Source organism: Canis lupus, chromosome 23, assembly GCF_003254725.2.
Source record: "Canis lupus dingo isolate Sandy chromosome 23, ASM325472v2, whole genome shotgun sequence".
Lineage (NCBI taxonomy): Eukaryota > Metazoa > Chordata > Mammalia > Carnivora > Canidae > Canis > Canis lupus.
In genome coordinates, this window is record NC_064265.1 from 48,188,929 (window position 1) to 48,261,017 (window position 72,089).

General features: G+C 36.0%; 1 long non-coding RNA gene across 2 annotated transcripts; it reads right to left on the bottom strand.

Moving 5' to 3' along the window:
- Positions 1 to 15,285: 15,285 nt before the first annotated feature.
- Positions 15,286 to 28,812, bottom strand: LOC125753437 (uncharacterized). 2 transcript variants are annotated; one of them, XR_007405302.1, is made up of 4 exons: positions 28,728 to 28,812; positions 23,995 to 24,098; positions 21,833 to 21,935; positions 15,286 to 15,418 (listed from the first exon to the last, which is right to left on the bottom strand). It is a non-coding gene; the product is annotated as an uncharacterized LOC125753437 (long non-coding RNA). The 2 variants fall into 2 exon arrangements; XR_007405301.1 differs by lacking the exon at positions 23,995 to 24,098 and having other exon boundaries at positions 28,728 to 28,805.
- Between the last annotated feature and the right edge of the window lie 43,277 nt (positions 28,813 to 72,089).

The following is a 72,089-nucleotide window of genomic DNA, read 5'->3' on the forward strand; positions in this document are numbered from 1 at the left end:
GAGAGACTACATTCTCATTTATCCTTGAAAAGTTTGACAAAATTCTTACTCTGCCTTTGTTTCTTCTTTTCAGTCTATCATTCTACTTCCCAAGATTGCTTTCACTGCTGAAGTATCTCCTCACATCTTCCCTGCCAAATTCCCAAAGACCACACCATTTTCCTCCTCTGACAATAAGAAAATGAAAACCACCTAAAATAATGTAATAATTCAAACCCTTCTTTTAAGCAGAAAGGTTTCATGACTTGATACATGAGTCACCTAACTTGCACCTGATTTTGGAATTCATACAATTTCAGCTATTTCAATGGACTCATCTCATAATGTTGAGCTTTCCTCTCAAGATCTCCTTTCCTTAGAAGGCTGTCTCTGTTCTCTTTCTCGTAGTTCCTTTACTTAGCTTTTAATCCACTGCCTTCTTTTGTTTGTCTGTTGGTCTAATCAATCTCCAGCTTCTGTGTGCTTCTTGGTTCCTGACTGTTCAAAATCTTTTGTTCATTAAATTGAATTATTTATTTATTAAACAAATTTTGATTAATTTCCCTCTGAGTGCAGGGAGAATTTTTTTTTTAAATCACACAAAGATAATTCCAAAGATCTCTCTCACAGTACAGCAGCAAAACTTATACACATAAGACTGAAATATAAATAAAAAAGGTTATATGAACAAAAAATAAAAGAAGTGCAGACAATGTGAGTTCTGAGATAAAAGGGATTATTGGGATGAGAGGAAGTTTGGGACACAGAAGGAAAACATTTTCCATGGGAAAAGTAAAGAAGGATAGGATTTGAAAACCCAATATACATGCAAGTTGGGAATGGATGGATACACAGAAGAAAGGGGTTAAGAGAGAGGACATTCCAGGCCCAGGAAACATGAGTCTTATCAGGCATATCAAATCTGATATGAAATATTTATGCTTGATTAGAGCTCAGTCTGCAGGAAAAGAAGAATAGGAAAAACACGAGTAACCATTCCCATTTCATTGTAGTTCTCTTGGGTTTAAAAGAGTTCATAAGATATTTATCCACATTAGAATCACAGATTTTGTTGTGTGAAATAAAAACTAGTAAGAACTAGTATTTGGCCAGCACTTTAGAATGTGTTTGTAATCCACATGATAGTAATCAGAAAGTGATTTAAAGCAATGCCCTTTTCTAGTTTCCTGAAAATGTTCAGTGATGCCACCCAAGCAAGAGCCAGGCCTCTTCAAATAAGGGATCCGTTTTTAGATTTTCAATTGACTCCAAATAGAAAGAGATTCTTCATACTTAAAGGCCTTCCTCACCCCTTCTATAAATTCATTTCATTAGAGTATTTCCATAAAGTAGTGATGTTGGTACTTACACATGAAATATGACTAAGTGAAGGGGTCATGTGTTGGGACAAGTGTTCTGGGGGAAAAACACAGAATGCATAAGGGCTTGGTAGGAAAGTGGCAATTGCAAGGAACTCTTAAGTGTATAGCTGACACAGAAGAAGCAGGGGGTCACATGTGCCAAGATAAAACAGGAGATCTCAACAGGGCCTTGATCAGGTTAAGGTTTTTGATCAATACCTGAAGATCTATAAGAAACCAGAGAAGAATTTCAAGTAGAAGAATGACATAATCAGAGGTGGGGTTTTTGAAGACCACCCTAGTTGCACTGGAGTACAGAGGAGATCAGGTCAGTTAGGAGCCTGTAACAGTATTTAGCAGAGAAATGATACTTAGACTCAGAAGTTGATATAATAAGGGCAATAAAGGAGAGGATTTATCCAGAATAACTAACAAATAATCCATGCTTGTAGTTTTTAGAATTAGATAGGTGGTAGAGTCTTTCGTAGAGTTATGGAATAATTAAAGAACATCAGGTTTGGAGGGAAAGATAAGTTTATTCTTGGATATGATAAGGTTAAAGTATCCTCAGGACATCAGAACAGGTTGGATATATTTTAGAGAGAATAGGGAGAGTAACTAAAGCCATGGTATGAGTAGAACACTTAGGGAGAGAGTATGAAATGGTATGAGCAGGGAGCACAGGACCCAGCCTTAAGGACTCACATTTCATATCAGGTTAGGAGGATAACCAGGAAAGTATGACATCACAGAATCAATACAAAAAAAATTTTTGGTCACTGGGAGAAAATTTCCCCTGAAGGCATAATGGCTGACAGAGTGTACCATCCAGATCTCCTTGTCAAGAAGGCAGTACTCTTTGTGAACATCCCACATATCATGATTGGTTAATGCTAAGGAACAAAGGACTGACACACTTGGCTCAATTAAGAACTACTCAGAAGGGCCATCCTATTCCAGACTTTCCATTGAATTAGCTGAGACTTCCGGTACAATACCATCACCTTTCAAACTCTTCCTCTTTCCAAATCTTTGCCCTCATTCCCTTACAGGTTTTGCTGGTCATGAGAACATGACTTCTTTCAATAAACTTCTTTCACTCAAAATCTTATATTAGAGTCTGTTTCCTATCCAACCTAAAACACTTAGTGCTAAGAGTAGTGCTAGAAATTTGATTCTAAAATAAGAACCGTCGATGAAGATCTCCTTACTGGTGGTGGAATATTAGACAATTCATAGCATGCTACAGCTTTGCGACTATTAAAACAGTTAGCTATGGTGAACTGAGATTGGATAATATGGAAGAGCATGCATTGTTGAATACAATAGCTCAGGTTTCCGAAAAATTAGTCATTATAAAGACTATAGATTTGGATAGCTATTGCTGGAGGCTATCAACACACTGAACAGTATACTGAACAATGAAAGACTGAGGAAGAAAACCTTAATTCACTAACTTAAGGCAAAATGCAAGTGCCTTTGGTAGCATATAAAGAAACTTCCATTCTCTGCAGCTAGAGAGCAGAATAAGCTGATGATCCGACCCAGGACCTAATTATGTGCAGAAACTGCAGAGAAAGTTGAATTTTTTTAACCCCTCAAGTGTGTTATACCAAAGTGAGAGCCATTTTTGGAAAAGGGTAGGGATCCGAGACTTGGAATGAAGATATTTGGGTACATACACTAGAAAATCTAGAATCCCCAAAGTCCTTGAACCCTCTGGACCTGCAAAATTGGATCAGTTGTTTCTTTTTAAGATTATCAGTGCCTCCTTTCTTAAAGATGATGCAATATCTTGGAGGATTTATCCATCAGAGTTCCTAGACAAGTCCAAAATCCATAGGGCAGACCATCAGGAAGGAAAAGCTGGAACTATCAGGCAATGGTTAAAGCTGCAATAGACAGGTGATATTTCTTTTTCTGAGAAGCCTCAGTTGGCTCTTAAGGCTTTTCACCTTACAGAATTAAGTCCATACGAGTAGAATCTTCCTTACTTAAAGTATATCAATTATAACTTTAATCACAACTATAAAATATCTCCAACAGTAAGACCTTGACTAGGTCTTGCCTAACCAAGGTAACACATAAAACTGACCATTACACAAGAAAACACGCATGCCCATCGGGACTTAGCACCACCTTTGAAATTTCAGGCCAATAACTAGAGATAGTTCACTACATATATTGTAAGGAAAGTTCTGTAAAGGATGAAAGGAATTATATAACAACAAAGCTTTAGGACCTAACTAACATGAAGCAGCAAGAGTCAGAAGAGTGTATATAGGATCCTGGGGATGTTAGATTAAGGTGGAGGTGAGAGAATGGAACAGAAACTTGGATAAAGGAGAGTTTATCAAAATTGGATCAGCCCTCCCCTATGATATAGAATTTAACACACTGGCAAATATCCCTGCATTGAACCTACTTCTGTCTCTGCCTCTCTGTGTGTGTGTGTGTGTGTGTGTGTGTGTCTCATGAATAAATAAATGAAATCTTTAAAAAAATTATCATTTTACCAATTGGGAAACTGAGACACAGAAAAGTTATGATTTGTCCAAAACTATAGATATATTAATGGGTAGAACCAGGACACACACTCAGGTAAATCTGACTATAGTATCTGTGCACAGACCATCATTCTCTGCTTCTTCAGAAGACAGGAAGGATGGACCCAGTAGGGGCTTTTAAGAGCCTGTGTGTACATTTCTTTCCACCCATCATTCCACCGTGTCATACTGGTAGTTTGAAATCAGCCATGATAGAAATATTTACAACATAAAAATCAACAGATATTATGAATCAGGACCTTTTTTTCCAGAAAGCTGATTGTCAAACATTTATCAGAACACTGCTGGGTTTGTCTCAAAAGGAGGGACACCTTTTCAACTATAATGGGAAGGAATAAACATGTGTAGTTCAGTGGTAGGAAACCAAGGCGATTTCTATTTCTCTGTGAGAAAGGTGGCAAGGTCATCTACAAAGTGGACATGTATGGAGCCAGTGTTTGTGAGGAAGGTGGTTACCACTCAGTATAATTTCTGCAATAATAAGGATTAATGAGGTGATAGATATTATCATATATATATGATATATATATTGACCGTTCATAGACTCACCATAATTAGTAGACAACATATGATTCTTATTACAACGTATGAATTTAGTTATTCCCAGAAATCCTTTTCTTTTACAAGTCCAGAACTTAAAAAAAAACTTCATCAATTATTGTTATTAAATAGTAAGTATATATGAATGATTATTAGATTTAAGGTTTTGAGGTCTTAAATGGTACAACATAAACATAAAAATTTCCTTTGGGAGTTTATCAAGGCCTGTTTTTGTCCAGGTGCCCTGCAAGCTACTCTTTGTCACATCTAATTCAGTGATTCTGGGAAAGTGTGTGTGTGTGTGTGTGTGTGTGTGTGTGTGTGAGTGAGATTTATTTTTTTGGCCTTTGGTATCTCTTTCCTTTTAATAATTAACTGTAAGACATTAAAATGAAGGGGATCCTCTGCATTTTACAGTGTGGTAGAAAGGGAAATGGAAAAGAAGGTAAGAGATAAAAAGCTGTAACTCCTCCCTGACAAGCTTATTTGAAGGTAAGAGAAACCCCAGGGCAGATTTAAGAAGGAATTAAGATAAAACTTAATCCCTGAGATCTGTGGGACATTGAGAAGAACAAAAGGATGCCACAAACTGACTGAGAAGTGATTTGGGGACTCAGCAGGTAATAGCTAAGAATGGAGCTTCTGAGGGTTGAGATGGTAGGTCACCTACGTAAGCACCTGTTCCAGGTCACCAGCATTAGCATCCACTAGCATCTGTGACTTTCTCTTCGGATTGTATGGCCATATATATCAAATGACTTGAGGAAGAGAGTAAAAAGAAAATGAACATTTACAAATCTATTATGTCATCTATCATCACTTCAAAAAAGAATTCAGCGTTTGAAAGTTATATGTTAGACACATTTGGGTGAAAAGCAATTTCTACTTAAATAGGCCATCTCTACTGGTTTGAAAGAGCAGCAATTTTTGAGAAAGGAAAATCTCTATGTGGCTCTTAATCCTGTAACACTACTGATGCTTTCTATAACCTTGTAAACTAAGATCTCATTTTTTTGTGAAATAATGGCTTAGCATTAGCCTCCTAATTTTAATTCAGAGTGGAATTTAACACCAAGGAGAAAAAAATAAGCATTGTCATCATAAGACTAAATTATCCCTAAGGTCTCCTCCAGCTACAAGTGTAGGGCATCTCTGAGGCTTAAAATTCTTCTTTCAGACAGTTCTTTTAAGGAAGAAGAGAGATCAGCCTTTAATGATTATAGGATTTATTTTTATGGTTTGTTAAATAATTAATCTGATTCACAAATAGGACATATCCTGAAAAGTCAGCTTCTATCCCCATGGAATTACTGCTACTTTTTATAGCTGTTCACAATACCGAGTTTACAAACATTTGCTGGTGTAATGATGTGGTAAAAGCCAGGGCATAGATTTGATGGAAAGAAATGTCAAGTATATAAGTGAAATCAAGAGAGGAGAGAACTAAGAAAATAATCCTAACAGACCAATGGTACAAATTTATATAGGCAACTGATGGGTCATGTCAGGAGTATTGCTGAACATTTCATCCTGTACCTCGTACTCACTTTTTATGCAGCCACTTTTCAATATAATTGTCTTCACTCGTTCAATAAGGATTTACCCGGCCCCTTCTTTGTGTTGGTCACAAGTATGCTGAGCTCCGTGACTGCAGCACACAAACCGGAGAAATGGTCAGATAAAGAGAGAATTGCAATGCAACATAAAAGCACAGTGTTCCATTTCGGTACATTTCAGCTCCAGTCACAACGGCATGAGGTCAAAACACTAACTGTGGTGAGAGGTCAAAACACTAACTGTGGTGAGTCCCATAATCTCATCTGGAAATGGGAATAATGACACATACTTGCCCACACCATTTAGCTCAAATGCATAACTTTTACATCTTCAGTAATAATATTGAAAGGCAATGTGTAACTTGCTGTTTAATGTTTCCAAGAATACAACCAAAAAAGTATGGTGGAAAGTATTATTAACTTGATCTGATGCTCCAGTACAGTCCAGAAGAGTACAAGAGCTATGAGCAGAAAGATTGCTAGCCCAGGGTACACACAGGCAAAAGCTAGAGGCACTGAAATGTGCACGGCTTATTTGTGGGACCAGCTGATGTGTTGTGCTGGCTCCCTTTTCCCCTTCTTCCCCTCCTCTCTTTGTGTTTTCTTGCCCTTACCATATGAACTTAACTGATCTTGTTAAAGGGTCAGTAGCATAAATTTGCATTCATTGGCCTTTGCTTGAGATTGGTTCCAGCTAATTGTCCATGTGACCTTTCTAATGGAGTCCTCAGGAAAAGCTTAGTTTGCACAACCTAAGGACTGAATCATCTAGCCACTAAGATCTAGCCTCATGTTGCCTAAGCTGTAGTGTTTTTCAGCTAACTTAAGTCAGTCAATTCATCACAAAACATACTCATAGTATGTTAATAATCTACAAGTTCAAAACAATGTACTTTCCTTCAACCTCATTTCCACAGCACCTACAAACCTCCTGCTTGAAGTCCCAGCCATCTCTCCTACCTTACTCCTATTACCTCTTTACACACACCTCTGCAGCTCCATTTTTATGTCTTCCCTTCTCATCCGTACATACTATGGGTATTCCTATCTCGTTATGTTGTTTAGAATTGAAGCATGACTTAGCAAACTTTCTAGATTCTTCCATCCAAGCCAAAGCCCATCTCATCAGGGAAGTCCACCTTGATGATCTGTAGACCTATTACTGTCTTCCACAGCATACCATTTGGGAGAACAGGCTCCATTTAGTTTCAAACCCTCATTTGTACTCTATATGACCTTGGGAAGGTTGCCAACCAGCTTGTCTCCATTTCCTCATATGTAAAACAGAAACAAAATTTCAATTGCTTTATGGGTTCATTGTAAGTATTGAATGAGAGAAATCAAGTAGAGTGCTAGGAGCAGTGCCCACCACATACTAAGTATATGATAACTGTTTTATTTTATTTAGTAGAAACAACAATGACAACAGTCATAATTAATTAAGCACTTACTATTTCCCAAATGCTATGCTTGGTGTAACCTTGTAAGGCAGATATTATTATGATCAGTTAACTGGTAAGAAAAATAAAGCCCTGAATGGTTAGGAAGTTTACCAAAGGCTACACACCTGGTAACAGATAGACCTAAGACTCTAAGGTAGTTCAGCCCAATTCCAAAGCTAGTGCCATTCGTTTATTTTTAATTTCAGCATATTCCCCTCAGAGGTTAAGGTAAAAGAGGAAGGAAATGGCATTTATGGAATACCTCACTTTATGCAGGTCCTAACTTGGTCCCAATTTTTTCCAATTAATTGGGTGCTTATATGTATAATCCAGATGACAATTGAGGTCACCCTATCCTTTGAGAAATAATAAACATTGCCAGAACTCTCTATTCCTCATCTTGCAGAAAGAACAGTATGGCCCCAAGACAGTATTTTCTCTTGCACTGGTTTAGAGTTCCAACGCCATGTCTTGACTTTAATTTGTGGGTTTTGCTGAAACTTTCAACATATTCTTGTCTCTCCATCCTCGTGTGTAGTTTTTGCTCCATATCCACCCACACATGGAACTCCTTGGCTTTCCCCTAAAACATGGACTTAAAAAGATTGTACCTCAGACTGAAGACATGGAGTCTGTTTAAACCACAGAAACACAAACAATTCAACAGTAAATGTTCCATTTCCTTGGTTTCAAAATACCTTTAGCATTCCTGCCACTGGGAATCTCTCACTTTTCAATATTTTCTCACTGAGGCTCAACATCCTGCCATGTGACTTGACTCCTTTTCTTTCCCTCAAAATTCTATTAATATATTTTTCTCTGGAAAACTTTAAAATTCCTGTCCTTTCATCCCTAAGAGATTTAGAGACATAGATTTATTATCTCACCGATACAAATTTTGCCTTCACTTACTGCCACTCCAAAAGGGGAGAAGTTGCTACAGTCCATGTAGATTTCATATGCCAATGTTTTCCTATTGAATATCTCTCTATTACATACACATCTAAGCATACTGTCAATTCATACTTTCACCTGTCATATATCCCCACTTCAATCTTAAATTCTCTGAGGAAAAGAGCCTTGTCATACTTTTCAGAGGAGTCATACTCCTACAGTATTTAGAGTAAAGTTTTGAGATTATAGATGACAACAAGGTATAGCACTGGACAATAGATAATACCAAAATATGTTATAGAATCATAGAAAAGGAATTATTCCTCTTCCTAGAACTCTTCATGATTCAGAAATTTCATCAAACCTGGACATGATCACATGTGCACTATCAAGAACAGAATAAAGAAAAAAAAAATAATGGATATGATGGAGAAAAGGAGAGGAGTAAGGAGGAGCAGGGGAAGAAAAGGGATGGTGTGGAGATGGCAGTTCAGACCTGGTGGTTTCCTATCCAACACCCACCACACTCTTCTTCCTTTTTAACCAAACCTAAGTTTGTACAGTGAAGTATTTTATAGGAATCTGGGGATAAGACAGTTGTTGTAATTTCATGGCCCTTGTCAATTAACTACTTAGGCAGCCACATGTCATGTCATTCTAGCCAGCAAAATGTGAGAACTACATCAGGGGTGAATCATGGAAAGTTTCATGACACTTTAAAAGAAACAAATGCAAAAAAAGTGTTTAGCTCCTCTGCTAGATGTTGTTATATTTAAATAATATGACTGGACTGGGATAATCACCTAATCTGTGACCAGTAGGGGCCCCAATTTGAGGATATTAGAGTGAAAGATGAAAAGAAAATAGGTTCTCAAGCCCATCACTGAACAACCAAATTAATCAGCCTTTACACTACTCTATCTCTTAACCTGATTATTTGAGACAAACATCATTATTTAAGGCAGTTGTATCAAGGTTTCTATTGCTAAAGAAATAAAAATGTTAACTGAGACATAGGGATCTCAAGCAAGGCAAAGATACCTTCATATCTGTGTTTTAATGAAGTGAAGCTGATGGAGCTATCTAGAATTCATCTGTTGTAGGAGGTTAAGAAGACCAGTTAAGAAACATATGCATTAATTAAAGTAAAGTCAATGAAGGTGAACATGAGGTTTCAGTGGGGGTGGAAAGAAGGAAATGACTCCAAGTGTCATTGGAGGAGTAAAATCCATGGGGCCTTGACCACTGACTCAATATAGGAAAACCAGAAAGAGGACACAGGATAAGTTAGAATTTCTGAGAATGAGGTGCTCAAATAAAGAGGTCAAAAGAGAAATATTTTCAGGGTCAAAAGGAGATTTGTTTCAGACATAGATCCTGGCATGGCATTTGAGTGAGAAAATTCACCTGGCAGCTGGACATACCAAAATGGAGATGTTTGTATTCACACAGTGGTAATAGTTGAAAACCAAAGACTGGAGCAGGGTTAAACATATCAAGAGAGAATAGAGTGTGAGGACAGGAAGAAATGGATATAAGAGGTGGTAGAGGATTTAAGAAACGCATATTTAAGAGTAAAGAAGACAAAGATAAAAAAATCAAGTGAAGATTCAGAAGAAAGGGGAAACTAGGATATAAAAGTGTAATGATGATGAGAGAAGAGAGATTTTCATGCAGGAGAGGAAGGATAAAAGGACAAGTGCTCCTGGAAGGTAAAGGAAATCAACAGTATAAAGATGGCATGAATTCCAGGATTAAGGGGCCATCAGTTCATCAGTGAGGGTAGTTTAAGTGAAGTGCTGAGAGGTGAAAAGTAGATTCCAAGTAACTGAGAAGCAAGGGGTATGTTTGCTTTCAAACTTCTATTTTAAGAGATTTGAATTTTAAAAGGGGAATGATACAAGAATCAAAGTAGAGGAGAAGTTTTTATACATATAAAGAGAATGTAACCATTTTTTCAGGGCAAAGGGAATGTAGCCAGTGGAGTGAAAAAAGATGAAAGATAATTCCTGAATACCTTATTCCAAAGGGGTGCAGGTTATACTGCTATTTGTCTCTGAAACAATTAACTTAAAAATCAGAGTATATGCATGTAAACTTATATAACATGCACAAACAATTAATTACAGAACTCTAGTAAACTCAGATCTCCCTGGCTCTAAGAGCCATTCTGGATTGTTAGCCAATGAGTTTAAGTGCTTAAAAATCTACGTTGTTTCCCATCAACACTGCAAGAGGGCTCCTTTTTCTCCATATCCTCACCAACATTTGTTGTTTCTCGTGTTTTTGATTTTAGCCATTCTGACAGGTGTGAGGTGATACCTGATTTGCGTTTCCCTGATGATGAGCTATGTTGATCATCTTATCATGTGTGTCAACTGCCTGTATGTCTTCTTTGGAGAAATGTCTGTTCATTTCTTCTGCCCATTTTTAATTGGGTTATTTGTTTTTTGGATGTTGAGTTGCATCAGTTCTTTATGTATTTCGGGTAGTAACCCTTTATTGGATATGTCATTTGCAAATATCTTCTCCTCTTCATCAGGTTGCCTTTTATTTTTGTTGAGAGCAAAATGTTAAGCAAAATGAATCTGAGAAAGATAAATACCATATGATTTCACTCATAGGTGGAATTTAAGAAATAAAACAAATGAGCAAAGGAAAAGAGAGAGAGAGAAAACAAAAAAAATAGATTCTTAACTATAGAGAACAAACTGATGGTTACCAGAGGGGAGGTGAGCAGGGGGATGGGTGAAACAGGTAAAGGTGATTAAAGAGGGCATTTGTCCTAATGAGCACTGGATGATGTATGGAATTGTTGAATCACTGTATTGTACACCTGAAGCTAATATAGTACTGTATGTTAACTATATTGGAATCAAAATTTTTCAAAAACTAAGTTATCTCAGTGAGCACAGCATTCTGTGTTGTAGTTCTGTCGACTACAACCTCCCTCTCTGGCATTTATATTCTATGACAGAGAAAACCAAAATATCTAGCCCTCAGTTTTAACTAATAATGTCGAACAGTGTGCCGAGGCTAGATCCACCACAACAAAACAAAGAAAAGCATACTGGATGTAAACATAAAAGCTATGTAACAATTCCAGACACCGTGACGGAAACGGTCAAGGTAACAGAAGGTAATAAGCAGAAGACAAGACCTATGAGAAGGGTTTCATAAAGTTCATTGCAGCCTAAGAGGACTGAGCACCAATTATGTGAATTGTAGCTGATGAAAATGTGCCTGAAGGCCAGTATGACTTCAAGGAATTTGAAGGAAACAGAAGATATTCTGTCAAAGGACAATTCTAGAAACAACTTTCGAAGATATCATACCATACACACTACATATAGCACTGATGCAGTTGTACCCTCATTTCCAAAAATGTACAATACAAGCTAACAGATGTATGTGTGGGATGGAACAAGAATCCAGAGGAAGCTATGGGTACAAACAAAAGAATTAGCATTGAAAAAGAGAGATTATTCCTCTTAATTTCCCACATCTGTAACATTTATAAAAATCCAGAGAAGTTTGATGTGAAGATGAGGTAAATGAGACAGTAGAAGTTGAGAGCATCTGTTAGACTTGGGGTGGGGGAAGAAGAGGCAGAGACTGGAAAGAATAGACAAAGTTTGGAGCAGCATTTGAAGAAAGCAATAAAAAGATTTCCACTTAAAAATAGTGAACTATTCACTGGAAATTTTCATCCTAAATCCCCTCCAAGTGACAATAAAGAAATTTTTAAAAGGCAATAACCTACAAGAGTAAAGCTAAGTAGAGGATAAAGAGGTTTTAGAAAAAAAAATTGAAAGCTAGCAAGCAAATGGATGGTAACTGACTTAGAAATCTTGAGAAAACTGAAGCATAAGCTTTTAGTGGTCAAAATAAGAGGTACCCTATTGTTTCATTACAGAAAATCACAGGAATATGAAATACCAGGTATTTTGGAGGCATGAATAGTGAGATGAGGCTAGAAAGGGAATATTTGCTGAAAGTCATTTCTTTTTCTTAAGAAGTTAGCCACTCAGGTCCCCCAAACACACTGGGCAGCAAAGTAATCCTCCTTTTCAACCCAGCAGGGGTTTTCCAAGGTTGGTGACAATGAAGGTTGGTTTCCAATTGCCTCAGAGACAACGTGATTCTGGGTCAGCACTGTTCTTCCCAGGCCAACTCTACAGTGTGGCTCTGGAAGACGTTCCTAAAAATTCAGCCTTTGATACTGTCCATTGAATCCATGAACTCTCTGATACCCCTTAATAAATTCCTTTCTGGTTAAATTAGCTCAAATGTAAGCCTCTGCTAAAGTTTATACTATATCTACCCTATGATCCAGCAACTTCACTTTTAAGTATGTACACAATAGGTATGAATATATATACATATACACATTCATACATACACATATATACACACACATATACATATATATATCAAAAGACTTGTAAAAAATATTTAGAGCAGCTCTATTCATAATAACTAAAAACCAAAATGTCCATCAAAAATAGAATGGATAAATTGTAATATATTCATATAGTATAATAACACATCCCCTGCCCCCCAAAAAGAAAAAAAAACTACTACCACACATAACAATATAGAAGAATCTCACTAACATTGTTGACCAAGAGAAACCAGAAACAGAATATTTACCATATGATTCTATGTATGTAAAGTTTAAGAATAGGCAAAACTAAAACTAATAATCTCTAGTGATAGAAGCCAGAATAGTGGTCACCTCAGCAGAGAGCTACGTAAGGAAAAGGGGGCACAAGAAGAGGCTTCTGGGTTCCTGAAAATGTTCTATGTTTTCACAGAGGTGCTGAATACACAGTGTATACATATGTAAAATGTCATTGAGCTATATTTATACTTCGATTTAGAAAGAAAAAAGGGAGAGAGGGAGGGAGGATGAGGGGAAGGCAGGCAGGCAGGCAGGAATGAAGGAAGGAGGGATGGATGGATGGATGGAAAGAAGGAAGGAAGGAAGGAAGGAAGGAAGGAAGGAAGGAAGGAAGGAGAGAAGGAAGGCAGGCAAATTAGCTAGAGTGAATTCTGTTGCTGGCAACCAGAAACGCTGACTAAACCAAAAATAAATTAGAAATGAATAACAATCTAATGTATGATTAGATGGCAAGAATTTATAGTGGGCTTAAGTCTATACTTTCTCCAGCAACATCTATCAGATCTGGAGTAAAGTTAGAAGAAGACTAGCATTGGGTGCCTATAATATGTCTCATTAAGAGGGTGTTTTTAATGAACCTTTGCATTTAAACCACACAATCATTCTGAGGCAAGTGTTATAGGCTCAGAAAAGTTAAATCATCTTTCTGAGAGTAAAGAGCTCATTAATAGTAGAGTTGGAACGTGATTCAGGTCTCCGTGACTTCAGGAAACATTCAAGCTCTCCATGACACTCTGCTGGGAAAACAGGAGGCCTCGGCTTGGACACTGGAAAACAAGTATGGCGGGAGGTCAAAAGAACATGGCAGTCTGAGAGCGAATTTTCTATTGGGTCCAGTCTAGGTAGAAGTGAAAATATCATCAGATAAATTGGAAAATAAAATTATGACAAAGGACCAAAGGCTGTACTCAGTGTGAAGAGCAGATGCAGTATGAGCAGAGAGAAATTAGGGTGAAAGCTTAGAATCTTGAAGACAGAAAAAGCAAGAGTAATGAAATTGTTCATATGATGGAGACTGCTTGCATATATGCATACTCAAAATACAAGGAATTTTGCAAGATTCTAAAACCAGATGTTGGAAATATAGTACAAGCCTTCCCTTAGTCACAGTTCATTGGCAATAAATCAAGAGAACTATGCTGGGTATTACAGAGTACCTCACAATTTTATGACAATAAGGAATAGGCCTGGGTCAGTGAACTTGTGGTTCCTGTACAAGGAAACAGTGTGAAATGTAAGGGATGGCTTACTAATGGCTAGGCAGGAAGGTCCGTCTTTCAAATTCAATTCCTTTACATTTGAATTTGTAAAAGCAAGTACCCCTATTTTATTTCTCTGTTTTGTTTTTAGTTCTTGCATAATGGACACCTCCTACAAATGCTGTGTGGAATGCCTGGTAATTGTCCTGGTTTGGCAAATCCTGGCCATTTCATTCTGTTGAACTACAAGTGGAGATGAAGCCAAAATTCTAGAAGCTAAGAAAACCTTATTTGACATTTTCCTCTCTCAATTCCTTCCTCCATTTCTCTCTACTCCTGCTATTTCCTTTTTATATAAATATAAATAAATATAAATATAAATAAATATAAATATAAATATAAATATAAATATAAATATAAATATAAATATAAATATGATACAGAAAAATGAAATGGAAGATAGGACATTCCCTTGCAATAGTAATTATGGCAGGAAAGGGACATGTTGACTACTACCTCCTGTTGGTTAGTCTTACTTTTAGGTTTCCTTCTTTCTAACTTAGAATCAAAACACAACATGTGCATAATTGCTTTCATTTCAGGTTTAGTCAAAGTTCCAAAAGGAGACCTTTCATATTCTCCTTGGTGGAGAAGCAGGTTGACACCTCCCTCTTATAATTTGTCCCTAGATGTGATGCATGATCTTGCCTACAGATGGTGAAGAGACCAGGTCTTTGAGCCTGAAGACATGTCAAAAAACCAAGTTATCTGGTGAGAATCCACCATAATTCCTGCAATAAAATTGCTATATTTTCTTCTATTTAAATCATTTTTTATCTCTGTGTACTTTAATGTCTTCCATGAACAAAAAGGGTTGCTCCACACCACATCTCTACATTCACATTCTTATGTTATGTTTGTTTCCATGGCCATTACAGTGATAGTTTAATCTTTTTTAATCCTGATTGCTTCCAAGAAAGAAACTGAAAAGAGAAGGATTAAGAAATCAAGCAAATGTATTTTGTATTTGTTCTTGTGTCTTAAGCAAAGCACAGAAAAACACCCTTAGAAGTGGAGTCCACATACTTAATTAACTGCATCCTCCATGACTTCATAAGTAGAGATCTTTGAGAATGACTCACAGTTTCAGGCAGAGAATTCTTGCCAAAAATCCAATATTCTGAAGGCATTTCCATCTACCAGAAACATCCGGGGATATAGAAATTACTAGGGTGCCACGTTGTGGTGAATTCAAAAATAAATGCTATAAACCTTTGCTTCTTAGTATAAACAAACAAATAAAATGAGACCTTTTTTGTCAGATCATCTAGATTTCTGACACTTAACATATACTTGTGGATATAAATCAAAACAATGAACTATTTTAGTCTTTTTGCAAATGCTCAAATGCTACTTATAAAACTACCTAAGAATTACACCATCAAGTAGACACCTAAGGCTTTACTGATGAACACTGTAGGATATAAGAGAACATTTAGCTGTTCGACTTTTTTTTTTTTTTTTTTTTTTTTGCTGTTCGACTTTTTGATACAATTGACCATCAAATTTCTCCAATTAGTCATTTCAGTAATATAATATTCTATATCAAGTTTCCCCATCCTTGAAAACTGATGAAACAATTGGAAGACTCTGCTTTTCCTGATCCAAGTCATAGTTGGTGCAGGCAGGGAAAACTAAGAGGAGTAAATTGCCATCTTGGAGTTGGTAGTTATACCAAATGCATGAGGCAACCTGGGGTCATTCCCAGCGCCTTGGTTAGTACCACACCTGAATTCAGGGTTTATTTCCAGGGGCTATGGAAAGAGAACCAGGAGCAGTGCTGGGAGTCCCCAGGAGTGATAATGCAGAGAGAAATGCCTGGGCCAACCTAGTTAGATTTAGCTCATCTAGAAGCCCTGTGCTGGGAAGATGCCCCATTAGTGAACCAAATCCACTGCTTCTTGGGTTCCTCTGTACTCAATCCTGTGGAAGGTGTTTTCTGGGAGCCACTACAAAGGCTAAATGTGAAACATCAAATTGGTCTCATTCATATCAAAACTTCAGATCTTTCAGAGAGCGGCCACTAACTCGGCTAAAAGAAGTTTCTGATATATTTTAATATTAGCACTTACTCAGATTCCTTAAGGGCAGAAACTGTGTCTCATTCACTTTGTATTCTTAGTACCCAGCTCAGGGTCTAGCACAAAATCAGTGCTTCGGCATCATTTGCTGATACAGCATTTACTAGATAATATGATATTCCACCCAATGCTGCTTTCCCATTCTTTAACTAAAATAGTAAAGCATATGTAGTTTAGCAAAAATATAGTATCTGGTTCTGATAGACTCAAAAACCTTATTTATAAAATTGCCTCTATTTGACCTATGTTACCTGTAAAAGTGGCAACCCCACGTAATTCATCTTAACTTTTATAGCATTTATATTTTTCAAGACATGTTCTTTCTAGAGGAAGAAAAAATTCTCCTCTACCTTCTTCAGGTCTCCAGCTGAGCCTAAGAATTAGACTGACATAAGATAGACTAACAGGAGAAAAGCCTACAAATTTCATTGAATTTTTACATGTACATGGAGACTTTCACAAGAAAATGAGACCCCAAGAAGTAACCAGAGTAGGGGCTTTTATACCTTTTAGACAAATAAACAATAAATTTGTGAACACTTGACAAACAAAGGGGCTTGAGCTAGGGCAGTAAATGAAGAATTAACTGGGAAGATGAGAGTTAGCTTAACAAGATTTGTTTGTACAGATTTCTCAGCCCCAAGTTCCCTACCTCAGCTGATAAGAGTGTCTTCCTTCCTCACAGTGCAGAAAGGGGACCTTTTAATGGAGAGTTTCATCTCCTACTTTCAGGAAGAAAATGGAGTATCAAAGTGTCTTCTTTGCACCTGCTATTTCTTAAGTGCCTTTAATTCAAAATTATCCATATGCCAAAGTGGCATTTATTAGATTTCCTTCACCATGTATAATGCCTAGTTTTTACTATGAGGTAAGTTAAAAGGAGTGTGCCCATTTTATGATGAAGCCCAGAGAGGTGAGGTGCCTTCCCAAGTTGCCCAACATTGCCGACAAGGCCAAGGTTAAAATCATCAATCTTGCCTCAGTTAGCTCATTCCACCTTCCTTCCCAACAGCCCTAGGAGTAATAAATTATTTTCCCTCCTTTTCATATGTGACTCTCTTTTATTTTTTTTATTTTTTAACAGATTTTATTTATTTATTCATGAGAGATACATACAGAGAGAGAGAGAGAGAGAGGCAGAGACACAGGCAGAGGGAGAAGCAGGCTCCACGCAGGGAGCCTCACATGGGACTCGATCCCGGGACTTCAGGTTCATGTCCTGGGCTGAAGGCAGGCGCTAAACCACTGGGGCCACCCAGGGATCCCCTCACAGAGCCCCATGATTCTCTTTTAAAGATCATTAGATTCCATGTGTTCATCAAGTTGGACAGGAGACTTGTCATTTTAAGACCAATGGACCAAGATGCGGTTTGAACATTCAAAATGCATATTTTTTTTTACAGAGCAATAGGGCATGAAGTATTATAAACCAAATAATCATTCAAATCTTTTAACAGACTAAAAGCTCCAAATGCCAACAAACCCTCCAATCTCCTCCACGAAAAGTTGGAATCATTTTTAAAGTAGTTACCAAGACATGTGTTTTGTGATTAGCCATCTACATACCTGTTAGGTTTCAGAAATGACATTATAAAAAAATTTCCACACTGATCCTCTGGGAAAATTTCAACTGCCCAATTTTATTTCTTGCCCAGAGGTAACTTGAGTTAATTTACATAAAATATTCCTCTAAGCCATAAACCACTTAAACTTCTTTTTCCCAGAAGTAATCTTCCCATTACTTTTTCCTATTTTAAAAAGAATTATATTCATATGGAACAATTAATTTCAATGGCATCTGGTTTTTTTTTAACAAGAAATTTAGTTCTTAAATAAGTATAAAAATTATTCTCATCTAAAACTCTGATTAAAGCTCACAGTAAAAAACATGGTTTAGCATAGGGAAGAGTAAAGGCCTAAATAAAATCTTTTAGAATAAGAATTCCAGGTAAATCTAAAACTAATGAACATTTCTTTGCATTTTACTTAAAATCTAAGCTAGTTTTACCCCTCAAAGATTTAAGTTAGTAAATACTTGAACTAAATTCTCCCAGCTTGAATTCAGATTTTAATTTATGTCAAAATCTGTCAAATTCTAACTTGTCTGAAGTTTTTCAAATTAATTGCCCTATGGATATTCAAAATCAAATTTTTATATTGTATTCTTAGTAACAAACTTGAAATGGATGAGGAATGGACCCATCTCATCCTTATCATCTTCAGGGTCTTCCTACCCTCGGACCCTATTCACCGCCTCTTTTAAGCAGACATACACAGCCTCCTAAGAACAGAATTCCTTATAACAATTAATCATGTGTGTTTATGTCTGTGTGTGTGAGTTTCATCATCAAAATATATTTACTGAGTATCATAAATATGCTAGTCCTATTTTAGGCAATGTAGATACAAGAATGAAAAAGAAAGACAAGGTTCCTGCTCCCATAGAGCTTATATTCCTTTAGAAAGAGACAGGTAAGCAATAGGAAAAAAAAATCAGTGAGATGATCTTAGAGACTATAATTAAGCCATTTAATTTATAATGAGCTATGATTTCTAAGCCATCATTCTACATACCAAGGAAAAAAATCTAACCCATAAATTATTTGTATGCATGGTGAAATTATTTTAGTTTTTTAAATTTTTTAATTGAAGTAGAGTTGACATGTAATGTTATATTAATTTTGGATATACAACATAGTGATTCAGCAATGATATATATTATGTTTGCCAGGATAAGTGTAGTCAACATGTGTTACCATATGGAGTCATTACAGTATTATTGACTATATTTGCCATGATGAACTTTTCATCCCTGTGACACATCTATAACTGGAAGTTTGTACCTACCTTTTAATCCCCTTCACCTACTTCACCTCTCTCCTCCATCCCCCTCCCCTCTCGTGACCACAAGTTTGTTCTCTACATGCAATGAAATTTTTATGAACACTAAATTTAAAAAATAACAAGTTTGACCTGTGATAGTGTAGATATTTACTTAAACTTATTCTTTTCTATTTTGCAATTTCCCTTTTGTATTTTGGGTCCATTAACTGCTTTTTCTAGTCATAAACATTTTTGTAGACTCTGAAAGAGGGCCTACAGCCCAGACACTGTTCATAGATCCTGATGAATAAGCAGACTGTCCTTATAAGCTATGTAAAGGTCTGTGTTTCATGCTGATGGTGGGTAATAGCAAGATTTGCTACATATCAGAAGGCTCCACCTCCTTTTACCCCACACATGAGGATGCACACTCCCATTAGCTACAGGGGCTCAACCCAGGAGCTATTTCTAATGCAAAGGCTTATCAAAAAAGTCTGGGTGGTTGGTTGCTAGCAAATCAAAGAGAAGCACATGAATGGCAACTATGCAGTGGGGTCTATCCCCACTTTGTTTTTTTTTTTGTTTTTTTTTTTTTTCCCACTTTGAAAATTACTGTAGTGTACATTTGTTGTGACTTTCATTAAAGAGTTTTTTTTTTCTTGCATGTTAATCCGTGTTAAAAGGTTAGAGAGTAGCACCCTGAATTGTTGTTGCTTCAGGAAGGGAGGTACAGTTAATGATGCTGCACAGGATATGTCATGGCAGTCATAGCACTGTCAATGAGAGAATTTGTTTTCAGTTGTTCCCTTAATCAGGAAGTTATATTTCTTACAAAAAGTAGTTTTAACTCATTGCTTATCAAAACACTAACTCAGAAAGCAAAGAGGGCACACCCCCAGGTAAAACCAGAAAGTGTAAAGGTTTAGGGTTAGTTCAGAAAGACGGCTCAACTTTCTTATTTTACAGTCAGATGTGTGTCTCCCACCCTAGCTGTGCGACCCTGTGAGACTCTCTGAGCCTCATTTGCATATCTTTAAAATGGGATAACTATCATATCTAATTAATGGGGTTGTGATCAGTAAGTGAAGTGACACAGTGACACAAGACATGCTGACTGCTATCAGAGAGAGAGGGGCACCATGCAGAAAATGAAGTCTTTGGGGGACTAGAGAACAAGTAGGCAGCAGGCATTTTCCAGAGTATATTATTTAGAAATTCTGTTATCAAGGGGCGCCTGAGTGACTTAGTCAAGTGTCTGCCTTCGGCTCAGGCCGTAATCCAGCCCGTGTCCAGCTCCCTGTTCAGCGGGGAGCCTGTTTCTCTCTCTCTCCCTCTGCCTCTCTGGCCTTCCTCACTCCTCACCCCCGCTTGTGTGCATGCACTCTTTCTCTCAAATAAATAAATGTCTTTTTGAAAAAAAAGAAATGTTCATACTAAAGCTTGATATTTGGAGGAAATTTTGAGCAATATTATAGGATCTGACTATTTTATTCATAATTAGTAGTTAGAATTTTTTAAAAAAGAAAACAAACTTCCAAATGTGCTATCCCGTTTCAGAATAGTTTTGAATAATGCTATGTTAGCAACTCAAAAATGGCTTAAGTTTGAGAAAAACAAGAAAAAGTGCAGTACAGTTTTAGATCAATTCTTTATAGAGGAAAAACTTAAAATAGTTATTCCATCCATCAAGGTGTCAGAAACCCAATATTATACTAATATATTAGTAACATGCACAGAGTTCTCATTCATTCTCAGTGAATCCTTATGATGTATTCTTAAAGTTTGGATTGAAAGATTCCTTCAGATTATTGGCATTGATGGAAACTTGGCCCGAATAAAGCCTTCCTGGTGCCCAGACGGTTCTGGCATCAACCAGGTGGGTTTCTAGTGGACTATACTGCAATCTTGTTATTCTTCTATACTTGGCCCTATTACATCTGTTCCTTTCATGATAAAGAAATTTACATCTAGTAAAAGATCGACATTAAACATCAGCCTAGTAGCAGAGCCCTGATAGAACTCTGGATTCAGGGATCCCTGGGTGGTGCAGCGGTTTAGCGCCTGCCTTTGGCCCAGGGCAGGATCCTGGAGACCCAGGATCGAATCCCACGTCGGGCTCCCGGTGCATGGAGCCTGCTTCTCCCTCTGCCTGTGTCTCTGCCTCTCTCTCTCTCTCTCTCTCTCTCTCTCTCTCGCTGTGTGCCTATCATAAATAAATAAAAATTTAAAAAATTAAAAAAAAAAAAAAAGAACTCTGGATTCATGATGGTTTCTGAAGACTCTACCCACCATCCCTGGTCATCTCCAGGATAGGAAAGCAATCCTAACCAAAGTCAGCAGTGGATTTTCTTGTGGACTCAGGCTAGAACACAACCTCAAACTACATAGGAAAATCATTGACTCTTGGGAAACGGACGGCAAAAGCATCATAAATAAAAACCTGCCTGAAAACAGGTGTGTGCTTTCAGAAAGGTTCTGAAAAGCCATCCAGACATTCATGTACATTTTTTTTTTTTTATGGTCAGCTGCTGCATAAGTATTTTAAGAAGCACTTTGGGAAGTCACAGCAGGAACCTGGCTTTGTGTTTCAAAAGTACCAGCTTTATTGCTGCTCAAACAGAAATAAAGGGGAAACAGCATCATTACCTGGCAGGTTTTTCAGTGTGACTCCAGCAGGAGTTCTCACCTTTCTAGCTCCAACATGCTTGCCTTCCCAGCCTTGTGAAAAAGAATGCCGTCTTGGCAGAACCTGAACCAAAAATGAAACATGGTTTCAACATTTTCATGCCATTTTTTTTTACCAGGAAATGCTTTCATTGGGAACATATTGGTTTACTTAGAACATGTGTACCTCTTCTTTTGAGAACAGAACATTTCTTTATTTGGTGGCCTCGAGAGCCTTTTTACCTTCAGCTGGATGGAGGGAAGAAAGAAATGGAACTCCAGTGGAAAGGTAACTGTACATCTCTGTCACACATTTTCTTGCTGAGCTACATAATAGTTTATAAGCTCTCAGCTGAGACTTATAAAAGTGTTTCCAATTGTTGGTTCAAGGTTTGTAGCCAGCTTAGAAATTGTTGAAATGTACAAAGTAAATGAGAAGAAAAAAAAACCCAGTGGGGAATGAAATTCTAGGTCATGCTTTTAAGAGCTGCTTGACAAAAAAAAAAAAAAATAGAGGATAGGAATAATTTTAGTGTTCAGTTTTCTGAACCAAGGGTTTTGAGGGTCACACAATATGTACATCTCTGGCGCAAATGACTCAATGATTGAAGAGGGCTTAATTCTATGTTTTATAAAATGCAAAAATGCAAATATATTGAATGGTATGGAATCCTGCCAAATATCAATAATCCTGGATTGTGTAGCTCAGTGAAACCTCTGTTGCTTTCTCTTGTAATAGTGGTTAAAAAAAGAAAAAGAATTTTGAGTTGAGGCAAGAGACAGGAGACAAGGTGATGGTACAGTAAAAATAGCATATTAAATTTTCAAGACAGTCCTAAAATACCTGAAAGGAACCTGAGAAGAAAACACCGCAGTGCCCATAGGAAGTGATATGCATGGGTAAGCTGATGGTGCCAGGTCAGGACATTTTGCTGAGCTAGGGTATGGGGTCATCATTAGCATTGTGTAGTGTGCACCATGGTTTTTCTGTTAAGCGATGCAGAGCCTAAGGTTCGCCCAAACGGAAACATTCCTTTCACTCTGCACCTCTTCCTCCAACTTCCTCTAATCACCCAACTTTGATTAATTTCTATTCACCTCTCAGATGTCAGCTCAAACATCACTTCCTTAGAGAAGCCTTCCCTGACTGGGTTTCAGTGGAGTTGAGTGTCCCTATCATATACTCTTTCTACCTCCATACATCACAGTTGATTTTCTATTATGAGTATACGATGAGTGGCTGTCCCCATCATCTCCTTTGAGTTCATTTGCCTGCCTTGGTCACAGATCTTCAACAGATGTTGGTTAATGACTCAATAAGTATAGCAATGGATAAATAAACCAAAGTAACAACAGAATGGAGGCATGAGAGTCAATCTATCTCCTATCGACAGGGAGAAGTCAACAGTCTTGACTCCATTTTTAGACATAAACAGACCATCCTATCTTAACTTTTTCAATTTATACATAAAATTCAGTAAAATTACTTTCTCTCCCCACTCAACAGAGACATGCTACCACTTTTCTGCCATCTTAACATTTAGCACAGTGCCCACCATTAAAACACATCAATACTATGTGAAGAAATTTAAGCCATATCTGCTATGTGGCATAATTATTCTGTAATGGGGATTGGTGGATCTCTGAGAGGGAGACTTCAGAGAAAGGAGACTGCTGAGGCAGACACAGGGCCTCCACATTTTCTTTTGTGGTATCTGGCCATGAGCAGCACATTTGATACTCTGGTGACACAGCACAGGATCTCTTCCTAAATGTGCATCAGCCTAGTTTTTTTTATCATATTTTTTTTTTCAAAGACCTCAGGTAATGCTTGTATTTCTGTAGTAATGGATTCATGCAAAAACTTGTCACCTCTGGGACACCTGAGTGGCTCAGTCAGTTAAGTGTCTGATTTTGGCTCAAGTCGAGATCTCAGGGTCCTGGGATCAAGCCCCACGTTGGGGTTGGGGTTTAGTGGGGCTTCTGCTTTGTCCTTCGTCCTCTGTCCCACTTATGCGCTCCCACGCACACATGCTCTCTTACAAAATAAAATCTTTATAAAAAAAACCAAACTAGTCATCTCTAAGGACTTCAAGTTAGATGCTAAAAGATTATAAAACATAATTTTTTCTACCCTCACTAACCTCCTTTATGTCGATTACATAGCTGTCCAAAAGAAAGAGCAACCTAAAATCAACTTCAGTGATGATCATGGAGGGCAATCTAACATCATGGAATCCCAGTGATGCTAGAAACAAACATGACTGAAGTCATAAGTCAGCAGTGATAAGTCTGTAATAATCTAGCTCTCGAAATGGGAAATACTGGCCTATCATTTACAAGGGAGGTCTGATTCAATGCTCATTTAAATGAACCACTCAGTCCTTACTTTCCTTTCGTGTCTCTGCAAATATTTTTTTTGTAAAATCCAGGGCATACTATCATGATTCTCAACCTTTTTAGATATATGTAGCCTTATTTTATGAGCAACCATAAAATTGGCATTGAAAGTTTTATATGCTACCTTCCCTTTTGCTCCTTCCCCCCCCCATAGACAGAAATTGTCATATGGATTGCAGAGCCCTTTATAAACTATCCAGTAATGACAATCTAAAATACTTTCAGAGTCTCACCTATTCAAAAAAACTTGATTCATTCTCTATATTCTAAACTCACCATTAGATATAGAATTATCTTAACTATTATCTGGAAAATTATTTACAATACTTACTTGTTCATTTATTCATGTAGCTAATAATTTCTGCAATAGAAATATACATTTTTTTTCTAGGAGTCAGTAGCCCTACATTTTATTTCTACTCTGGGTGGTTTTATGACCTTTGAAATAGAACTTAATATCTCAGTAACTAAGTTTTATACTCTGTAGAACCAAGGGGTTAGACCAATGTATTGTAAAAATACCTTCCAGGTGTGATATTTTAAGATTAAGTAATTACAATTATTGACAGGGATAAGAGCAAGACCTTCTTCTTAGCATCTAACATATTTTATCTCACTCAATATTTCCAATAGTCCTATGAAATAGATAGTATTATTATTGACATTTTACAATCAAGAAAAGGAGACACAGAGAAGTTATATAACTTTCCCAAGATCATTCAATGGAAATAAATAGGGCTGGAATAGAAATCCAGCTCTGACCTGCACAAATCAGAGGTCAGGGAAGTGAAGATAAAATTAAGCCAAATGTTAAACTCAGTCACTTCAGAAAATCTCAGTGGTATCTCTGGTTATGATTATTACGGGTTATTATGAATTATTCAATTGGATAGAAACAAGGAAGAACATATTATGTCTCCAGCTCTGTAAGATCCCTAAGCTATATTCTATCAACAATTCTCCCATAGACTCCCTTCACCACATGCTACCACATAAATGTATGCATAGACTCATGTGTACACACGCACACATGCACAGTTCTGGATCAGGGATATCTGCCTCCTGTAAGTCTATCATACATTACATGATGATTTTTTGTAAAACAATGCTTACATAATAAAGTTAATGTGTTTGAAACAATGTTTATAGAGGTACTGGTGCATTTCATTTAATTTCATTTAGAGAAATACCTATAGAGATAGCCGCACACCTACAAAGCTTTTGACCTAAAAGTATTTAACATACTTTCTTATTCCAATTTTTTTTCTCCTCAAATTATTTTTGTTTAAAGTAGCAATAGACAGGAATAAAAAAGACAGAGAAATTATGGTGACACAGAAGGAATACAGAAATAAGAGTCAGAGGACTTTGGTTTGACTCTCAACCCATGCAACCAAAAGTAGGTCATCTTGCTATTTCATTCCTCAGTTTTACCATTTGTAGCATGGGGATAATGACAGCATTTACCCCAATAGGTTTGGGAGTCTTAATGAATAAAGAAATGCTACAAAAAAGGATATGTGAAAAGTTGCTAAGAGAGTAGATCTTAATTCTCATCACAACAAAAAAAAATAATGAAAGTTTTGGGTCATAGGTGAAGTTTGGGTTAAGAGAATATATTTAATTTTGTTATTTAATCTTTAACTTATTTAAAGAAATTGTCATTGTGGCTTGTCATTAAAAACATACAATATGGCCTTTTCAGTGTTGTGGCTACAGCCATGAGTACACTCAGGCTTCAGGAGAGGCTTGCCTTCAATATCCTCCACTGTAGCAAAAAAAGTCTGGCTGGATTCCAATGAGACCAATGAAATCACCAAAGCCAACTTCTGTTAGCAGATCCAAAAACTGACCAAAGATGAGCTGCTCATCCAGAAGTGTTCCCAGGCTTGGTGTCAGAAAAAAACTTTGACCGCAAGGGCAGGCATATAGGCCAGGGATCCCTGGCTCATCAATTTTGAAAGCAGTTTCCATAGTCTGTTAGAAGTGTTATAATACACCATGTTCTAATATTCTTATCAAGTTATTTCTTCATGAATTTTTTTCTAAAATGTGCATCAATTCTCAGTCACTAGCTTAAACAACTAACTTAGCTATTAGAGTGCATATATTTATTATATTCTGGTAGAAATTTCTTGGTTAAGCTAATAACATTCTCATTTTATTTAAGTAATTTCAAAGTTAATTAAAGAAAAATAAAGAATATTTGAGATTTTAATGGAATAATAAATGTAGTTGTCCCTTAGTCAAATCTTTGAGTAATTAACAGAGAATTACATACCCAAGCATTACTTAGAAATGGACTGAAGATATCATGTACACATATCTATATATAAATGGGTACAAATATATAAATCAAATGAAGCATACAAAAACAAATTTTTTTAAAAACTTAAATAGTTTAAAAGTCATACAGAAATCTCATACAATAAATGTTGAGGGATTTCACTTTCAAACATAACTTGCTGAGTAATTTGAACAAGCCCTCCTGCTGAGAACAACTAGAAATACTGAATTGGGGGTATCCCTGGGTGGCTTAGCAGTTTGGCACCTGCCTGCGGCCCAGGGCATGATCCTGGAGTCCCGGGATTGAGTCCCGCGTCGGGCTACCGGTGCATGGAGCCTGCTTCTCCCTCTGCCTATGTCTCTGCCTCTCTCTCTCTGTCTATCATAAATAAATAAATAAATAAATAAATAAATAAATAAATAAATAAATCTTAAAAAAAAAAAGAAATACTGAATTGGTTGCAAAATATATACTTAAAAGCTAGGAAGGGATCCCTGGGTGGCGCAGCGGTTTGGCGCCTGCCTTTAGCCCAGGGCGCGATCCTGGAGACCCAGGATCGAATCCCACGTCAGGGTCCTGGTGCATGGAGCCTGCTTCTCCCTCTGCCTATGTCTCTGCCTCTCTCTCTCTCTCTCTCTGTGACTATCAGAAATAAATAAAAATTAAAAAAAAAAAAAGATTTAAAAAAAAGCTAGGAAAAGCTAAAATATAGTGAATAACTGGCTTCCCAAAATCCAACAAAAAGTGAAATTCAAAAAGGTGAACCTGTTATTCAAGGCCACTCCTACCCTTGCTGATGCAGCAGGAAGACTGAGTAAGTTTGAAAGTCTCGCAAAGTTAGGGAGCAAATGTTGGAAGTACAATAGCCAATGTCCTGATAAAACATTATCTTTTAAGACAGGAATCTGGAAGGACTGTACCCTAACAGTCATGGAGAGCCAGAGGTAAAGAAGAGTTAGCAGGTAATACAGCTCAGCTTTGCATCATTCAGATAACTCAGAAAATTTTATTCCTTAAAATTGAATTGAAAAATATTTGAGGGGATCCCTGGGTGGTGCAGCAGTTTGGCGCCTGCCTTTGGCCCAGGGCGTGATCCTGGAGACCTGGGATCGAATCCCACATCGAGCTCCCGGTGCATGGAGCCTGCTTCTCCCTCTGCCTGTGTCTCTGCCTCTCTCTCTCTCTCTCTCTCTCTCTCTGTGACTATCATAAATAAATTAATTAAAAAAGAAAAAAGAAAAATATTTGAGACTGTTACTGAACTGAGTCTAGAAGAATCAGATAAAACATTTATTTCCTATAAAGTTATTATTATCCTTGAATTTAAACTATTTCTAGGGATCCCTGGGTGGCGCAGTGGTTTGGCGCCTGCCTTTGGCCCAGGGTGCGATCCTGGAGACCCGGGATCGAGTCCCACATCGGGCTCCCGGTGCGTGGAGCCTGCTTCTCCTTCTGCCTGTGTCTCTGCCTCTCTCTCTCTCTCTGTGACTATCATAAATAAATAAAAATTTAAAAAAACTCTTAAACTATTTCTATAAACAAGTTTTCAAATACCACATCAAGTGATCATCAGTTGGGATACACCATGCATGAAGAGAGACAGGACAAGAAAAGACCATGAATGACAAACAGTAAAACAATAGACAGTAGAAAGAGATCCACAGAGGCTCAAGAATTATCAGTCATAGACTTTAAAATAACTGTACTTACTACTGTTTGAGGGCTTAAGAAAAACTGTAACAAGAATTAAAAACTATAAAAAGTTATATAGCTAATGTGAAAAAGAACAAAATAGTAACTCCATAATCAAAAACTATTAAAACAGAAATTAAGAACTCAGTGTTTGGTTTCAAAAAAACTTAGCTGAAGAAACAATTAGCAAACTGGAAGATAGCTAAAAAGAAAATACCTACAACAGAGCAAAAAATGGAAAATATAGAAAAGTGTAAATGATATAAAAGTTACAGTGAAAACATAACCTACAAAAGTTTCAAAAGGAAAGTTTAAAAAAAATTAATGGATCAGGTACTATATGTAGAGATAATTCCTAAAAATTGTTTAAAACTAATGAAAACTGTTTAACCCACAGGTTAAAGACCAATGAACTCCAAGTTGGATAAATTTAAAAAATTTACATCTAGATACATCATAATGAGATCAATGAAAAAAACAAAAAACAAAAAAAAATACCTTAAAAGTAGCTGTGGTAGGCAAAATCTGAGATGGCCCCTGAAACCCCTACCCCTTGGTATACATACCCTGTACAATTCCCTCTTATCCTGGCAATATATAGTCTGTATAATCCCCTGCAATGATGAAGTCTGTGCTTATGATGGAATAGTCCACCCTTGATTAGGTTACACTAGCGGCCATGGTGATTGGATAGCCACACTTGTGGTTATGCTAAATTAAATGACTCATTAGTATAGACTGGAGAGAGATTTTCCTGCTGGATTTGAAAAAGTAAGCTGACATGTGAGAAAGCCACATAGCTAGGACCTGATGGCCTCTAAAACTGAGAGCTGTCTCTGCCAATAGCCTGACAGAAAATAGGGACCCCTCTCTTCTTACTGCAAGTAATTTAATCCTGTCAACAATCTAAACGACCTTGGGAGATGATCCTGAGATTTAGATGAGATTGCAGCCCTGACTGACCTTTCATTGCAGTCTTGTGAGACCCTGAGCAGAAGATCCAGCTGAATATGCCAAAGTCATGAAAGTGGTTATGCTGTAGTGGGATTCTAAGTAACATTTTTCCTTTTCATTATTTTCCAATCTTTCTTCAATATTTTATACTCATTTTAGTATTTTAATTCTATTTATTTCATATTAGTTTTTTGAAGATATTATAAATGGAATTTTTCTGAGTCAGGTTGGCATGAATTGGAAGTTTTCTTAAAAACATACTTGCACCCTTTCTCCTCTTTATTTTAAATATTAATTTCTGTATCCAATTGGAATCACTGACCTAATACTTTATATATAGCTCATTTCACTTCATATACAAAATACTTTTAGTTTTCTCTCCCCAATCCACCACACTATTAAATGAGTACTTATTTCCTAACTTCTTTCCTAACGCTTATTTCCTAAGTGACATAGTCCTAGAAATATTACTCCAAATAACAAACAGAAAATAAAACTCCCTTTGACCTTGCTTTGACTTTCATAAAGAAAGATAAAAAATTTTGAACATGCTTATACCACATGACAATAATTAATTTCCTGGAAAAGTGAAGTACCCTTAGAAAATTAATGTTTCATTTCAAATAATGAAATTTATCACATTTTTCTTTCATGGCTCCTGGATTCTTGTGCATTGTTGAGAAAGTTTTACCACCTAAAGATTATTTTTCTTTAATCCTTATATATTTTCTTATACTACTTATATTATTTTTATGATTTCAACTTATTTTTACATTTAAATTTTGATCCACATGAAATCAAAGTGGATAAAAATTAGTAAAGATCCACCTTTATTTTTTCAATTTTCTTAACACAGTTTATTAAATAATCCATTATTTCCCCCTTTCTTAAAATGCATGTTTTATTATAAACTATATTTTCGTATATTTCCATGTCCATTTCTTGATTCAGTTTTATATTATCAATCTCTTTGTTTACTCTTACTCCAAACTATGTTTATTCTTATGTCAAGGTATAATTTTATTTACTGCAGCACAGTGTACTAATAAAGAGCATTAGACTCTGGAGCCAGATTACCTGGGTTTGAAGCCTGCTTCTTCTACTGACAAGCTGTGAGACCTTGATCAAGTTACTTGACCTCTCTGTGCCTTGGTTTTCTTATCTGTAAAATGCCAATAATAATAATAATACCCTCTTAGTAGGTTTGTTATAAGAATTACTACATGATAATATTCAATATATGTAAAACACATAACCATGTATAATACATATTAAACACTACCAAATGTTTATTAAATAAACACAATTTAACATCTACAGTATGTACTGTTTTGTTATATATTATTTTTTGTAATTTTCTGGCTATTCTTCTATGTTTATTTTCCATGTGAACCTTAAAAAATTGAATATTAATGTGTTGTATCTTTATTGGGTTCACATTGAACTTATAATTTATAATATAGAAGTATTTTTACAATAATATCTTTTTCTCTCAGAACAAGATATATATCATGACATTTGGTCAACTTGTCCTGGGGGTCTTATAAGTAATTTAAAGTCATTTAAAAATGTCATTTTCACATAGATTTTACAAAATTCTGTAAAGTTTATTCATAGATATTTTATATCTCTGGTTATTACTGTAAATGTAATCTTTTCATTATGTTTTATGTTTTTTAGATTTTGTACAATTATTGCTTTTTGCATATTAATATAGTAATAAGCTACTTTAAGGAGCTCTTGTCTATTGCTTATATTATTTTATCAGATAATTAATTGTGGCTTCTATATATGGTTGTTAGGACTGAATTATATTCCCCCACAAAATCCATATGTTGAAGTCCTAACCATCAATGTGATGATATTTGGAGATTGACCTTTGGTAAGTTATCAGGTTTAGATGAAGTCATGAAAGTAGGGCCCCCATGGAGAGTTTAGTGCCCTTATAAGAAGAGAACTCAACCACGCTAACACCCTGGTGCCAGACTTTCAGCTCTAGAAGTGTGAGTAAATTTATGTTGTTTAGACAACTCAACCTACAGTATTTTGTTGTAGCAGCCTGAGCAGACAAAGACAATAATCAACTCATCTGAAAATAATTGTTGTTTGCCTCTCTCCTTCAATTTCCATATCACATCTTTTTCTCATGTAATTGCATTGTTGGCAAGGACTTCTAGAAAAATACTAAATATTAGAAATGATAGAACAGCCCTAACACTTCACCACTAAACATGACAATTAAGGCTTCTTTTCAGTCTGTGTATAATGTCACTAATAATAATTATTATAATAGCTAATAGCTACTGAATTCGTAGGGTATTGTGTGCCTTTCATATACTGATTGAATTAATCCTCACGTTAATGCTCTGAGGAAATCCTATTGTCTACATTTTACAGATAAAGGAACTGAGACACAGAGAAGTCATACACAATGTCCCAGGTCACATATCCTCCTCCCATAACAAGCCCTGCACTAACTACAACATTATAGTTTTTGTTTTATATATCTGTTTCCTCACTATTCTATACTTCTGGAGGGTTGGCTCTCTTAAGACAAAGCCTGAACACATTAGACATTCAGTAAATGTTTGCTTAGAGAAGGAATGAAGGAGCTGGTTTCTGAGAAAACAATGGATTCTGTTTTAGGATATGACAAAAGTGAGTTGCCTGCAGAAAATCTAGGGGCAATATCCTACAGACAGTTGAATGAATACGTGAGCTGGGAAAACATCTTAGCTAAACCTAAGGTTTGCAGTCACAAATCTTAGTTTAATTATGATTGCTCATACTACCTAAAATTAATTTTACATTTTATTATTAAAGATGTTGAAATACTAGTCAATAGAGAATTCCATTTAACAGGACTTTGAAGTCATGAGCATGGTTAAGAGCACACACAGAAGACATGTATGGTAAGTAAGAAAAGGTGAGGAATGGGCACATCTTGGTATTTTCCCCCAGTACTGAGGATATGGCTAAACAGTGTGCCTGGGAAACAGGGAGGAAAATTTCATGCCAACACATTTTCTTAATAGTCTTTCTCAAGAAAAAATTGTATACATCTTTAAATTATTCTAGCCTGAACAGGAGTAAATTGTCTGGAAAAGAATTCTTTCTCAGCTCCACAGGTACACTCTATTACCTTATTCTTCCCTTCAGTGATCCTTATTGTTTTTCCCATTGTTGGTTTTACTTAATCTACAGCAAATGCACTATCTATTGCTTTATTTCCTACCACATTATCTGAATTTCCTCCTGTGTCTTTAGCATTCCTTCTTACACAGATAACCAATTCATATCTTAAAACTACTGACTCATCAAAATAAAGTAAAATGCGAAAAAAAATTGCATTCAATAGAATTGCAGGCTTACTGATGGGATCAGTTTTAATGAGAGCTACCAATGCAAGGCACAAGCCAAACACCAGGGCCTGGGAAGTCAAGCTGAGGCAAGATAAAAGGAAACCCAGGCAAGAGAACAAAGTAAACTGGCAGAAGCAGGGCTTCAGTGCCCTGTGTCAATTTCTACTTCTCCCTATCAAAACTGAATTCTACAATCATGGGCTCCCTGGAATTCCCAGAAAACATGTCTGTCCAGAACTGAATTTAAACACAGAATAGGGTTAAGAGAGTTCTATTGTAAAATCTAAAATGAAAGAAAGAAAGAAAGAAAGAAAGAAAGAAAGAAAGAAAGAAAAACAGACTACCTTCTATTTCTATATTCATGGTGCCATTTTGTCTGTTGGGTGATATTTTGGTTGTTTGGGTGGTAAATCCTCCAAGTGGTTTTGTTGAAAATAACAGAAATGCCAATTAAGACTGGGTTAAGCAATACGAAAGTTTTTTATGTTATATAAAGGGAAGAACAGAGATTGATTGAGCAGCCTTGTGATGTTAACATGAATACAAGTTCTTTCCATTGTTTTACTCTGCTGGCCATGCTTTTCCCTACTCTCTGAGGCCAGTCCACCTCAAGGCCATGGCTGCTAGCCAGCAGGAACTAGAACAAGTTTCTTTAATCACACTATCACAATAGGCAAAGAAACATCTCCCCCAATTGGAGATTGTAGGATGCTCATTCTGTCAAATTGGGCAAACCTAAGACACAATAAAAGCCCTGGTATATTCTATGTGCTCATACTCAGACTAATCAAGATCCAGCCCTAGGGTTTCCGAAGGAAAGATACATGAAAAAAGAGTTTTGTTTGAAAAAAAGGTGAAAGGAGAAAATAGAACCTAACAGGTCCTTTACATCCAATCAGAAAATCTGAGGTAGCAATAATGGGCACAAATTTTGCTGTGATTTTCCAACATATTATATTCTATAAGCTTATTAATATATAATGTATTTTTATTGGATATTAAAATCTGTTTATTTGAATGTATTTTATGAAAATACTGATTTTCATTTAAAATAGAGTTGAACATGATTGCATTACACATTAGAGCCACTTTTTGACCAGAAAAAAGTACTACTAATTTTCTAGTGGGAAAATGTATAATCTAGCAGAGATCCAGCAAGCAGGTATTATGAGATGCACATGTGCTTCTGCATCATGAAAAGTAGAAAGACAGAAACTCTTTAAAATACTTACTACTTTCAGGAGTGTCCGGGTGGCTCAGTTGGTTAAGTGTCTGACTTTGGCTCAGGTCATGATCTCAGGATCCTGGGTTTGAGCCCCATGTGGAGCCCTGCCTCTTATCCCTCTGCCTTGCCCCTGCTTATGCTCTCTCTCTCTCTCAAATAAATAAATAAAATATTTTTTTAAAAAATAGTGACTACTTTCTGAATCAAAGATAGAATTCTTTATTTCAATATTTCTTGTATCATCTATCCTCGTTATTAGTGGTTTTCAAAATGATGTTCACATAGGAACATCTTTTGCAAATGAAAGCTTGCAAGAAATGCCAGTATATAAAACAAGCAAAAAGTAGAATTGCTCTGATTGAAGCAACAGTTCCACCTACTTTGTCCCTTGTTTTGTCACCACCTTTCACCACCATAGATAATGCCAGGAGTCGGGAGTCGGGGTGGCAGTGCTGTGAAGCAGTTCAAAAACAACTGACCTTTGTTATTGCCAAATACCATAGAAGGACAAAAAAGTAGAGGGCTCTTGGAATTAAAATGATATGACAATAATGCTAATTTTTTATGAAGATTCAGATTCACATCCTTCTTAACATTAATTTTACATTTATTATTAAAGATGTAGAAGTGCTATCCAATAGAGAATTCTATTTAATAGAACACCATATGATTATCAAGAGGATGCTGTACTGTGAACAAATATGGTAAAAATGTTCATGGGAGAGTATATGATAATGAAACACAAACTTCATGTTGAAAAATAGTGATTCTTTTGCAAATGTATCATTATATACTTTTTTATATGTAAAGTTGCTTTCTTACTACTTCATCTTATCAGTTACATATTGCAGATCAATTTCCTTCTAGTTTAATTATGATTTTGCTCACACGATTGCTATTACAATCAATACAGGAGAATATAACATATTATAAGTAAACATGCCATTGTGTGGTTAGCACTGTAAGAACTTCCAAATAAGACAATTGTTGGAATCACCATAACATTTATTTAACATGATAAAGAGTTTGGTTTATCCTTAAGTATTATGTGTGTGGGAGTTGGGATGGCTTTTCAGATTTGTCACAATTTAAGGAGAGCAAGTCAAGACTTATTCCTACACCCAGACAGACAGGCACGCACACACACACACACACACACACATACACACCAATCCTAGTGACCAGTCATTGGGTCTGGATGCCCTCAGGGAGAAGGGTGGTATGCAACATTAAATAAGATAGCTCTTTCTCTTGACATTTCTAGGGAGCTTTCAACTGTGAGCCTGCAGCATCCAACCTTCTCCATTGCTGGGGTAATGAATGTCTTGGTCCTGAAGGGAGAAAGGTGATTTACCAAAAAATCAACTTCTGACGCCAGCTCCTTCTTCCGAAAATTGATCATGAAAGAAAAAATTAAAAATCCTAGAAAGACCACAGGCAGTAATTTCTCTGAAATCAGCCATAGCAATATTTTTCTAAATATGGCTCCTGAGGCAAGGGGAACAAAAGCAGAAATAAAATATTGGGACTACATCAAAATAAAAAGCTTCTGCACAGCAAAGGAAATAATCAACAAAACTATAAGGCAAGAATGGGAGAAGATATTTGCAAAAAATATAACCAATAAAGGATTAGCATTCAAAATATATAAAGAATTTATACAACTCAACACCAAAATAATAATGATAATAATAATCCAATTAAAAAATGGGCAGAAGACATGAACAGACATTTCTCCAAAGAAGACATACAGATGGCCAACAGACACGTTAAAAGATGCTCAACATCACTCATCATCGGGGAAATTCAAATCAAAACCACAATGAGATATCACCTCACACCTGTCAGAATGACTAAAATAAAAAACATAAGAAATAACAAGTGTTGGTGAGGATGTAGAGAAAAAGGAAGTCTCATGCACTGTTGGTGGGAATGCAAACTGGTGCAACCATTATAGAAAACAATGTGTCGGCTCCTCAAAAAATTAAAAATAGAATTACCATATGATCCAGTAATCACACTACTGGGTATTTACCCAGAGAATACAAAAACACTAATTCCAAAAGATATGCACCCCAATGTTTATTGCAACATTATTCACAATAGTCAAATTGTGGAATCTGCCCAAGTGTCCACTGATAAATGAATGAAGAAGTGGTGTGTGTGTATATATATATGTGTGTGTGTGTGTGTGTGTATGTATGTATATATATATGGAATATTATTCAGTCATAGAGAATGTGCCGTTTGCAACAACATGAATGGCTCTTGAGGGTATAATTCTCAGTGAAATAAGTCAGACAGAGAAAGACAATGGAATAAATGAACAAAGGAAAAAAGAGACAAACCAAGAAACAGACTATTCTTAACTATAGAGAACAAACTATTGGGGGGCAGGGAGTGGAAATGAATGAAACAGGTGAAAGGCATTGAGAGTGCACTTATCATAATGAACATTGAGCAATGTATAATAAACTTTAAAAAAGTTATCCTGCCTTTTTGGAATGAATTAGCAGAAAAACCATATAGCATTAATGAATGAGGGAAGTTCTCTGTAAAGAATCCCAACTAGCAAAGGCAAAATAAATAAGAGAATTAGAAAATCAACACTTTATAAGCCCTAACTAAAAATCAGATTCAAACAACAGTATCAATAGATGCCAAAATCATTAGTGAATACACTGAAGAGTAATTCATAGTGAAAAGATCAAAGTATTATCCCTTCAACTCATGAATTAATTTTAGTATCATAAAAGTGGGACATTATCTGCCTCCATAATTGAACAAAATTCAGGATACATGCCATTTATGAATTATTTTTGTCCAAAAAAATTGGAGTCTGACTTTAGATCTAACTTTAAGCCTATACAATAAGTTAAACTCCACCACAAAGAAGCAATAGTTAAATCCAGAAAGTGGGACCCTGTATAGGTCAATAGACTAATTTGCTTAATACTCCAAAGACTTAAAAAAATAAGTTGGTGGGGAGAAAGGAGGAGAGTGGGCTTAAGATAAATAACAACCATAAACAATCTGTGAACTCTCTTTTTCAGATCCTAATTTATTTTTTAAGATTTTATTTATATTCATTCATTCATTCGTTTGAGAGAGAGAACAAACACAGAGGGGCAGAAGGGGAGGGACAAGCAGACTCTGCACTAAGCACAGAGCCCAGTGGGGGGCTGGCTGGATCCCACCACCCTGAGATCATGACCTGAGCTGAAATCAAGAGTCAGATGCTTAACTGCCTAACTGACTGAGCCACCCAGGTACCCCTAGATCCTAATTTAAATGAACTATAAAAAGACACTTTTAAGAAAATCAATGAAATTTGAATATAGAATGGCTATTAAATAATATTAGATATTATTTATTAATTGTATTAAGTATAATATTGCTACAGTGGCAATTTTAGGAAATATCCTTATTTTTTGGAAATTCGTGTTAAGGTATTTAGGAGTAAAATGGCATGATGATTTGTATTTATTTTAAACAACTGCAGCCAAAGAAAAGAAAAGGTGAGGTTAGGTAGCAGGAATGCAAAAAAAAAAAAAAAAAAAAGAGAGAGAGAGAGAGAGAGAGAGAGAGAGAAATGAAATAAATATAGCTGAATGTTGACAAATGCTAAAGCTCTGGTATAAGTATGGAGTGCACATGACTACTGGCTTTACTTTTTTGTACATATGAAAATTTTCATAATAAATGTTTAAAGGAAAAATTGTTTTTCAAGTTTCCTGATGTTTTTCTTTCCTGTTTTGGGAAAGAATGGGAATATTGGAGATTTTAATTTATAATGTGTTTGAAAACATCTGCACAGAAGAGTTCAATTAAAAATATAACACACACTTCTGAATTTATTCATAATCAAATAAGAAGTATGTGGCAAATTAGAACTTCCATTATGTGACAAGAATGGAATGCTCATTATTCCTTCCTTGATGTATATGTCAACTATTCAGTGATGCTAATGTTGCATAAACACAGAGCAAATGATGGAAGAACGTATTTCCTTTAATAAAACATCATTATTCTGTTTGTGAAAAAAGAGATTATATTTGAGACTTCTAGCCCCAAGATGAAACTATTTAATATCATTAAAATTCTAGCCCAATCTGCTTTTTTAACTGAAACTCCCATTAAAATATACAGAGGGAAAACTGCACTTTCATAATCTACTTATTGCATATCAATTTCCAAGGATGAATCCTTTAACGATATATATTTATACTAATTTCTACAAATCTAGAGGCATGGTCAAATTGCAGACTGAGGTTAATATATGTTTGAATATGCTGAATTTTTAGATAGGGTGTCATACATAGAAATAACTAGAAATATCATTGACATTTGCAGAGACAGAGTGAAAGATGGAGAATACTGGGTGTGATTGGATTCAAGTGTTTGGGCAGCAGAAAATGTCAGACCCCAGGCATCATGAGCTTTTGGATGGAAAAGGTTCTTTGATTATTTTTTTTAGGTTCTTTGATTATTAAAGTGTTCACTATAATGCAGGTAACTCAGAATCCTGATATTGTCCTTTACAAACTAAGGATGCATAAGTAAGCCTTACCACTTCTCTTTCCTTCTGTCTACATTTTAGTGCAGCTTATACTATTGAACAAACACTAGTGGTCACTTGGGAGCACATACCTTTTCTCCAGCTATGGATTGTTGTGTTTCTGGCTTAATTATACCATTTGTGATGGTCTCACTGTCATAATAAATGAGATTTTATAGGATAGTCCTTAACTATTTGGGGGTTACAGACCCCTTTTAGTATATATATCAATAAGGTTTCAATTTATAAGCCATAAAAGCCAAGTTGGCCAAGTTTAAGTAGAATATTGACTCACTGAAGTGATATTGGTGGTTTACAGGATTGCTAGTCATGGTGGAAGAATCAGCTCTGGGGCTAGGCAAGCAGGAACGAAGCCAAATCTTTCTGCAGACTTGGTGTCGGTGAGGACAGCACTGCTGCCATCTCTGACATCTGCTGTGGCCTCAGGACTCACTCTTGTTAATGTCATCCACCATCAGAGTTCCCCACCTGCCCCCAAAACTGTGTCTCTAGTTCCAATTCCAATTCAGAAACAGTGGTAAGGGGACAAAGTGTTCCTGCCCCAGCTGCAGAGGAGGACAGGAAAACATTTGTCTGGTATTTTTAGTTTCAACAATGGGAGGTAAGCAACACTACAAGTTCCAAGGCAGATACAGGAAAATTTAAAGGATAAATACCCAATACAAAGTCTCTAATGAATGTAGATTCTTCCCAGAAAAAAAAATATACACACACAACGTTTTTTATTCATTTCTGAAGGTTCCTGAATCTTGTAGACTCATCTGTTTGACTGCTAGAGGAAAAAAAAAAGTGGGGGGGAGTTCCTGTTGGTGGTGGTTGTCATCATTGTTTGAAGAAATGAATCCTACTATGCAATATAAAGCCTACAGAGAATTAGTTCTAATTTTCTAAGTAAAAAAAAATTTAGACTTATTTATATTTTCTAAATAAAATATATTTAAACTTATATATCAAGTTGAGTTCTAGATGAGGAGTGTGGGTATGACTGCATGTTTGAAATGAATTTATATAAATTACCTCTTCCCTTATGAGTTTTACATCCATAAAATTCCTCAATTATCATCATGCTAATGAAAGGAAATTTTTATTATTATCCATTGTAATCATAATATTAATCAGTATTAATCAGGGCCCCTTGTGCCCTGTAAGCTTTGAATTCTTAGCCATATATATATATATATATATATATATATATATCTCACAAAACTAATTTCAAATGAATTTCAATGTTTTTAGTTGCATTTCTCAAGAAATATTAAGAAGGATCTAATTCACAATCCATGACAATACTTGCTAAAACTTCCTCTCCTATTCTTTCTTCCCTCAGATTCTCATATCCCTAGATTCTCTGGAGCAGTACTGTCCAATAAAGTAGCCACTAGCCATATCTAGCTATTTAAATTAATTAAAATGCAGTGAATTTAGAGTTTCTGCGGTCACACTAGCCACATTCAAATATTCAACAGTCACATGTAGTCAGTGGCTACCTTATCAGATATTTCAGAAACGGAACTCCATAATTGCAGAAAGTTCTACTGGAAAACACTGCTTGAAGGCCTCACCTCAACAACCACTAGCCTCTTCCTAATACCACCCAGGTAGCCATCTGCACCCTCATACTTCCTCACCTCTTTGAAATGAAATGGCAGACACTGTTTAAACCTTTTTTTCCTTTTCTTTCACTTTAGTTCACTTCCTTTTCTACTACACTTTTCTAATTTTGTATCACAAAGAGATGTAGGGACTGAGTTGACAAAGACAGAAAGCTATGAGAAATGCAAGCAGAGAGCGAGGCAGAAAATATTTACACGTTAAGATATCTTTTTGCAATCACATCAATATAACAATGACTATCATTTACTAAATGTCTTCTTATGCACCCATCACTTCTAATGGTCCTAGTAACCCTTCAGAAATAAAAATACTTCAATTTCATTTGAAAACTAAAAATTAGGCTTGGAGAACCAGAGCTAGATACATTATTTCTTCACTGTAAGGCCCATGTTCTCTCTGCTGTATCTCTCTGAAGATATAAAAATGGACATTCCCATAGCAACACAAGCAGATAAGGGAAAAATTCCCAAAGATCTCTCTAAGGTAGGTTAAATGAAAAGCCTCTGCCACTAATATATTTTTGGATAAATTCTTTGAGGAAAGAAAAACCTACTTGATCATGTCCCAGCATAGTCTGGACATAGGCATTTTAAAAATTCACAATTCATTACAAAAATGACTAAAAAATGCTTTCCATTTTGGACTTCAACAACGCATTCCAACTCTTCTAGTTTGGTCTTAAAAATAAGTACAAAATGTATAATCAAATAAGCAGATGGAAAAATGCCAGTTTTATCCTCATTACTGACAGTCCATGCAAAACCATCTGATTTTAATCTTCCCACTTGATTTACCTCATGTTTTAAAAATTCATCCAGCCAGTGAGGAATAAATGCAAAACAAGTATAGTGTTATGTTCTAAGGCTTGCCAGAAATTCAAATGTAAGCATTACTAGTTTGCTATAAAAATCAAGGTAAGGAATGTTTTAATTCCACAAGCAAAAGCAGAAAGGCACTTATTTCCCCTCAAAAATCATGTTAAGAAAAAATATTTTCCTATTCTGGAATTTAAGGAGAACTTGGTTTAGAGAAATAAGACAGAAGAGAAAAAGGGAAGGTAGACCTTGCTTATCTCCCCATTTTCCTTTTCCCAGTTCTTTAGCACATTTCCCTTTTGCCAACAGTAAAATTGTTTTTTTAGAGTACCGATTGGACCAAAATCTAGCCCAGAACATTGATATTTATCCCTTACTGGCTTAGGAATTAGATCTGTATCTCCAGACAGAATTTAACACATATTATTTAATCAAGGAATACAACTGTTTCACATGTAAGGTGAATTTGGGGAATTATATTCACCAGTGTCTGGGAGCTCTTTACAAGCACCATATGTGGTTTTAAATATTAACAAGAACTGCTGAATGGGGATAATATGATTTCCAAATACTCTATCTTGTTGAGTGAAGAAAGTGTAGATTAGATTTTACTGAGTTTTGATAGACTAAATATTGAGTTTACCCACGATTAAACATGGATTATCACAGAGCCAAGATTAAAAAAAAAGACTTTAAACAGTGGGAAGAGACCACCAGAGCTACTTTCGGGATAGACCTAAGCCTCATCTCAGCTGTAGTTGGCATCCATAGCCCTGTCTTTTCACAGCCTATTCTAATTTTTAACTAAGAAGCTGAAATATTTTCCAACTCTACTGCCCTGGTTTTGTACCTGTCAAAGCATTAAATCCTCAGGATTTGTGGACAAGCTTTCTAATTAGTTTATAAACTAAGAAATAGTTATAATAGTATTCTAGAATTAGCAATAATAGGATATTAACAAATCCAAAGTCTTTTCACTCACTTTACCCTACCCCCTTTCCAAGGCCCACCTAAATGTCACTCATCTCTCCCCTGACACCTGTGTTCAAAGTAGCCTCTCCTCTTCTATCTGCCACTACTGCATAGACCAAGTCTGATAAAAACCAGGAAGGAAAGGAATTTATTCCAAGCTGGCAGCATTGGAATTGACTAGAAGTCTAGAGATTCATGACTTAGCAAAGTCAAACAAAGCAACCAACTCAACCAAAGAGGTCAACAACTTCATCAGCAATTTCAATTCTTGAGTCACACTCTGGAAGACAGTTCAGTGGGCATGCCCTTCCCGAGATCACTCCTCAGCTGGAGAAATGCATAGCACCTTGGTTTATAGCTCCCCAAGACTGCAAGGAAATGATAATTCCAAAACCAAAACCAAGCACTGTCCTGAAATAAAGGGGAGTGAATAGGCAAATGTCCACTATACCATTCATTTGACAATTCATCAGGCTCTGCCTACCAATGCCCTCTAGTTTTCATTCTCAAATGTTATTTAAGTTGGATTTTATTATGTAACTTTTGATTAATCTGCTTACATTTCATCTTTCCTACCAAATTATTAGCACCTCAAAGGCAAAAAACACATATCTTTAAACCACCTACAGTGCCTTGTACAAAATAAGTGGTCAATAATAGTTTATTATTAATAATAATATTATTATTATTACAATACAAGAAGGTTTAATTTCTTAAAGGTGTGTTTTACATCACAGTAAAATCACTTTTAAAGTTTTCCAATCATTTATTTTGGAATCCTCTTAAAAAGCCAGGTTCTTAATATTTGCAGCTGTTTTTTCTTTCAAAAATGTTTAGTATTTCCTTGGCAAGAAAAGCTACTGGAAAAGTTGCTAAGTATGGGAAGAACATGTCAACAAATGAGAAGCTCTGTATTCATATAGGATTTATTTAAATCTTAAATATTTACTTCACACTCTAAAGATATCAGTTATTTCCAAGCAGTGAAATTGTGTCTAACATACCACAGAATCTAAGCTCCAAGAGTCAAATTATCTCTGACCACTTTCACATCTCCACAGAAAAATTGCCAATAAGACTAGAATTCTAACCATCTATAGTGAACAAAAAGCTCTGTACAAGTGCTTATCAAACAGAATCCAGAGACATGTTTCCTACAGCTGTCCTGTGTAGACAAACACTGGCCTGTGATGGAAATGTGATCCCTCCTTTTCTGCTTACTGGCTATTTCATCCTGGATATTATTTTCTCTCTTTTGTCTTGATCTTCCTCTCCTATAAAACAAAGATGCTAGATCAGGACATCTGACTCAACTCTATCTGTTTTTAGGCCTTTCATCTTCAAATGAGCCCAAAAGCATACTTCACATTTAATAATAACAATGGCTAACATTTATTGAGTTCACAATATGAACTAGCCTGAAAGTTTTACATAGCTGTTATTTACCACAACCTCCACAGGTAGCTATTAAATATATCCATTTTATACATGGAAAACTAAGGTTGTAACTAAGTAGCAACTAACCTAAAATTACAAAATGAATAAGTTTTAGCTCAGGATTCATATCCAATTCCATCTCTCTCCAGAGCTTTAGCCTTAGATATTGCTAAAATCTACAGCTTTGCAAGTGTTCTCTGTCAACATACATTAAGCCATGTTAAATAAGTAGAGGAGACAGTATCAACCTAAGCTAGTAACTAGAGGCATAGTTTCAGAGCATGGAGATAGATCAGTCAAACATCCACAAGTATTTTAATACCAGAACATTAATCTTTTTTTTTTTTTTTGGCATAGTAGTACATTATCATTTCCCCAAGCTAACTCCTTCATTCATCAACACAATGCTCAAATGTCTGCATTGGGAAAGACAAGTAGCTGAGAAACTATCTCGAAGACCACCACCATGCACAGAATGTCTATTTCCATGGGTTGTATCCATTGGAAGTGAGGCAGGAGACTTCAATCTCAATTACTTGAAAGTAGTGGTTGGGAACATAATCTCAACATAATAAAGGCCTTATATGAAAAACCCACAACCAACATCATACTCAATGGTGAAAAAAATGACAGCTTTTCCCCTAAGGTCAGGAACAACACAAGAATGAACACTCTTACCACATTATTCAGCATGGTATACTGGAACTCCTGGCCACAGTAATCAGACAACAAAAGAAATAAAAAGCATCCAAGTTGGTAAGGAAGAAATAAAACTCTCACTACTTGCAGATGGCATGATACTATATATATAGAAAACTCTAAAGACTCTACCAAATAAACTACTGGAACTCATAAATGAATTCAGTAAAATCAAAGGATACAAAATCAATGTACAGAAATCTGTTGCATTCCTATACACTAATAACAAAGCAATAGAAAGTGAAATTAAGAAAACAATCCCGTTTACAATTCCACCAAAAACAATTAATATCTAGAAATAAAGGTAACCAAAGAGGTGAATGATTGTACTCTGAAAACTATAAAACACTGATGAAAGAAATTTAAGACAATGCAAAGAAATGGAAAAACATTCCATGCTCGTGGGTTGGAAAAATAAATATTGCAAAGATGTCCGTACCACCCAAAGCACTCTATACATTTAATGCAATCACTATCAAAATACCAACAGCATTTTTCACAGAACTATAACAAGGAATCTTAAAATTTGTATGGAAACAGAAAAGAACTCAAATAGCCAAAGCAATCTTGAAAAAGAAAAATGAAATTGGAAGTATCACAATTCAAGATTTCAAGTTATGTTACAAAATGGTAGTAATTAAAAACAGTATAGTGCTGGCATAAAAATAGACACATAGATCAATAGAATAGAGCAGAAAACCCAGAAATAAACCTATAATTAATCTTCAACAAAGAAGGAATGAATATACAATGGGAAAAAGAGAGTCTCTTCAACAAATGGTTCTGGGAAAACTGAATAATCCTCCTGCAGAACAATGAAACTGGACCATCCTCTTTCACCATACACAAAAAATAAACTAAAAATGGATTAAAGACCTAAATCTGAGACCCGAAATCATAAAAATTCCTGGAGAGAGCACAGGCAATAACCTCTGACATCAACCACAGCAATATTTTTCTAGATATGTCTCTTGAGGCAAGAGAAACAAAAGCAAAATTGAACTATTGGGACTTCATAAAAATAAAAAGCTTCTGCACAGCAAAGGAAATCATCAACAAAGCTAAAAGAACCTATTGAATGGAAAAGATATTTGCAAACAACATAGCTGATAAAGTGTTACTATTCAAAATATATAGAGTTGATACAACTCAATACTCCCAAAAATAAAAAATCCAATTAAAAAATAGGCAGAAGATATGAACAGACATTTTTCCTAAGAAGACATACAGATGGCCAATAGATACATGAAAAGATGTTCAACATCACTCATCATCAAGGAAATACAGGGATGCCTGGGTGGCTCAGTGGCTGAGCATCTGCCTTCAGCTCAGGGCATGATCCTGTGTTCCTGCGACTGAGTCCTGCAACAGGTTCCCTGCAGGGAGCCTGCTTCTCCCTCTATGTCTCTCCCTCTGTCTCTGTGTGTCTCTCATGAATAAATAAATAAAATATTTTTTAAAAAAGGAAATACAAATCAAAACCTCAATATATCACCTCACACCTGCCAGAAATACTAAAATCAAAAACATTAGAAACAACAAGCGTTGGCCGGGATGTGGAGAAAAATGAATTCTCATACACTGTTGATGAGAATGTGAACTGGGTAGCCATTGTGGAAAACAGTATGGAAGCATCTCAAAAAATTAAAAATGGAACTACCCTACAATCCATGAATCATACTACTGGGTATTTACAAAAAAAATTACAAAAACAATAATTCAAAAGGACACATACATCCCTATGTGTATTGCAGAATTATTCACAATAGCCAAGATATGGAAGCAGCCCAAGTGTCCATCAACTGATGAGCAGATATCAGAGGTGTGTGTATGTGTATAATAGTATATTATGCAGCCATAAAAAAGGTATTAAATCTTTCCATTTGCAACAATATGGATAAAGCCAGAGAGTATAATAGTGAATTAAATCAGTCCAAGAGAGACAAATACCACATGATCTCACTCCTATTTGGAATTTAAGAAAAAACAAATGAGCAAAGTAAAAAGAGAGAGAGAGAGACCAAGAAACAGACTTTAACCTTTAACTATAGAGAACAAATGGTTACCACAGGGGAGGTGTGTTGGGAGAATGGGGAAACTAAAGGTGGAAATTAGAGAGTACACTTATCATGATGAAAAAATAAATAAAATAAGTTTTCAAGATTAGTGATTGGTTTTTATAGGTGATAACTCTGGAAGAGAAGATGAAATCTGTGTTTGCTATTTAGGTTGAAGCAAGAGCCTTATCTCAAATAAAATTGTACAAAAATTATTGTCACATTCATTTTCTCAATGCTGTCCATAGTTCCCTCATTCAGTAGTGCTTCTCCCTTTTCAGAATTTATACCATTATCCTTTCTCTTTTTCAAAACCTATTCTTGAGACCCACTGAGACATACAAACATCTCAAGGTATTCAAGAATGAAAACAATTAAAAGATGTGAGTGCTAAGACCATTTGTGGTTGTTAACATGAATTAATTAAGAATATAGACTAGCTATGTCAACATAAATTACTTATTTGTTCCAGGGAACTTTGCTTGGGAAAGATAAAGCTGTCAACCAATTAGGGAGGGAAAAGAAGAAACAATCTTTGCTGTTTGCTTCAGGAAATTCCCACAAATCAATTAATCATCAGAGACAAGAATCTGCTCACCTTGGCAAACACTTGCTTATCACACTATGTTTAGTTATCAGGGCTTATTTTAAGAGTCTCAATCACAAGACCCATTAATCACAAACTATAAAATCACAAACTTTGCTGAATCCAAATCAATTCCTCATCTTGAAAGACCTACCTCAAACCATTTGATCTCTGACATGAAAGCCCTAAAATTATACCACTTCTGACTCCATCCATCTGTTAGGACAGTGAGATGGTGGACTACTTTGCTGCCTTGAGTTCTAACAAATTTAGCTTTGCTTTATGAATAGGTCAACTGTGATGTGGGGAGGTGTCCAACAGTACTACATGTAAGATGATATAACCCATGTTTCTCTAGGTCACAACAACCTGGGAATAAAACTTTCAAGAAATAATATTTCTCAGACAAATAGTGGCTAACATAGGAACCAAATATTTTTTATTTGGTCTGAATTTAGGGATCTCAAGTTCTCCAAAAGTATGCAACTATTTCTAGAAGACATAATGTCTATCTCAAATTTAATTGTGAACAAGTTTTCTCAGTATCCACTCAATTCTGAGACTTTTGCTGCATTAAAAGATTAGTGGAGGCAAATTGAACTCCATTAAAAAATAAATAAATAAATAAATAAATAAATAAATAAATAAATAAAACCCAAACAAATATAAAATATTAGCATTAATTAAAGTCCCTGATTTATTCAGGTTTCCTTTAAAAAAAATTAGTGAGGGATATGGTATTATAACTGGAGCCCAGCTTCTCCTTAGAAACTATTGGCTTTCCCTAAAGTCACTAGCCCTGTTGCCCACCACTTAGGTCATCATCACCTTCTGCAGCCTATCATGTGTTGAAAGCTGACCAAAATCATTGCCATTCATATCATTGCTTCCAGGGCTGAAATTAGGGAGTATTCAGAGTGAGAGATGCTTCAAAAACTACAAGGTTACACTGTGTAAGCGACTACCTGCTCCACATATGTATATGATCAATGGGAGGCCACACATCACTATTATTGACGAGCATTTGGATACTCAGGGAAATAAGCAGAATTTAAAGAATCAAATGATCTTTTCCTCATTGATTCCATTTTTCGTGCATACAACTATTTGAGTGTCTCGTGACAAAAAGGAATTCATTAAGGGTCTTAAAGTATGGTTATCCATCCAGTAGTTTTGGCATTCACTCCATATTTACTGAGCACGTTCTATGTGTCACAGGCGGTGCAGCACTGAGGATAAAATGGAAAAAAACAAAAGCAAAACAAACAAAAATAGAGTACTCACCAAGCCTAAAGGTAGAATGGGGAAACAGATAATAAAACAATGAAAATACAGAATGACAAATTCAATGTAGGAGAAGTAGATGGTGGTATAAGATCAGAAAAAAGGACCTCACACCTAAAGATGCATACAGGCTGAAAGTGAAGGGATGGAAAAACATTCACCACACACATAAAAGTAGGAAGAAAAGAAAAGAGAAGAGTCAAAGCTAGGGTAACAATACTTATATGAGACAAAATAGACTTTAAAACTAAGACTGTAATAAGACATAAAGGGCACTATACAATGATAAAGGGACTGATCCAACAAGAGTATATAACAATTGTAAATATCTATGCAGCCAACACTGCAGCATCTAAATATATAAAGCAAATAATAATGAGCATAAAGAAATAAATTGATGGTAATACATGGTAATACAAATAATATTAGAAGACTTTAACATTTCACTTATATCAATGGATAGATTATCCACACAGAAAATCAGTAAGAAAACAATATCTTTGAATGACACAGTTGCACCAGATGAACCTTACAGTATATACAAAACATTCCCTTCAAAAACAACAAAATAGGGCAGCCCTGGTGGCTCAGCAGTTTAGCGTTGCCTTCAGCCCAGGGCATGATCTTGGGACCAGGGATTGAGTCCCATATCTGGCTCCCTGCATGGAGCCTGCTTCTCCCTCTGCCTGTGTCTCTGCCTCTCTGTGTGTGTCTCTCATGAATAAACAAACAAAATCTTAAAAAAAAAAAAAAAACAAAAAACAGATTCGGGATGCCTGAGTGGCTAAGCAGTTGAGTGCCTGCTTTCAGCCCAGGGTATGATCCTGGAGTCCCAGGATTGAGTCCCACATCAGGCTCCCTGAATGGAGCCTGCTTCTTCCTCTGCCTATGTCTCTCCCTCTGTGTGTGTGTGTGTCTCTCATGAATAAATAAATAAATAAAATCTTTAAAAATAATAGACATTCTTCTCAAACACATATAGAACATTTTCTACAACAGATAGCATATTAGGCCATAGTACAAGCCTCAATAAATTTCAGAAAGCTGAAATCATACTATGCATCTTTTCTGATCACAATGATATGAAATTAGAAATAAATCACTAGGAAAAAAATTGGAAAAATACAAGCATATGGAGACTAAACATGACACTAAACAACCAATGGGTCAATAAAGCAATCATAGAAGAACTCCAAAAATACATGGAGACAAATAAAAATGAAGACACAATGATCCAAAACCTCTGGGACACAACAAAAGCAGTTCTAAGAGGGAAGTATATAGCAATACAGGTCTGCCTCAAGAAACAAAGGAAAAACTTAAATAATCTACCCTTATACCTAAAGGAACTAGAAAAAGAAGAACAAAAAGCCCAACAGGTATAGAAAAAAGGAAATAATAAAGAGCAAATCCAAAATAAATAACATAAAGACAAGAAAGCAGGCAGGCAGGCAGGGAGGGAGAGAGGCAGGAAGGGAGGGAAGAAAGGAAGGAAGAAGAAAAGAAAAAAAAACTGAAACCAAGAGCTGATTCTTTGAGAATATAAACAAAATAGATAACACTTAGCCAGACTCAACAGGAAAAAAGAAAGAACCCAAATAACATCAGAAACAAGAGAAGAGAAATAACAACTGACTCTACAGCCATACAAATGATTATAAGACAATGCTATGAAAATTATATGCCAACAAACTGAACAACCTAAAAGAAATGAATAAATTCTTAGAAACATACAATCTTCCAAAGCTGAACTGGAAAAATATAGAAAATCTGAATATATAGACTACAAGTAACAAAATTGAATTAATAATAAAAAAAACTACCAAAAAATAAAACTCCTAGATCAGATGGTTTCGCAAGTGAATTTTACCAGACATCTAAAGAAGAATTAATACTTATTATCCTCAAACTATTCCAAAAAATAAAAAAGAAGAAGAGCCTCCAAATATATCCTATGAGCCCAGCATTACTCTGATATCAAAATTAGACACCACAAAAAAAGAGAACTACAGGCCACTATCCCTGATGAACATAGATGTAAAAATTCTCAACAAAATACTAGCAAACCACATACAACAATATATTAAAGGTTGTTCACCATGATCAGTTGGGATTTATTCCTGGTACACAAGGGTGGCTCAAGATGCAAAAATCAATCCATGTCCTACACCATATCAATAAAACAAAGGATCAAAATCATATGATCATCCAATCAATATAAATAGAGTATTTGCCAAAATTCAACATTCATATGCGATAAAAACTCTCAGTAAAATGGAACTAGAGAGAATATACTTCAACATAGGCCATATATGAAAACCCACTGTTAATACCATACTCAACGGTAAAAAAAATGAGGATTTTCCTTCCAAGATCAGAAAAAAGACAAGGATGCCCATTTTCACCATTTTTATTCAACATAATACTAGAAGTCCTAGGCACAGCAATTAGACAGGAAAAAGAAATAAGAGGCATCCATATTAATGAAGAAGAAATTAAACTGTCATTATTTGCAAACAATATATTATACACAGAAAATTTTAAAGACTCTACCATAAAACTACTAGAAGTAATCAATGAATTCAGTAAAGTGGCAGGATATAAAATTAATACCCAGAAATCAATAGCATTCCTTTATACTAACAGTGAAGTCACAGAAAGATAAATTTTAAAAATAATACCATTTACAACTGTACCAAAAAGAGTAATATAGTTATAACAAATGAAAAGATAATCCATGCTCATGGACTGGAAGAAATAATATTGGCAAAATGACCATATTATCCAAAGCAACCTACAGATTTAATGTAATCCTTATAAAAATACCAATAGTATTTTTCACAGAAATAGAACAAATTTGTATGGAACTACAGAAAATCCTGAATAGTCCAAACAATCCTGAGAAAGAAGAACAAGCTGTAGTATCACAATTCCAGATTTCAACATATACTACAAAGCTGTAGTAATCAAATCAGTATGCTACTGGCCCCCCCAAAATACACATAAATAAGAAGAGAAACCTCAGAAAAAAGCCCAAATTTATGTGGTCAATTAATTTATAACAAAAGGGGCAAGAATATACAATGGAGGAAAGACAGTTATTTTCAATGATGCTGAGAAAACTGGGCAGCTACACATAAACAAATGAAATGAGACTACTTTCTAACACCATACACAAAAATAAATCCAAAATAGATTAAGGGCCTAAATGTGAAACTGGAAACCATAAAAATCCTAGAAGATATTACAGGCAATAATTTCTCTGACATCAGCCATAGCAATATTTTTCTAGATACAGCAATTTTTCTAAGGCAAGGGGTGAGAAAAGCAAAAATAAACTATTGGGATCACATCAAAATAAAAAAGTGTCTGCATATCAAAGGAAACCATCAAGAAAACAAAAAGACAACCTACTAAATGTGAGAAGATATTTTCAAGTGATATATATGATAAGGGATTACTATCCAAAATAGAGGCACCTGGATGGCACAGCTGGCTAAGTGTCAGACTCTTGATTTCAGTTCAAGTTGTGATCTCAGGATCACAGAATCGAGACCCACATGGGGCTCTGCACACAATAGGAAGTCTGCTTGAGATTCCATCTCTCCCTCTCCCTGCCTCTCTGTACCTCCCCCCATTCATGGTCATTCGCTCTCTCAAATAAATAAATAAAATATTTAAAAACATATATCCAAAATATATAAAGAACATATACAACTCAACTGCAAAAAAAACAAACAATCTAATTTAAAAAATGGGCAGAGGATCTGAATAAACTTTTTTTTTCCAAAGAAGACATCCAGATGGCCAACGGACACGTGAAAAGATGCTCAACATCACTCATCATCAGGGACATGCAAATCAAAACCACAATGAGATATCACCTCACATCTGTTAGATTCACTAAAATCAAGAAGATAATAAATAACAAGTATTGATAGAAATAATAAGCATTGGTGAGAATGTGAAGAAAAATGAACCTTCATGCGCTGTTGATAAGAATGTAAATTGGTACAGCCACAGTGGGAAATACTATGGAAGTTCCTCAAAAAAATAAAATAAAAATAGAAATAGAAATGCCATATGATCCAATAATTCCACCAGGGTATTTACCCAGGGACAATGAAAACACTAACTCAGGAAGATATATGCACCCGTAGGCTTATTACTGCATTATATACAATACCAAAATGTGGCGGCAACCTAAATGTCCATCAGTAGAGAAATATATAAGGAAGATGTGGTGTACACACACACACACACACACACACACACACACACACATTTTTTAGCCATAAAAAGGATAAGATCATGGCATCTGAGACAACATGGAGGGACCTAGATAGTAGTATGCTAAGTAAACTAAGTCAGACAGAGAAAGACAAATACCCTATGACTCCACTCATATATGGAATCTTTTACAAAAATGAATAAACAAACAGAATTAGAGCTATAAATACAGAGAACAAACTGATGGCTGCCAGAAGGAAGGGGTATGGGAGGTTGGATAAAATAAGATAAGGGAAGAGGGAGACACAGACGTCCAGTTATGGAATGAGTAAGTCACAGGAATAAAAAGCAGAGCATAAAGAATATAGGCAATCATGTTGTAATAGTGATGTAATAAGACAGATGGTAGCTATATTTTTTTAAAGATTTATTTTTATTTATTTATGATAGACAGAGAGAGAGAGAGAGAGAGAGAGAGGCAGAGACACAGGCAGAGGGAGAAGCAGGCTCCATGCAGGGAGCCCGACACGGGACTCGATCCCGGGACTCCTGGGCCAAAGGCAGGCACGAAACTGCTGAGCCACCCAGGGATCCCCGTAGCTATACTTGTGATGAACATAACATAGTGAATAAACTAGTCAAATCACTAATTTGTACACCTGAAATGAATGCAACATCGTCTGTCAACTGGACTCAAATAAAAAATAGTAGAATTTAATTTAATTTTTTAAAAAAAAGAGCAGAAAGAAGGTAAATAAATCTAGATTTTGATATCAGGGAAGGATTCCTAGATTAAATGATCTGTGAAGCTTCAGAAGCAAAAAAAAAGAATATTTTATATTCAAGGCACAAAAGTTCAGTATGGGCACAGCATGTCATGTGAACTAGGAGGATAGGGGATACATGAGGCTGCAGACTGGGAAACAGACAATGAAAGTCATGTTGAGGAATCTGGGATTTATTCTTGGGGTGGGGGGAAAGCTATTGATGGCTTGAACAGGAGGTGTCAATCCATTTGATTTTCAGAGAGATTACTCTAGTAACACTGTCGACAATGAATTAGAAGGAAGCAAATAGGCAGGAGGACCTGCTAAGAAGCTATAAAATGACTCAAATAAAAATTAAGGTCATCTGAACTAGTGTGGTAGCAACGATGATAAGAGGGGGGGAAAAAGACGGGACAGATCTAATAAATAGGGAGAAAATAGAATTGATAGCCATGGTGACTGACCATTGGGGTGAAAGAGAGAGAATGCAATCATTCTCAACAGATGAGTCAAGTAATGTCACTCCTCATCTCAAAACCTGCTATGGCTCCCATCTCACTCAAAATGAAAGCTAACATCTTTACAGCAGGCTATAAGGTTGACAAAGCCCATATCACACACACCCTTACCAGAGCCCCTTTGCCTCACTGCCCTCCTACAAGCTTGCTCTACCTCCTAAAAGTCAACAATTGATACAGGCACAAGTCAGTAAGACCGTACATCTACATACATCAGTAAGATGTCAGCACCTCCGCACTGTTGAGCACGGCACAGGGCATGTAGTGATGGGGATACTTAAAACCAAATATGGTTTAGAAATTCTATTTGGGGTCTTGTATAAATAGACAAATGACTGGCAAATAATCGTAGATTATTTATTTATTATTTGTCATTTACTCAACTTTTCACCTAGCAAGGTTTAACACTTTTACCCCAAATTGCAAGTCAGTTATCAAATCAGAGGCTAATGGAGAATAATACGGGTTTTAGAGAAAATGCTAGTAAGATGTAGTTAAATTCTTGGTACCTAAATCTGTTCTCCTTTGTATCTTTAACAATTTAGAAACCCCAATCAACTCTAAATAGTGTTTTCCGACCCTACCTGGGAACAAGTTTTCTCAAACTTTAGCACCATCGGAACCACCCTGTTAATCAGGCTTGTTATTGCCGGTGATCAAACCCAAAATTTCTGATTCAGTAGGTCTTTAGTGGGCCCCAAGAATTTGCATTCCTAACAAATTTCAAGGTAATGTATATGCTGCTGGTCTAGGGACCATAATTTAAGAGCCACTATGGATCAGCAGGAGTTTCCTGAGCCAGTTTGTGACCAGTTTGACCATTTCAATTGGAATCTCTAAGACTCCTAACTGAAGTTGGAGTTCAATAACAATAAAACAATAAAATAGGAACAATAAAATAGGAAACATAATGCACATAATGCTTATTAGATCAGCAAGAAACATTTATCTAATCATATAAATGTAAACGCTCACTTATTCTTTAAAAATTTTAAAAAGGATGGTTAACAGGTTATATTGCAGAAAATGTCAGAATAAAATTGAAGAATCTGAATTAATTTTACACCAGTGATTCTGTATTTAGATATTTAATTCCGTTTTCTATGACCTATCACTAATGTGCTACATCTTTCAAATATTTAGTGATAATATTTTCCAAATGATCAAATGTAATGGATGATCAAAGAGTGCAATTATTTTCCTCAGAGACCCCGCTCCAGCTTCCTATTCTTTTTTAATTAATTTTTTTAAATTTAAATTCAATTTGAATCTGACAAGTAGTTTCCTGGGCTTGCTGTATAATCTTTATCCTAGAAGTTCCTTTGTTATTTTCCTGTGTTGGATCCACTATTTCCTAATCCCGTGCCTTCCTATTTCTTGATTTACTTTCTTACATTGTTGAAACATATATTACAGTTGCACCAAAAGAAAGGGGATTGGTGAGGTAAATTTTGTGTTGTTGCATACCTGAAAACTTCTGTATTTTTGATTAGCTGGATTCAGTATTTTAGACTAAATTTTTTCACTTTAATTTTTGAAAGATTGCTTTCTAACTTTCTATTGCTTTCTAACTTCCATTGTTGCTAATGAGAATTCAGATGCTATTTTAATTTTCTCCTTTCTTTTTACATGACTTTTGACTTTTTTCTCTTGAACTCTTAGAATCTTCTCTTTTTTTTAAGATTTTATTTATTTATTCATGAAAGACACACACAGAGAGAAGCAGAGACACAGGCAGAGGGAGAAGCAGGCTCCACGCAGGAAGCCCGACATGGGACTCCATCCTGGGTCTCCATGGTCATGCCCTGGGCTGAAGGCGGCGCTAAACTGCTGAGCCACCTGGGCTGCCCGAATCTTCTCTTTCGTCAAATATTTTGAACTTTCACATTAATCTGTCTTATTATGAGCCTTTTCTTGTGGCCTGGGCCCTGAGTGGACTATTTCTGTTGAGGGACCCATACCTTTCAACTCTGAGACATTTTCTTATACTGTTTACTTGATAATTTCCTCTAAGTGTCCAAGGAACTCCTAATAAGTAGATCTTGGAAGTCTTATATGAATTCTTTCCATTTCTTGTTTATTCTTTCCAATTTCCCAACTCTTTGTCTTTTTTTAAAGTTGCTTTTTTCAACTTTATCTTTAAGCCTTTTTATCTAAATTTCTAATTAGATTTTCTTCTATTTTACATGCAACATTATTTTAAATAATTTAATTATTCTAATCAAATATTTGTTATATTTTTAATTTCCAGGAGCTAGCTCTCAATCTCTTTCAGACTTTTATATCTTTAGGATCATTAAGTATAGCTTCTTGGATTTTCTCTGCTGCTTCCTGTATTATTTTTTTCATCTAGTTTCTTTTTTTCTTAATTTGATTTCTCTCTTTCATTTGGAAACTATTTCTCTATGTCAGCAGATCTCAAATTTTAACCTACATCAGAATCATCTGAAAAGCTTATTAAAACACAGATTTCAGGGCCTCTTCCCCAGATTTTGCATTCTGTAGGTTTCTGAATAAGTTTCTGATTCAGTAGGTCTGGGGTAGGGCCAAAGATTTTGCCTTTCTAATGAGTCACCAGGCAGGCACTACTGATGCTGCTTGAAACCAAGCTTTTGTTTGGGGTACCTGGAGTTATATACCTTGAAGGGTAAAGATGACTCATTGTTGTATAAAGATTAATGACCTGATCTGGGTATTCTGTGCAAACTCTTCCTCAGAACTCCTGTAGCCATGATTTTAATAAACCCCAAAATTCAGTGTTTTGTAGATTGGGCTCAGAATTGACTCTGGATGGTAGTGATCTAATATTTTCAACATATTTTGCATGTTGGTAGAAAATTGCTATGCAAATAAAACATAAATACATAATGTCACACTACTGTAATATCAAAATTTATGCTTGTAAAATAGAGTTTTCATAGAAAAGAACAGAGAATAAATTAGCAAGAGGTTTCCAGAAAAAGTTCAGGACTTAGGATGTCACTCTGACTTGAGCTACTGTAAAATAAAAGAAAAAATAAATTGAATGATACATCCTGATTATTCCTTATTAGCTATTGAAATCTTCCTGGTGAGTAGAAGTGTAAGAACTGAGTTGCAGCCTCCTAAGTGCTGATAACACTGAACATTCTGGAAATGATGTACTACTAGCAGAAAAGGGGCACAAAGTATATACTTTAAGAGTGTCTATCCCATAAAAAAATATCATTTTTAGTTTTCTCTTTTCATGGACTCCAGTTTTCTCACAAATCCTCAACTCTGCGAGGTCAAAAATAAGACAAACAGCTCTGTCTAGTGGCAAATTTGATCATTGCAGCCAAAGTCAAGAATAGTACCCAAGTCAGACTCTTTAAAAAATCTGTCTAAAACTTGGCAAGCAACCTTGACAGGAGGTGGCTGTTTTATCGCTGCTCAGGAGACACAATGGATAAACACTTAAAGCCATCAGTCATGTCATCTCCATTTGGAATTCTTTCAATAGTTAAGAAAGACAGGTGCAAAACTCAGTAATTTAATTTAAAAGGAAAATAGTTCTATTTGTAAAATTGTGCTTTTTAGATAACTTTGTCCAAAACATAAGTTCACACCTTGGCCTGCTCTTTATCTTCACTCTCCTTTATCCTCACTCTTTCTCCTTTAATAGAAATCTGGAATTGAAGTGTAAGTCAAAACGTTGTCATCCTTCATATGACAGATTTGAGCCACCCCACGGCAGCTGAAGTGTCTTGACTTTGACAACTGTTTCCACAAAGCCCTCCAGAATGTGAATAGAACATCACATAGAAAAAAAGGAAGAACAGCAGCTATTTGCTTCTGGTTCCAGCATAAAGTAATCAGAAAACAATGATTTTTTTCTTATAAGCACTGGTATATCAGGGTAGAAACTTACTACTTTCCATACCTTTCTACTTTGAAAAATAATGTGAAAAATCTTATAAATTTTTAAAAAAGAATAAAATCATAATTTTTTAAAAAGGTAATAAAATCAAGTTAAAAAAAAAAAAACAGGAGATGAGGAATCCAATGGTGGGCTAAGACTGGGGCCCATTACTTCTGGATATGGGATGGAGCAGATATTTGGAGAATTTAATTAAAATGTATTAAATACAGAGGATAAGAACTTGGTACCTTTAACGTACATAATAGTTACAAGATATTAAGCTTATGGTTGTATCCACAAAGGAAAATGATCAAAGGCTGAAATACCACATGTGTTTTCTAAAGATGATATTGGAGTGTAATTAGTATTGAAGAAGTCAATTAGGAAATTACAGTTTAACGTGTATTCAAGAAAGACTCCAGTGTTAAGAGAATACTTTCTGAAGTGTAACAAAACACATACTGTTAAAACGAGCAAATAAACTTACAGTACCAAATATGCAAAAAAGGTAAAAAAAAAATACCCATAATACAAGATTTACAGATAAGCACTATTAACATCTAGTGTAAATATTTTAAGATTTTTATTTCTCGTGGTAGAAGAAACTATTTGCAATCTGAGGAGAGCAATTATTCTTTTGAATTTGTTATATTATGCATAAGGGGGGAACTCACGGTGAACATAAAAAAGAAAAATCTAGCTGATCCAATAGGAAAAGTAGGTAAGCCTTTTTTTTTTCAAGTATAATATAAAACAGATTTTTTTAAAGCTTTTGTTTAACTTCCAGTTAGTTAACATATGACGTTATATTAGTTTCAGATGTATAACACAGTGATTCGGCACTTCCATACAACACCCAGTGCTCATCACAAGTGTGCTCCTTAATCCTCATCACCTATTTAACCATCCCCCACCCACGTCCCTTCTAAAACAGATTATTTTTTAAACGTATCAAAAAGACCTTGTGTAGACATTCCACATTGTGAAGTCAAAAAAGGTGAATTCAGAGACCCCCACAAATGGCAATGGTACACAGGTTGCCAATTTTGACATACTTAGGATGGAAGGAGAAGCTATACATAGTCTATCAAACTTCCCCCTTGACGGCAATACTCTAAGTTTTTAAGTTATGAAATGACGACTATATCATATAAGCAAACAGCCATGAAACCTAAGAATCCTGACCACGATTTAGTGTTATAATTGAATAAAACCCATTATAAGGCTAATGCGACACATGTGTAATGACATGCATAACCACTGTAGCATTACACAGCAATCTGGCATAAATGGCAAAGTATTACGTAAATGACTCAAATTAGCATGACTTTCACACAGCCAAATTAAGCATTTCTGGAGTTAGCTAGAGAGAAGGTAACAAGACAGACTATAAAACTGCTTCAAGACCCTGCCAAAGAAGACCAGGCAGCTGAGTCTCCCTCATTCTCTGGTGACAGCACAGAGGGAAAAAAGAAATAAGGTGGGGAGGGTCCTACCAAGGCATCAGGGAAGTACAGTTTGTGGCTGCGAGGTACTTTCTCTGGTTTGTCCTCATCTTGGTCTTCCTAGAAAACTCAAGACAATTTGATCTTCCCTGCCACATCAATGGTAGGACCCTCCAACCTTCAGATTTCTGGACTTCAAAACAAAGAAAGTCCCCAAAGCTAATTTCAGCACTTACTGCTACTGTTACTCCCATCATCACCATCACTTGACAGGTTTCTCTCTCCCTCTTCCTGTCCAACATGCAGAGAAGAGAGTAGAAAATGAACCAGTTACTGGGTAGTTCTCAATCAGGAGTGATTTTGATCATGGCGGGGACATTTGGCAATGTCTGGAGGCATTTCTCATTGTCACATCTGGGGACAGGAGGCACAAGATAATGAGAGATCTAATGGTAGGGGCTGGGGATGCTGCTAAACATCCTACAATGCACAGGACAGCTCTCACGACAAAGAGCTCTTTGGCCTAAAATGTCCATAGTGCTGAGGTTGAGAAACACTGAGTTCCAGGTAACTGGCCCCACTGTGATCATCACCTGCAAAGACCCAGGCTAACTGATGTATGTGGGAGTGTTTTATGCTTTGCCAGGCTGCAGACACTCCCACGCTTCAGGGGACCTAAATTTAAACTTGAGTTGTCGAAAACGGGTTCAGAGTCTTTACTAGATTCTGATTTTGTTCAGAAATGAAAACCTTGTGTATCCAAGAAATTTAAAATAGAACTCTGCCAAATAGTCGGAGGTATAACTTTCTTCATTGAATATTTCAGATTCCCCTGCAGAGTACTGAAAAACCTGTAAGTTAATCCATTTATGTCCTAAGGACACCTGGTATTCTAACCTTAAGCTTTCTGCAAAAAGTGTGAAAGATCAAAACTGTTTGATCAGAATTCTTGATTCAGAAAGATTCACACACCCGTAGACTCTTTAGGAAATTTTTAAAATGCTCATCTCCCTCAGACACGAAGTAATAAGATGTGATATTTCAGGATATGGTTGCTGAAAAATAAACTGTGTATATCTGCCATCCCCATTCCCCTAATTTCTCAGTTTGGCACCTAAGATCAGCTCAGGGACATAATATTCCTATTGTGAGATGTTCAGAAGCTCCAGCATCAATGAGGCCTGAGCTGAGAAGCATTTCAGAAATGACAATATTCTCAAGGAGGAAAGGGATGTGAAAAGTAATGAATGAGACAAGTCTTAATGGAAATTATATAAATATACTTTTACCTGATGAGAATGACAAAATGTGTATCCAGCTACACAAGTTATATCTTTACATACTAAAGAATGCTGCAACCCAGGCTTCGTATGTGTCTGAGTACAGATTTCCTTTCAAACCTGATCAATTTGTCTATATTTGGTTCCTTCTCATCTCTGGACACAGCAAACATTCAACCTGATGATCAGCAGGTGGAAACCAAGCGGGGGGGAGAAAAGCCTCTGGAACCCAATGTAAGCCAAACAGGACCAGAAAAGTTGAGAGTCAACAAACGAAATACCTGTGCTTTCCATAGAAAAACTTTGCTCTGATAGAAACTGTATTTTATTCCTCTTACTATAAGAATTCCTAGTTTCATTTTCCAAGATTTAGAAACAAGAACTACCTTTAGACCTAGGCAAGAGGTTACCCTGTCCTGATCCCCATGCTGTAAAGACATCCATTCCACCCTTCCTTTGGTCATCCCCATTCTAAGGAGGCATCTGCCCACAGACCATAATCTGGGTGCAAAGAAGCTGGAGTTCCTTTTCCAAAGAGCCTCAAACACACTTCCAAGAGTTTCATAAACCTTTCCTCAGATCTGTTCTTTCTTCCCAAGGAGCACCTAGGCCTGAGACGTGAGCAGAGTGCTCCTTCAGAAAGGGTAGGGAATGGAGCTTGGGCCCATGAGCTAGAGGGCCCGTATGGTGCAGGACACAGTGAGGGATGGAAGGGCTGAGTCTTTAAGAAGGTGTATTTGTCAAGGTAGATGAATAGAGCATTTTATTTGACAGTTTGGTAGCTAAGTTTTAAAATATTTATGCATGCCATACGTGGGGCTTCCATTCCGTCTCTGGCTCTAGTCCTCACATACAAAACAATGTGAGAGTTGTTTTCACCTTGCTCCTCACCTCATCCCACCTCCCATTATAGCCTGTGTCCTGTTTGGTTCAGTGAACGTGGTTTTGCTCTTAACTCTACTACATCTCACCTGTTTGTCTCCCCCGCCTCTTGGAGTTTAGGTGATGGCATGTACTCTAATTTGCTGTCAATTTTCATCCATAATCTACTCTCTGAAAATCTGCTGAGCAGCTCCTTGTCTCTAGGCATCTTCTCCAACTAGCTTTGAACTTGTATTGTTGAAGTTGCTGTGTTTTGACCCTTTCCCCACTCTCCTCACCTCCCTGTCCCAGGGCCCACAGGCATGCTTGCCTGTTCCTCCCTTGTAACTCCTTTTACAATGTCTGACTCACTCCAGGCCCTTTTGTGTTCCTTTCTGGCTTCATCGATTGTGACTCCCTGCCAATTCCTTGCAATCTTTGTCTGCTCCTCTGCTCAGCGTAGTTTCTGGCTGCTTCTCCCTTCTCATTCTTTAGCAATTTCAATAGCTTTTCCAGGGAGCATTTCCCTCCTCCCTCTACTTCGTGTGTCTTTATAGGAAATAGAGAATTAATCACTTTATCCCCACTTTGGATATTTTCCCTCCTACTACTCCCCTGATACTGAGTCTCCACCCCATTTGGAGGGGAAAAATTATAATAATGATAAAACCGGCTTTTACTCCAAGACTGACTGGATCGCAACTGGCTTTGAAACTAGGGTATTGCCATATTCACACATGATTTTCTAGTCCTTGTTCCATTTTCACTTCCTCTCCACTTCGTATTTTTTTCTCCCTTGAATGAAAGTTGCCAAACAGCTCTATAAACCAACTGGAAATGTACTAAAATTAAGATCAGTTTTTGCCTCAGACTACTTTATATACCTAAATATGAGTTCTTGAGATGGCTGAAGGGCTCCCTTGTACTTGTGCTTACGTGTTCTATTTCACATGGAAGACTGTTCTTTATCTAGGTTGACAAAATGACATGAGACTTTCTGAAAATGTATCTTGGAGTTTCAAGATGAACTGTGGTGGAAAGAACCTCAGAGATTATCCAGCCTCAGTCCCTTATTTACACATAGGGAGATTTGGGACAGAGAACTTGACAGAAAAGTGGTTTGGCAAATAACAAATCATAGCTGTTCTAGAGTAAATATATTATTTTTTGGTGAAAGTTTAGAAATATCCCAGTTAAAGTCAGGAACAAGGCAATGATGCCTGTTATTACTGCCACTGTCTGACATTGTTCCACAGGGTTAGGCAACCCAATGAAACCAGAAAAAAAAAGCTTTTTTAAGATTTTATTTATTTATTCATGAGAGACACAGAGAGAGGCAGAGGTATAGGCAGAGGGAGAAGCAGGCTCCATGCAGGGAACCCAATGCAGGACTCGATCCCAGGACCCCAGGATTAAGGCAGGGGCTAGCTAAATCGCTGAGCCACCCAGGGATCCCCCCTAAAAAAAGTTTTTTATGTATAAAAAAAAACCACTTAGAAGATAGTTTTAAGATCCACAAAGTGAAAGTTTGACAAATTTAAACCACATGAAAAAAGCAAAACTTTCATATTAAAAAAAATGGCAACATAAGCAAAGTTAGAAAGCAAGTGAGAGACAGAGGGATATATTTTGAGCCCAGGCTGAAACAAACAATTTATATCAACAATATACAAATCAGTTAAAAAGAATGAAACACCCAAGAGAAAAATGAGCAAAATATAAATATCTAAGATACAAAGGAGGAAATTCAAATGGTCAATAAATGTAAAGATATGCTCAGCTTTAGTTCTTTTTGAGATTTCATCAATATTTATCTATTTTTTTCTCTCATTCATATGACATGGATTTTGTTTGTTTATTTTTAATGTGGTGACTGCTACCTTGAAGGTGCTATGCTAATGTGGTTATGTTCTGAGTCTGATCCCACTTCTGATCACAAACTAACAATTTTGGAATCAATCCCAAAGGCACGGGGTAAGGGAAGTTTCCATACTACCAAGAAATTCAATTTTGACCCTACCTACCTAAAGACAGCATCAGACCCCACAGGTTAAGGACTCAGTCCTACAAGACTGCCCCCCTCAACACACACACACACCCACACATACTTCAGATACCAGTCACAAGTTCAGGTTGTCACCTGTGCTTCTGACCAACTGTCTATACATAGGAGGTTCCAAGGATCCCCTCTGTGGGTTTGATTAATTTTCCAGAGAGACCCACAGAACTCACAGAAACATTTTATTTACTGGATCACCAGCCAGTTATAAAAGGACATAACTCAGGGACAGTTAAGTGGAAAAGATACAAAGCATAAGATATGCAGAAAGGTTGCAGAGCTTCCATGCCCTCTCCGGCTGTGCCATTCCCTGCAAATCTCCACACATGCACCAACCTGGGAGCTCTCTGAATCTTTATCCTTTTGGGGTTTTATGGAGGCTTCACTACAACAGGCAGAATTGATTAAATCATAGCCACCGGATCTCCAGCCCCTTTCTCCTCCCTACAGTTTAAAGGTGGTGGGACCACAAATTCCAACCCTCTGCTCATGACTGGTTCTCCTGACAACCAGCTCCCAGGAACTGTGGAAAAAGATCAAATACATACGAGAAATATATGTTGGTAATCTGAGTGACCAAATATATTTTTATAAACTACAATATCACATATGGGAAGACCATACTCATAACCTAATCTTTCTGAAGGTTTTTCATTGCTGAGAGGTTTTCAAGGCATTTAATTCTGACTTCTTTGTGTTATTATTTTTTACAGTTAAGATTTCAAAGCTAGTTAAGTTTTCCAATAATGCAAGGCCATCGACATCCCCTATTTGCCAGAATGCTTTACCCAGTTCACCTCCTGCTGAATAGAACCCATAGCTCCTCCTACTTTCCAACCACTTTCTTATACTTACTAGCCTTGTCTATTATCAAAGATGATAGTTATAACATGTTTTGACACTGCATACTATAGATTATCCCCCACCCACCTTATGACAGTGCAGCCAATAACATATAGTTTAGATAACTGTGTATAGTCAAGTGTAAAAAGGAGATATGCTATCTTAACAAATTAACCCTTGTGACTCTGAGAAAGGTGTATTTCTCACTTATACAATGCCCATTTTGAGGTTCACAACTCTCAAGAGCATTTCTCTCAGAGATCTGGCTTCTTGTGCTCCATCACGTGAACACAGAGCCCTGCTGATTACTGCAAAAAGTAAAGACACACACTTCAGACACCAGGATCACACCCTGACTCACCTATGGCCCAGCTCCAAGGTAATACAAGTCGTTTCTGCTCACAATTCATAGGTCAGAATTGGTTTATGGCCCTACCTAGCTACTTGGGGGCTAGGAAATGCAGGAGAGCACGTGGCTGTTTGTGAGCACTCAGTGACTCTCCTAAACCCCTCTTAAAACAAATGTTTTTTAATACCTTATTAACTTCTATGGATGAAAGAGATAATCATGGATAATTTTACAGATAGTATCTATATTAGTTTGCTTGGCTGCCATACACTACGTAGGTTAAACAAAAGAAGTTTATTTTCTCACATTTTGGAGGCAGGAAGTCCAAGATCCAGGTGTTGGCATGTCTGCTCTCAGCTACGGCCTCTCTCCCTGGCTTGCAGATGATTGAACTTCTTGCTGTGTCCTTATGTGGGTTTTTCTCCATGCTTGTACATCTTTGCTATTTCTTTCTTTTCTTCTTCTATTAGGGCCCCAACTTTATGATCTCATTCAACCTTACTTACCTCTGTAAAGGCCCTTTCTCCAAATATAGTCACATTTGAGGTTGTACTCAGGGGTTGGGACTTCGATATATAAATATTAGGGGACACAGTATCAGTCCATACCAATATCAAAAATAAGCAGTGCCATGCCGTAGTATGAAAGGAAAATACAAGGAAAGAAATTTATGATAAAATTATGTGCATTTCAAAGTGTAAATTCTTGAGCATCACTGTAACAGAAGATATAATGAAGTAGTCAGATGCTACTACTAGTAGTAGTAGTATTATGTAGATGCTTATCTACTTAATAATGAAAACATAGCTTTAAGAAAAGTCAGATGATCAGAAGCCAATTCTACAAAGTAGATGGAGAAAAAGAAAAGCAGTGGCATGAGCTGCACTGGAGTAAAACCTATTAAGATAAGTAATAATGGACCAGAATTTTTTTTTGTACAAGATAAGGGAAAGAGGAAAATAGCATTGGATGAAGTAGGGATAAATGCCAAGATTAATTATACACTGTCAAAGTGGAAAAAATGAGTAAGATATACTTGCAAATGAACTAGACCATATTTATAAATAGAATTAGTATGCAGGGCCTCTGGAGACAATATCAGAGAAATGTTGAAAAGCAATAGGCAGTCCAAAAGAAATAACTTATTATGTATATTTTCAAAATATATCTTTATCATTTTCACACACACACACAAATAAAAGTACATAGAACACTATGAACCTCTTTAAGAAATAGCATATTAGGAAAATATATACAAGGCCATGAAATTCTCTAAAGAAACAACTTACTAGTAAAATTTAGTGAGATCCTCATATTTCACATGATTCCATTTGTTAAATGATAGTTATTTGAGTTTATTCAAAATAATCTCTTATTTTTTCTACTACACACGAAAGTCAGAGATGACAAAATAGTCCAGATTTCTGATTTTGGAGATTTCTAGAACATAAGCAACTGTTGCTGTTAACAGATTGATTTTCTGAAATGGTGAATAATTCATGTTAAGTCCCAAATAAAATAAAATATGTTTCAGTGAATTAACATGACAGTTGTTATCTTGGAAAATTGAGTGTGTAATAAAATTTTGTGGAAAAAAACCTTAGTAATAACATACAAAACAAGTTCATCACTCACATAATTTTCAATAGGTATTTCATTCACCTGAATGTCTGAGATATTTGAAAGTCATTCAGGACATAGGATAGTCCTTCAGTGTACAAGACTGTTCTGCATATTCTAGGACATTAACCACAGCTGCCTCCCACCTACTAAATATCAGAAGCCCTCCCTCATTACCGGCGACTACCAAAAATACTACCATCGATTTCCAAAATATCCCCGAGGGGGCAGCATAGCTCTGTTGAGAACCCTGTTCCATCTCTACTTGGATACCCTTTCTAAAAATCTGTAATTTATCCTCTCTCCTCTATTTTTCCTGTCTCAGACAATTCTGTATCTTTTTTTTTTTTTCCTGGACTCCTTCAGAATGAAACTCATGTCTCAAGCTTCACCACCCTCTAATCCAGTACACATTCATTCCAGACTTAATTTTCTAAATTATAAATGTGGACTTCTGATCAAGATGTTCTGTGATTTCAGATTTAAGACCACCCTTCCAGCTCCCACTTCCACCTCAAAATAGCAAAGACATAATACAAGAAAATATACAAACATAAGTCATCCTCACAGACAAATAGCTCCATAGGGAGAGGGGAAAATGAACAAAAACAGAAGGATATAAGCAGTGGCTGTGAGACCCAAAATAGGCAGAGAATTTTTCCCTCTACTGTGGTAACTGGGTTTTAAGTTCCCCATAATTGTGGAGAAATAGAGCAAACAGACCTACTGCATCCTGGAGTGTCCTGCCATTTACTGACCAAAGTCAGTGTTATCTTCTCTGTAGAGGCTTTTAGGCAGTCACTGCCTAGAGTGGCCACGAAGGAGTACAAGACCTGCACCAAATTTCTTACTTCCCAGGAAGTTGATTTGTAATATCAAATTACAAATTTGTAAGAGTCCTGATCCACCAACCTAAGACTATTTTTTTTTAATGAAGGATCTTACAGAGAGCAGTAGAAGCAACTGTAAATCTACCAGATACTAAGAAGCAGGAAAATGGCAGGGACGGGGGTAAGGTGGAGAGGGAGACACAACAAATGTCTACACAAGAGGAACTTGCAAATTAAAATTCTAGAGCATATATAAAGATGATAAAATAAAAAGCAACCAAACTAATTTAAAATCATCTAAAAATGGGGTAGCCCTGGTGGCTCAGCGGTTTAGGACTGCCTTCAGCCCAGGGTGTGATCCTGGAGATCTGGGATTGAGTCCCACGTCAGGCTCCCTGCATGGAGCCTGCTCCTCCCTCTGCCTGTGTTTCTGCCTCTCTCTCTCTCTGTGTCTCTCATGAATAAATAAATAAAATCTTTTTTAAAAAATCATCTAAAAATGGGAAGACTCAATTTTAAGTAAATGCAAAAATAGAAAAGTCTTCTAGAAAAATTAAGTCCTCAAAAAATTTTTAAAGGAATAACATCCCCCCAAAAAAAATAAAAAATAAAAAATAAATAAAAACTATGCAACAAAACAAGATGCTATATATTGAGGACAATAGATTCTGAAAAACCATGAGGCAGTAAGAAAAGGAAGAGAGAATATGAATGAAAGGAGATGCAGCACTTAGAAATCCTAGATATTAAAATTTTAGTTTCATTTATTATTAGAAAATTAATAAATTACATAAATTCTAGACAAAGAAAGTATTAATAAACTGGCAGATAGTACAGAAAAAAATGAACCAGAAGTTGCACAAAGATAAGAAGAGCTTTTTAAATTTTTTATTTAAATTCAATTTAGTGAACATATACTGAATTATTAGTTTCAGGGGTAGAGTTTAGTGATTCATCAGTTGCATATAACACCCAGTGCTCAATACCATCAAGTATCCTCCTTAGTGCCCAAAACCCAGTTACCTCATATACCTACCCACTTCCACTCCAGTAACCCTCAGTTTGTTTCCTATAGTTAAGAGTTTTTTATGGTTTGCCTCACTCTGTTTTTATCTTATTTTATTTTTCCTTCCCTTTCCCCATGTTCATTTGTTTTGTTTCTTAATTCCACATATGAATGAAATAATATGGTATTGTCTTTCTCTGACTGACTTATTTTGCTTAGCATAATATACTCTAGGCTCCACCTATGTAGTTGTAAATGGCAAGGTTTAATTCTTTTTGATGGCTGAGTAATATTCCAATGTGTGTATATTTGTGTGTGTGTGTGTGTGTGTGTGTGTGTGTGCTTTATACTTCTTTATTCATTCATCCATCAATGGACATCTGGGCTCTTTCTATATTTTGGCTATTGTGGACATTTCTGCTATAAATATTGAAGTGCTTGTGGGCCCTTCGAATCACTCTTTTTGTATCCTTTAGATATATACCCAGTAGTGCAATTACTGTGTCATAGGGCACGTCTATTTTTAACTTTCTGAGGAACCTCCAGATTGTTTTTCAGAATGGGTGCACAAATTTGCATTTCCACCAACAGTGTAAGAGGGTTCCCCTTTTTCCACATCCTCACCAACAATCTGCTGTTTCCTGACTTGTTAATTTTAGCCATTTTGACTGGTGTGAGGTGGTTTCTTACTGCAATTTTTATTTGTATTTCCCTGATGCTGAGTGATGTTGAGCTTTTTTTCGTGTCTGTTGGCCATTTGTATGTCTTTTTTGGAGAAATGTCTGTTCATATATTCTGCCCATTTCTTGACTGGAATTTTTTTTTGGCATTGAGTTTGAGAAGTTGCTTATAGATTTTGGATGCTAGAACTTTATCTGATATATCATTTGCAAATATCTTCTTCCATTTCATAGGTTGCCTTTTAGTTTTGTTGATTCCTTGCTGTGCAAAAGCTTTTTATCTCAGTGAAGTCCCAACAGTTCATTTTTGCTTTTGTCTCTCATGCCTTTGCAGACATGTCTTGCAAGAAGTTGCTATGGCCAAGGTCAAAGAACTTGTTGCCTGTGTTCTCCTCTAGGATTTTGATGGATTCCTGTAGAAAAGCTTTTTAATATGAAAAGAATTGGGGATGCCTGGGTGGCTCAGGGGTTGTACATCTGCCTTCAGCTTAAGGCATGATCCTGGAGTTCCAGGATCGAGTCCCACATTGGGCTCCCTAAAGGGAGCCTGCTTCTCCCTCTGCCTATGTCTCTACTTCTCTCTGTCTCTCTCATGAATAAATAAATAAAATCTTGAAAAAAATATAAAAAAGAAAAGAATTGAAGAGTCCTGGAGGATTAACTAAAATGTTCCAACATGAGAATAATTAGAATTACAGACATAAAGAACAGTGATAATGAATAAGAATCAACAACTGAAAAGGCAATGCTGATAATTTTATGAATTGCAGAAAAATGTAACCTCTACATAAAATGTGCACAATGACTCTTGAGTAGCATAGCATAAATAGAAGTAAATCCACACATGAATACACCTGCTATAAAGACAGACAAATATAGCAGTAAAACAGATAAAGAGGGCCCTCAAACAGTTCCATTCCTACGTGGGCACTTGGTATGTGCCCATAGGGAGTGGTACAAATCAGCTAATTATTTCTAGGCTTACATAGTTTGGCAACAGTTCTATGAAGAGAGGAGCTTCCCTTCCATATTTCAATAGATGTGCTTTCAGAGCTTTTTGAGATTAAAAGAAATGAAAATAAATAGTACAGTCACTTTCCTATAGCCTCCCTGTAATACTCATTATGAGAGCCTTTTAAATACTTTATGAAACAGCCATCCTAAAATTAAAAAAAAAACTCACATCAATAAAACTCTTTGAGTCATCTGAGGAAATATCTCCTGTTTTTCTAAATGATGATTAAATAGAGGGTATGATGCCTGGACACAATTGTGAGTAGAAGAAATCTTAACTATAAGTAAAAAAGATAAAAACCCATTCTGTGTGTTGTTAAATGTTATTATACTTTCTAAAAAAGAAAGATAATCAATCTATGAAAATGTAAGTCCCAATTAAAATAATTAAAGCATCAAATTATTCTAACTAATGAATAATTATTTTCATTAGAAAACTACTCTAATGAAGCATTAATCCTAAAAGCTAAAACAAATAATAAATTTCCTTTCAATGGGACAAAAATTAAACTAACAGTGAATATAGAAACTTCATTACTATACTAGAAAAGAGCAAAATAAAAAATAGAAAATTATAGACCAATTATACTCATAAACATAAATGTAAAAATCCTTTTAAAATATAGCAAACAATTGAATTCAGCAGTTTTAGAAAAAAATAAATAAATAAAATTTGCCCAAAGAATGCAAAGATGGTTTATCTTCAAGAAGCCTATTAAATTTAATATACCCCATTAACAGAATTTTTTAAAAGTAACACAGACACCTCTCAATAGTTGCTCATGTATAGCACCTCAATACCAAAAAGTATTTGGTAAACATAATGCTTAGTTTGTTATTAAGACAAAACAAAACAAGTAAACAAAACCATTTAAAAAGCAAGAACTTTACTAACTTGATGTACTAGTCAGGGTACAGTCAGAAATATAGTCCTATTTAAGGAATTTAACCTAAAAAACTAGTTACAAAGATGTGGGAAGAGCCGAAAGCTGAAAAAGTGACAGAAATTAGTGAAGCAGGCAGTTATTACATCCCTACAGGAGGAACAAAATGAAGAAGTGTAAGTTGAGTCCAAGACTTAATGCCATCAAGCAGCTAGATCTACATGGAAACTATCTAGTTTAAACTAGGATCACAAAACAAGGGACCGTCTAGTAGGAGGTGATACCATTGAGTAGATGGAGCACAAAGAGTACATTTTATTGGCCCAAAGTAGCCAAATGCTAGTTGGGAGTATCTGGGATATGTAGGTTTACAGGAAAGTGGTAGAGATCTGAAAACAAAGACACAGATGACCAGCATACCTGATATTTATCAACAACACAAACTTTAAAGATCTTCCTTTAATGTCAGAAGCAATACAAGAATACACTCACCACAAAACATGAGAGACACCTAACTCCGGGAAATGAATAAGGGGCAGTGGAAGGAGAGGTGGGCAGGGGGTTGGGGTGACTGGGTGATGGGCACTGAGGGGATCACTGGCAGGATGAGCACTGGGTGTTATGCTATATGTTGGCAAATTAAACTCCAATAAAAAATTAAAAAAAAAAAAAAGAAATTGTGGCTAAAAAAAAAAAAAAAAAAGAATACACTCACCACCACTTCTATTCAACATCCTATTGAAACACCTAGAAAAATAATTAAGAATGTAATAATTGGAAAGAAGTATACAAAACTAGTCTTATCTACTGACAATATGATTGTCTACATGGAAAATCCAAGAGAAAGAATGCCTGGGTGGCTCTGTTGGTTGAGATCGCTTTGTTTAAGACAGAACAAAACAAGCAAACAAAGCCATCAGGAAAACAAGAATGGACTGGAACTTCACTAACTTGATGTATTGGTCAGAGTACAGTCAGAAATATAGCAAGAAAATCTAAAAGGTATCCAAAATAAAACTAATAAAAATTGTGCAAGATCTTTATGGAGAAAGTTGGAAGTTATCGTTAAATATCTGAATAAAAGAACAGCAACACTATGTTTATGGGTGCCAAGGCTCAAGACCTAAAACAGTGTTGTGTCCACAAATTCACATTTAAATTTAATGTAATTCCAGTCTAAATCCCAACAGGGTTTTATTTTAAAAAAACTAAACCTGAAATAATATGAAAAATCAAAGGAGGAAGAATAACAAAGAAAATTTTAAAGAATAAGGAGTAAAGGGCCAATATTAAGATATTTATTTTAAGGTGTTATTCTTTAAGGTAGAAGAGCATTACCACAGGGAAAAGCTAACAGACCAGGAACAGAATACAGTCTAGAAACAGATATAGAAACATATGGACTTGGGATCCCTGGGTGGCGCAGCGGTATGGCGCCTGCCTTTGGCCCAGGGCGCGATCCTGGAGACCCGGGATCGAATCCCACGTCGGGCTCCCGGTGCATGGAGCCTGCTTCTCCCTCTGCCTGTGTCTCTGCCTCTCTCTCTCTCTCTCTCTCTCTGACTATCATAAATAAATAAAAATTTAAAAAAAAAAAAAAAAAAAAAAAAAAAAAAAAAGAAACATATGGACTTGATATATGATAGAGGTGGCATTGTAAATAATTCCATAAATGGGACTAAATGGTTATCCAAAGAGACAAAATGAAACCATATGCCTGCCTTATACCATATACCAAAATAAACCCCAAAGGATTAAAAAATATATCTAAAAATTTTTGTAAATATTTGACCTCATATTTAGACCTTATTTTAAGAAAATATTCCTTAAATAAGACATAAATTGCACAAAACCTAAAGGAAGTTATGAATAAATTTGACATTAACAAAAACTTCAACATAACAAAGGTTAAAAGCTAGAAGAAGATTATTAGCAATACACATAACTGAAAAAAGGCTGGTATCCAGAATAAATATGAGAATTCCTAAAAATTAATAAAAATGTTATTAA